Here is a 72,089-nt window from a genome sequence, read left to right as displayed (position 1 = left end):
TGCATATCTGCTATAGCTGCTCTCAACATTGGGAAATAACTCTTTATTCTCTAAACATGGAACGAGGGAAATCATTGCTGATGTGGCTGGATCTGTGTGATATACAGATAGCTCGACTTTGCTTGCTGAAAATGAAGAGGACTTAAAGCACTTGCTAATGAAGATCAAAGACTATAGCCTTCATTACAGATTACATCTCAGTATAAAGAAAATGAAAGTCTTCACAACTGGACCAATAAGCACCATCATGATAAATGGAGAAAAAATTGAAGTTACCAAGGATTTCATTTTACTTGCCTCCACATTCAACGTTCATGGAAGCAGCAGTCAAGAAATCAAAAGATGCATGGCATTGGGCAAATATGCTGCAAAAGACCTCTTTAAAATATTGAAAAGCAAAGAGGTCACCTTGAAAGCTAAGGGGCATCTGAACTAACCCATGGTGTTTTCAGTCGCCTCATATGCATGGGAAAGCTGGACAATGAATGAGGAAGACCAAAGAAGAATTAAAGCCTTTGCATCGTGGTGTTGCTGAAGAATATTGAATATATAATGGACTGCCAAAAGAATGAACAAATCTGTCTTGGAGGAAGTACAACCAGAATGTTCTTTAGAAGCAAAGATGTCTAGACTACGTCTCACATACTTGGGACATGTTATCAGGAGGAATCAGTCCCTGGAGAAGGACGTCAAGCCTGGTAAACTAGAGGGTCAGTGAAAAAGAGGAATACCCTCAGCAAGACGGATTGACACAGTGGCTGCAACAATGGGCTCAAGCATAACAATGACTGTAAGGATGACCCAGAACTAGGCAGTGTTTCGTTCTGTTGTGCATGGGGTCGCTATGTGTTGGAATCAACTAGATGGCACCTAACAACAACAGCAATTAGGACAGAAGATGGAGGTGGTGAAAGGTGGGAGGGAGAAGGAGTTCCCTGACTTTTAGAGATGAGAGTTTATCTCCTCACTATATTTTAAACTTTATCTCAGCCCTAAACTAGTTTTATTTTTTGACTATTTTAGGCAGAATTTTAAGTAGTTGGAAGTGTTCAATGAGTATAGAATGTCAACATCTTTTAAATAGTTGAAAAGGATTATCTATGTTGACAGACTGATTACCAAAAACAATTAAGACCAAAAACCACAAACCTTACACACATGACCACTTTCCTGAAAAACATGAATTGCATCTTTGCTATTTTCACATTAACAAATATTGAGAAGTTGAAGTTTGTTTTTTTTTTTTTTTTTCTCCTCCAGGGAGGTACAATTGATCTACAAATACAATACACATTTGGTAGAAGTTGTAATGCTAGAATAAAAAGGAGGGATAAGAAAAAATATATATATATATGGATCAATCAAGATGATCCTATAATCTTTCTCCTTTGGAGCAGACTAATTATTATACAAAATTAAAACAGGACAAAAAAAACTAAAAAAATTATTATACAAAATTAAAACAGAACAGATAGCATAAAATTCACTTTGTTCATTAGCCCCAGGACCACAAAAATCCCAGTCCTTCCCCAAAGGAAAGAGCTGTCAACAGCTTGGTATATATACATCCAGATAGTTATCTATGCATTTCAAATATATGTATGTACCCTCAGAAAATAATATTATTGTGTGCCTTTTTATTTAAATTGTTCTGTAGTATATGCATGAGATGTTTTCTTTTACTACATAGATGATACCAGTTAATCTAAATTACTCTTTATAACTGCCATATATGAATTGTCGTTGTTAGGTGCTGTAGAGTTAGCTCTAACACAAAGCAACCCCATGCACAATGGTGCCTGGTCCTGCACCATCCTCCCAATTATTGCTATGTTTGAGCTCATTGTTACAGCCACTTTGTTAATCCATCTCATTAGTCTTTGTCTTTTTCACACACACCCTGTTTTCCAAGCATGATGTCCTTCTCCATGCACTGGTCTCTCCTGATAACATGTACAAAATACACAAGACAAAGCCTCGCCATCCTCACTTTTAAGTATCATTCTGACTGTCCTTTTTCCAAGCCATATTTGTTTGTTCTTCTGCAGCCCATGGTATAATCACTATTCTTCACCAACACCACAGTTCCAATGCATCAATTTTTCTTCTGTCTTACTTATTCATTGTCCAGCTTTCGCATGTATATGAAGAGATTGAAAATGCTAGGGACACCTTAGTCCTCAAAGCAACATCTTTCCTTTTCAACACTTTAAAGAGGCCTTTTGCAGCAGGTTTTCCCAGTGTAATACATTAATTGATTTCTTGACTGCTGCTTCCATGGGCATTGATTTCGGATCCAAGTAAAAGGGAATTCTTGACAAATTAAATCTTTTCTCCGTTTATCATGGTGTTACTTACTGGTCCAGTTGTGATAACTTTTGTTCTCTTTATATTGAAGTGTAATCCATAGTGAAGACTGTGGTCTTTGGTTTTCATTGGTAATTGTTTCAAGTCCTCTTTGCTTTTAGCAAGCAAGGTTGTGTCATCTGCATATTGCAGGATGTTAGTCTTCCTCCAATCCTGATGCCACCATCTTCTTCATATAATCCAGCTTCTTGTATTATTTACTCAGCATACAAATTCAATAAGTATGGTGGAAGGATACAACCCTGATGCACACTTTTCCTGATTTTAAACCATGCAGTATCCTCTTGTTCTGTTTGAATGACTGCCTCTTGGTCTATGTAAAGGTTCCATATGATCACAATTAAGTGCTATGGAAATCCTGTTTTTCACATTATCTGTAATTTGTTATGATCCTCACAGTTGAATGTATTTTCATAGTCAATAAAACACAGGTAAATAATCTTGTATTCTCTGCTTTCACTCAAGTTACAGCTGAGATCAACAATGATACCCCTGGTTCCACGTCCTTTTCTTATTTCCCACTCATGAATATTTAGAGTCTTTTGTCTTCCAATTTTCACCATTACATATAATGATACAATATATATTCTTCTATATGTTTTGTCTACCACTATTCTGTCAGTGTGTTGGACTGTGGTAGTTTGCATGTTGCTGTGACGCTGGAAGCTATGCTACCAGTATGTCAAATACCAGCAGGCCACTAAGACAGACTAGGAAGAAGCACCTGGCAGTCTACTTCTAAAGATTGGCAGATGAATACCTTATGAATAACAATGAAACATTGGTAAAGTGCCAGAATATGAGCCACTAGGTTGGAAGGCATTCAAAAGCTAGGGTAGAGCTGCCTCCTCGAAGTAGAGCTGATCCTAACGACTTGGATGGAGTAAAGCTTTCAGTAGCTTCTTTTTCTGACGGGCATGACTAAAAATGAGAGGAAACACTTGCAAATATCCATTAATAATCAGAACATGGAATGTACAAAGTATGAATCTGAGAAAATTGGAAGTCATTAAAAATGAAATGGAGCACATAAAGATTGATATCCTAGGCATTAGTGACCTGAAACAGACAGGTATTGGCCATTCTGAATCAGACGATCATATGGTCTACTTTGCCAGGAATGACAAATTGAAGAGGAATGATATCATATTCATCACCAGAAACAACATTTCAAGATATATCCTGAAATACAACACTATCAGTGACATAAAAATATCCATACACCTACAGGAAGACCAGTTAATAATATGACTATTATTCAAATTCACACACCAACCATTAATGCCAAAAATGAGGAAATTGAAGATTTTACAACTTCCGCAGTTTGCAATTGAACAAACATGCAGTGAAGGTACATTGATAATTACTGGTGATTGGAATGCAAAAGTTAGAAACAAAGAAGAAGGTCCAATAGTTGGAAAATATGACCTGGGTGATAGAAACAACACTGGAGATGCCATGAGAGAATTCTGCAAGACCAATGACTCATTCATTGGAAATACCTTTTTTGAATATCATAAAAGGTGACTATACATGTAGACCTTGCCAGAAGGAATACACAGGTGTCAAATCAATTACATCTATTGAAAGAGATGATGGAGAAACTCATTATCATCAGTTGGAAAAAGGCCAGGCAACTGCAGAACAGGCCATCAATTGATAATATGCAAGTTCAAGCTGAAGCTGAAGAAAATTAGGGTAATTTCATGAGAGCCAAAATATGACTTTGAGTATATCCTACTTGAATGTGGAAACCCTGGTGGCATTGTGGTTAAGAGCTATAGCTGCTAAACAAAAGGTCAGCAGTTGGAATCCACCAGGCACTCCTTGGAAACTCTATGGAGCAGTTCTATTCTGTCCTACAGGGTCTCTTAAGTCGGAATCGACTTGACGGCAGTGGGTTTGGTTTTTGGTTTTACCTAAATGTACAGACCATTTCAAGAATAGGTTTGACCCATTTAATACTGATGCCTGAAGACCAATTTCTGGAATGACATCAAGGGCAATATACAAGAAGAAAGCAAAAAGTCATTAAAAAGATAAGAAAGAAAAGACCAAAATGGATGTCAGAAGAGACCCAGAAACTTGCTCTTAAATTTAAAATAGCTAACAAGAACAGAAGAAATGAAGTAAGAGAGTTGAACAGAAGATTTCAAAGGGCAGCTAGAGAAGTCAAAGTAAAGTTTTACAAAAAAATGTGCAAAGACCTGGAGTTAGAAAACCAAAAGGGAAGAATATGCTTTGTATTTCTCAAGCTGAAAGAACTGAAGAAAAAATTCAAGCCTCGAGTGGAAATATTGAAAAACTCTATGGGGAAAATTTTGAAGGATACAGGATGCATCAAAAGAAGATGGAAGAAATACACAAAATCACTGTACCAAAAAGAAACGTTCAATCATTTTAGAAGGTAGCATATGACCAAGAAGAGATGGTACTGAAGGAAGAAGTTCAAGCTGCACTGAAGGCATTGGCAAAAAACAAGGCTCCAGGAATTGACGGAATACCAATTGAGATGTGTCAACAAATGGATGCAATACTGGAGGTGCTCAGTAGTCTATGCCAAGAAAGTTGGAAGAGAGGTATCTAGCCAGCTGACTGGAAGAAATGCGTATTGTGCCCATTTCAAAGACAGGTGATCTAACAGAATGTGAAATCATTGAACAATATCTTTAATATGACATGCAAGTAAAATTTTGCTGAAGATCATTCTAAAGCAGCTACAGCTGTGCATTGACTGTCAGGAATTGAACCAGGGATGTTGCTGATGTCAGATGGTTCTTGGGTGAAAGCAGAGAATACCAGAAAGATTTACCTGTGTTTTATTGACTTTGCAAAAGCAGTTAATTCTGTGGATCATAACAAATTATGGATAATGCTGTGAAGAGTGGGAATCCCAGAACCCTTAATTGTGCTCATGTGGAACCTACATATATACCAAGAGGCAGTCATTCGGAGAGAACAGCGGGATAGATACTGCGTGGTTTAAAGTCAGAAAAGGTGCGCTTCAGGGTTGTACCCTTTCACAATACTTATTCAATCTCTATGCTGAGCAAATAATTAGAGGAGTTGGACTATATGAAGAAGAACGGGGCATCAGGATTGGAGAAAGACTCATTAACAACCTTCGCTATGCAGATGACACAACCTTGCTTGCTGAAAGTGAAGAAGACTTGAAGTACTTATTGATTAAGATCAAAGATGACATCCTTCAGTACGGATTTCCCCTCAACCTAAAACAAAAATCCTCACAACTGGATCAATACATAACATCATGATAAACAGAGGAAAGTTTGAGTTTGTCAAGGATTTCATTTTGCTTGGATCCACAATCAATGCCAATGGAAACAAAAGTCAAAAAATCAAGTTACATATTGCATTGGGAAAATTGCCCGTGAAAGACCTCTTTTAAGTGTTAAAAAGCAAAGACATCACTTTAATGACTAAGGTGTACCTCATGCAAGCCATGTCGTTTTCAGTTGCCTCATATGCATGAGAAACCTGGATATTGAGTAAGGGAGACCAAGAAAAATTGATGCCTTTGAATTTTGGTGTTGGCAAGAAATACTGAATATATCACGGACTGCCAGAAGAAGGAACAGGTCCGTCTTTGAAGTACAGTCAGATGCTCCTTATAAGCAAGAATGGCGACATTTAGTTTTATGTACTTAGGGCATGTTATCAGGAAGGGCCAGTCCATGGAGGAAGACATCATGCTTGATAAAGCAGAGGGTCAGGGAGAAAGAGGAAAACTCTCAATGAGATGGATTGACACAGTGGCTGCAACAGTGGGCTCAAGCATAACAATGATTGTAATGATGGCGCAGGACTGGGCAGAGTTTCATTCAGGTGCATATAGAGTCACTATGAGACAGAACCAGATGGATGGCACCTAGCAACAACAATAACATTTGTTTTGTATTTTATATATGCGTTTGAAAGTTTTTATTGTTGTTAGTTGCCATCCAACCAGCTCTGACTCATGGTGACCTTATGTATAACAGAAAGAAACATTATCCAGTCCTGCACCAAGGTCACAATCTTTAGTACGTTTGCACCTGTTATTGTAGCCACCCTGTATATGCATATTGTGGTGGGTTTTCCTCCATTTCTTTGATCTTCCACTTTACCAAACATGATGTCCTGAAAAACAAAAGTAGCTACACAAAATGCGAATTACCGGTTTATAGGTCATACACATTTTTAAAAAATATATTAGTTACTTTACTAAATTCTGTCAAATCTCTCTCACCAAGTTACTGAATAAATTTACTCTTACTGTTATAAGGTAAGAACACAAGCCTATCTAATATTCTCAGCAACTTGAAATTCAGTTTTGTTTCTTAATTCGTTCGTCTTAATTCTCATTTACCTAAATACTGTTAAAGTTAATCTGTTTTTCTGAGATTCTTAGCCATTTTCACTTCCTCTTCTGTTAACTGCCAGTTCATAGACATTATGCAAGTGTCTATTGGCTATTTAGATTTCTTGTTTTTAAGATTACTTTTTGTATTCTGGAGAGTAATTTTTAGAGTTGTTTATGTTATTAATGTATCCTCCTAGTGTACTGTTTCCTTTTATTCTAGTTAATTTGTCTTTTGTCTTCTAGAAGCTTTAAAATTTCAATAAGGTAAATTTATGATTCCTTTAATTTATAGTGTTTATGTGTTTTGTTTACAAAATCCTTCTCTGCCCAAAAGTCATAAATGTATTTTCCTTTAATATTTTTGTGGCTTTGTTATTTATGTTTATGTTTTTATTTTATATGGAACTTGAGTAAAAGGGATAAACATCTAATTTTATTATTTACTTATAAATATCAAACTGTGTTAGCACTGTTTGTTGAATAATCCTCCCTCGTCTCACTAATTTTAATTGTTCTTTACCCACTGCCAAATTCATGCACGCACACACACACACTTAACACACGCACTGCCTATACGCATCTGTATAAAAAGATCAGTTGCTGTCAAGTCTGTGTCCAAAATGTCACAACCTTGAAAATTCTATGGAATGGTTCTACTGTGCAACACATGAGTTCACCAGTGAGTCAGAATCAACTGGTGGCAACTAACAACGACAACAATCTCTTGGCTGGATCCTTAAACACTGATAGCCCTAGCTTCTAGTAATCCTCTGTATATGGTCTCTCTCTCTTGTAGGTACCTCACTCCTCCAGATGAGCTTATGAATTGTTTGGGCCTGCTAGGACTTGGTTATCTTTCATGGGTCCACTCAACCCACACGGAAACTCATGAGTCATCACCTCACTAATTTCTAGAAACCAACTGCCAGTCTCCTGAGTCCTCCATTGTGCAACCTGCCCACGGTAGGCCCTGGAATGGTTATCTGAAGCTTTCTTCACTGGGAAGGTGGGGAGAAGGGGACAGCATAACAACTCTCTCAAAGGAGTTCTCACTAGGGAAAGCATCCTATCAATCTACTCACCTGCAATTTTAAGGCTTTAAATTGGATGCTAGACTACAGTTTTCATGAGGGTTCACGATATCTCAGCATGTTCTGTAGGGACAGTCTAGCAGCTGTTCTTCAGCTCTGTTAAAGTCTCAAGACAATGGTAGAGTGGTCTTTACACATGCCTTGCAAAAATGACTTGGAGAGCTTACCATGTTTTCTATGTGTTCTAAACAGTTTTTATTATCAGATAAATGTCTGTTCCTTGAGAGGTTGAAATAACCTGGTTTTGAAATATCTGTGTCTGTTTTCTTTTAGGAGGTAGATACTACTGTTTTTGTGTATTCTATAGTATTCTTCTATTCAGGCTTTCTATTTTCTATTGAGTCAATTTGTCAGTTTATATTTTCTTAGAAAATTATTTCACTAGGTTGTTTTGTACAAAGCTGTGTATTGTATTTTCTCAGATTTAAGAAAAAAGTCCTCTCTCAATCTATAGTTATGTATCCTTTAAATTATCACTATTAATTTGGCATTTATCTCTTTTTGAAATAATCTTTAAAAGACTCATCTGTTTTTGCTGTTTTCAAGGAAGCAGGTTTTGCTTCTATTGATCAACTCTACTAATAATTCTTTTTAAATTTTTTTTAATTTTATTGTTATTTTTAATTCCTTATATTCATTTTGGGTTTTATTTTTTATTCCTTCTTTCTATTCATTTTGGGTGTGTGTTTTTTTTCCAGCTTATTGAAAACAAAAGATGATTTTATGTATTTTCAACATGTCTTTTTTCTAATGAATATATTTTATTACAGCAGAAAGCATACATTTGTGTGTGTGTGTGTATGTGTGTGTAATTTTAATTTTCCAATTAAATATCCATCATCGAGCCAAAAATCACGTAGGTATCTGTGAATATGTATGTTTGTTTATGTTAATTTCCAGGTATCCACATTTTTAGTTATTCATGATTACTGATCTCTAGGTTTATCGCATTATAGGAGAGATTAGTCCCTGGACAAGGACATCATGCTTGGTAAAGTACAGGGTCAACAAAAAAGAGGAAGACCCTCAATGAGATGGATTGACACAGTGACTGCAACAACAGGCGCAAGCATAACAACGAGTGTGTGGGCATGATGCAGGACCAGGCAGTGTTTCGTTCTATGGTACATAGGGTCGCTATGAGTCAGAACTGACTCCACAGCACGTAACAACAACAACATGGCCAGCATAATATCTGTGTTGACGTACTATTTTGTTTCCTTTTGTGGTTTAATAGATAATCATTTTTGTGTGTTCCATGGGATTGAATAAATGTATGTACTGTGTGCATGTGGAGTACAAATTTTGGTATAACTTTAATAGATTTAGCTTTTGAATTGCGATACTTAAATCTCCTCTAATGTTAATTTTTGCTATAGTGATCCTATTCTGTGACAGGTGCACTTAATTATCCCGTAATGCTTACTTAACATTATTCCTTTCATCCTCCCTCTCCCTCCAAGTGTCATGCTTTGGAGTTGTTAGAATGAATCCTCTAATAGCATTTTCAGATGAGGTCTGTGTGAGCTAGTCTTTCAGAATCCTTGTATGCCTGAAATGTCTTCATTTTTTCAAGTGTGTAGTTGTTATTCACTAATTTTTTTTTTTCATTTCTGAAACTTGCTCTTGAACATTGAGCAGCTAAAGCAAAAGGAAGAATTGCTGAAGTAAAAGAACTGAACAGAAGATTTCAAAGTGTGACTCAGGAAGACAAAGTATTAAAATGACACATGCAAAAAGCTAGAGATGAAAAACAAAAGGAAAGAACAGGCTTGGCGTTTCTCAAGCTGAAAGAACTGAACAAAAGACTCAAGCCTCGAGTTGCAATAGTGAAGGATTCTATAGGGAAATATTAAATGATGCAGGAAGCATCAAAAGAAGATAGAAGGAATACACAGAGCCATTATACCAAAAAGAATTACTCAGTGTTCAACCATTTCAAGAGGTAGCATGTAATCAGGAACTGATGGTACTGAAGGAAGAAGTCCAAGCTGCTCTGAAGGCATTGGCGAAAAACAAGGCTCCAGGAATTGATGGAATATCAGCTAAGATGTTTCAACAAACAGATGCAGAGCTGAAGGTGCTCACTAGTCTTTGCCAAGAAATACGGAAGACAGCTTCCTGGCCAACTGACTGGAAGAGATCCATATTTATGCCTATTCCCAAGAAAGGTGATCCAACCAAATGTGGAAATTATAGAACAATATCATTAATATCATACACAAGCAAAATTTTGCTGAAGATCATTCAAAAACGGCTGCAGCAGTATATTGACAGGGAACTGCCAGAAATTCAGGCTGGTTTCAGAAGAGGACGTGGAATCAGGGATATCATTGGCTGATGTTAGATGGATCCTGGCTGAAAGCAGAGAGTACCAGAAGGATGTTTACCTGTGTTTTATTGACTATGTAAAGGCGTTCGACTGTGTGGATCATAACAAATTACAGATAACATTGCAAAGAATGGGAATTCCAGAACACTTAATTGTGCCCATGAGGAACCTTTACATAGATCAAGAGGGAGTTGTCCAGACAGAACAAGGGGATACTGATTGGTTTCAAGTCAGGAAAGGTGTGTGTCTGGGTTGTATTCTTTCACAGTACCTATTCAATCTGTATGCTGAGCAAATAATCCGAGAAGCTGGTCTATATGAAGAAGAACAGGGCATCAGGTTTGGAGGAAGACTCATTAACAACCTGTGTTATGCAGATGACAGAACCTTGCTTGCTGAAAGTGAAGGGGACTTGAAGCACTTACTAATGAAGATCAAAAGCCATAGCCTTTAGTATGGATTGCACCTCAACATAAAGAAAACAAAAATCCTCACAACTGGACCAATGAGCAACATCATGATAAACAGAGAAAAGATTGAAGTTGTCAAGGATTTCATTTTACTTGGATCCACAATCAACAGCCATGGAAGCAGCAGCCAAGAAATCAAAAGATGCATTGCATTGGGCAAATCTGCTGCAAAGGACCTCTTCAAAGTGTTGAAGAGCAAAGATGCCACCTTGATAACTAAGGTACACCTGACCTAAGCCATGGTATTTTCAATTGCATTGTATGCATGTGAAAGCTGGACCAAGAATCAGGAAGACCGAAGAAGAATTGACACCTTTGAATTGTGGTGTTGGCAAAGAATATTGAATATACCATGGACTGCCAAAAGAACGAACAAATCTGTCTTGGAAGAAGTGCGGCCAGAGTGCTCTTTAGAGGCAAGGATGGTGAGACTGCGTCTTACATACTTTGGACATGTTGTCAGGAGGGATCAGTCCCTGGAGAAGGACATCATGCTTGGCAAAGTACAGGGTCAGTGGAAAAGAGGAAGACCCTCAATGAGGTGGATTGACACAGTGGCTGCAACAATGAGCTCAAGCCTAACAACGATTGTAAGGATGGCACAGGACTGGGCATTGTTTCGTTCTGTTGTGCATAGAATGGCTATGATTCTAACAACAACAACAGTTGTTATAGACAGGTGCAAAGTAATTTTCTGTCAGAAATTTAACTCTGTTGCTCCATAGATTTTGTGTTGAGGATATTGTGGAGGAGAGTCCTAATAGCAAACTACACAAAAACCAACCCAGTGCTGTCGAGTCGATTCCGACAATCGCAAACTAACACCTACTTATTTGGAGCATTTTTGTTTGTGCATTTTGCTTCATTTCTTTTTTCTCTTCTTTTTTTTTTTTTTAACTGTCCCTCTTTTGCTCAAAAATTTTAGATTTTCTATCTTCTTTTGTAATTTAGATATTATTACAAAGTGTTTAATACGTGTGTCTATGTATGTGCACCTGTGTATCTTTGTGTTTTATTATTCTTGGCACTAAATGAACCTTCTAGATGATTCATGTCTTTTATCTGTTCTGAGAATTTATCTTTCACTGTTTTTCTAGATATCCCTCTTCATCAATCTTTATTTTCTCCTGAAGCATCTTAGATATATATGGAATCCCTAGATTTATCCTTCTTATCTCTTTCATAATTTTTATTTTTACTTATCTTTTTTTTTTTTTTTAAACTGTGTTTTGTGAGCCAACCTCTTCTTGATTGGAAAGATTTTTAATTTATTCTTTGGAGTCCTTTATTTTGCTTTTCAGTTCTCATAATTTAAGTTTTCTTGATCTCTAAGTGAATCGTTTGTAGGAATTTGATGTCGTTTCACATTTTTGTGGGAATTTTACATTAACACAGTGTTAGGTTCTTTTATACTTTCACTGTTTTATGTTTCCTCACATCTATGTTCTCATATTTATTAAGTTTGTTTACTGTCCCTGGTGTGAGCTTTCCTTAAATGTCTGGTAATAACTGGTCGTGTGCTTATCTTTATAGCTGAGGCCCCCTGTTCCATCAGCTGCTGGGTCTTTGCCTCATGTGTGCATGTGTGTTAGTAGGGGGAGTGTGCAGAGGGCTGCTCATAATGGTGTCTTCAGCCTTCACAAAGAGATTGATGGTAATGATGTGGCTCTTGGCAAGTCACTTCACCTGCTTATATTTGGGGTCTGAGGGTGCTTCTTTCTTATTTGCAATCCCAGCAATTCAAGGTTCTGTCCTGCTTCCCCTTCATGTTGCTTATAATGGTAGACAGACACAGCTGGCATTGGCAAGTGGCTCAAGGCCACATTGGCGTGAGTGTCAACAGGTATTTCAAGGGTGTGAATTCACTTTCCCCAATGTTCCAATTAATCATCTTGTTAATTACACACAGACCTACATTTGCAACTGGCGTCATCAGTTAGTCAGGGAGCTCTCTTTTTCCTGATACTGTTTTTGTAGCAATACGTTCTTAGGCATATCTGATCTGAGGTTTCCCTATTCTGTTCTGATCCAGTCTACCTTCTACTCACAGGATTTTCTAATGTTTTCTCATACTCGAGGTTTCCTTTTGTTTTCCGAGATGGTTATTGATTTTTTTTTTTTTTAAACCATCATTTCATTAGTTCTAAGGATTTGGGAGAGGATGAACAAATTGTAGCTTTTCCTCAGCCAGGAAAACATAAATTTAATCCTATCAAGCACTGTGAGTTAAAATTTTTGCTGACTTCTGCTATATCCCCACAGTTCTCAGTAACCAGTGTTTAGTATACTGCTGACCATCATACATCTTTGTTGCATCAGGGCTACAGGAAGACACTTTAGACAATAACAATAAAAACTGGATTCTAAAGCACTATATAATTCTCTAAATTCTAGAACTGTTGTCATTATTTCTGGTTTGTAATTTTTCTCTCCCTGCAAGGCAAATTTTAAGAAAAGTCCACAATACAAGTGCATTCCGTATTCTTTATTAAAAATCCACTGAAGGTATATTTTAGCAAATTGAACAGGGAAGTGGATCCTATTTATTGAAGACCCACAAATTTAGTGTTTTTTCCCAGCGAACATCCAAGAAAAATATAAAACAGAATCAAGTGAGCTTGAAGCATCTGACTTTGGGGTACTGAGTGAATACTTCTTCTACTTCCTCTGCTGCCCAGAGGTAAAAATGCTGGAGGTTAGTGGATCTACACATTGCAAATACATTAAAAATAAAACCCTGGTAACCAGCAAGAACTTTTGAAACTAAGTGATACAAGGAAAATGAAAAATAGTAGCCCATGGTTGAGGTATGACGGAAAAAAAAAAAAAAAAAAAAGACAAAATTGAACATTCTAGAACCACCATGAATCTGGAATACACAAACAACAACAGAGTAAGATGAAAGGTTTGTTAAGTTTAAAAAGTGTCCCTAAATTTACTATCCCAGGGGGCGGGGAGGGGGGAACACACTATTTTTCAAAAATTGTTTTTTAGGTAAATTCAGTGTTCCCCAAAGGGATTCACTTAGAGACAGATAAAAGTCTGGCTTTTTAGTAAAAATGCTTTCCATCTTTAATGGTTATTTGGACCATTCTCACCTTCTTTCTTATTTACCATGAATTTCTACATTTTAGAGGTCTTTAAAGATGATTACCCCTGGTTTACCTAACTAGCAGGATTATGAAAATTAAATGAGATGCAGTTAAGGGAAGTACTTGTAATATATTTATCACCCATAAACATTTTAGAAAAAGAAGTCATAATGTATTAGTTTCTTGGTGCTGCCGTAACAAATTAGCACAACATGGGTAGATTAAAAGCACAGAAATTATTCCCTCACACAGTTCTGGAAGCCAGAATTCCAAAATCGAGAGTGTCAGCAGGGCGAAAATCCCTGCAGAGACTCTAGTGGAAGATCCTTCCTTACCTTTTCCAGCTTCTGGTGGCTTCTGGCATTCTTTGATTTGTGGCAGCCTGACTCCCATCTCTGCCTCCACCTTCACATAACCATCTTCTTGGGATCTCTGTGCTCTCTCCTCTTCTTATAAGGACATCAGTCATAAACTTAGGGCCATCCTAAATCTATGATGACTTCATCCGGATACCCTTAACTAATCCTTCTGTGAAGATCCTACTTCCAAATAAAATCCCATTCTGAGAACCCAGGCAGATGTGAATTTCAGGAAGACGCTATTTACCCACTACCTATAAAAAAAAAAAAAAAAGCTCAGTGCCATTGAGTGGATTCTGACTCATAACGACCCTATAGGACAGAGTAGAACTGCCCCATAGAGTTTCCAAGGAGCGCCTGGCGGATTCCAACTGCAGTCCCTTTGGTTAGCAGCTGTAGCATTTAACCAGTACACCGCCAGGGTTTCCACACTACCTATAGAATATGGAAAAAATAAATATGAGTAATGCTAGAAGGAATGTTGGTGTTTCAATATTCTATTAAAATAATATTTTAAAAAATTGATCTAACGAACAATTGAAATTATATAGGTATCTCAACATAAATAATCAGTGAGAAGATGCAGTTTGGATAGGGCACTGGGTATTTCATACAGGTTTTTACCTGTAAAGAAAGTGGCTTTTTTCCCCCCCTTGGGGCCCTATAAATGAGAGGACCCTGTAACCGAGGGGATTCTACGTGTTAGCAGTGAATTCCTGAATGAAAAGTTTTTTCTAACATTGTGGAAGAAAACTGTGTTCCTCTCCCATAGACTTATCCAGCAGCTGTGTGCCCTAGGGAGGACAGGTATTTAGGGGTGATGTAACACTTTAGTCAACATTAAGAATAACTGACATGGAATCAAAGTGTATCTTCATCAAACTTCACAGTTAAATTTTCTCACTCATCAATTTTATATGCACGTGAGACAACTGTGTTTTAAGAGATTTCCACTGAAATGTTTGAAGTGGACTTAACGTTGAAGGACAGCAATTCTATATTTTTTTCATCAACACAGTTCAGGAATATGTATATAACTGCATATTTGTGTACATTTGCATGTATCTGTATATATTCTCAGCTCTGCCAGTTGCAGAGACAATTACACAGATCCTGGAGGATTGTCCTCCTAATTGAACAAAGTGGAAACAGTGAACTGAAGAATTTATTCCCAAACATATTCATCAATTCAAAGTAATATTGTTGAGGGCCTATATAGGGTGACTGTGAGCTGAAGTCAACTCGACGGCAATGAGTTTTAGGAAACCCTGAAGGCGTAGTAGTTAAGAGCTACAGCTGCTAACAGAAAGGTCTACAGTTCAAACATACCAGGTGCTTGTTGCAAACCCTATGGGGCAGTTCTACTTTGTCCTATAGGGTCACTATGAGTTGGAATTGACTTGACAGCAATGGGTTATAGCATTGATTTCAGCAGTGTCTTTACATTTGAGAATAGTACACCTGTAAATCAATATGACTAATTATATTAATAGCTAATACTTATATTGTGCTTACCGTGTTTTTAATCTCAAAACCACACTATATCATAGTGTCTATTACTAACCAAATCCTAAATAAATTGTCGCATTAATAAGTAGGCATACATGGAGACAACTATAATATATTTCAAGTACAAAATACAGTGGAGCATAAGAGCAGTAACATTTATGATTCCTGAGATTCAGAGAAGATTTAACAGAGTAGATACTATTGGGGATGAGATCTTAAGAAGAAGGAATAGGGAAGACAGGAAAGCAAAGCCAAGATAGTCCAAAGAATATCAGAGATGACCATGTGAGAAAACACTGAGGTATTATAGATTCATGGTGAGGTTGGGGAAACTCAAATACATGAGTAATAACAGTTTATAAATTTACAGGGGTGATATAGTAGACTGTGTGAATAGAAGCCACTTTTTAGACTTGTAGACACTTCAAGTAATTTCCCTTTTTACTAGGGAGTTATTAGACTGCTTTGAGTAGGGGAATCATGTTGTTGGGATTAAGTTGCCAGGGTCAAGGATATGTTGGAGTGGGTTGTACCCACAGGTGATTAGGCCAAAAGAGAGACTATTCCAATGGTTCAAGTGAAAGTTAATGCAAGAGAGAATTAGGCAATGGATTAGGAGAATGGGGAAACAAACCTAGACTCAAGAGGTGCGAAGAAGACAAAATCAAAGGATGACGATGGATTGAATATGAAAGGAGTATAGGAATTGCAAACGAGGATAAGACACAAGGGAGGACCAAGAAGACTCTGAATATTATGGCTTAGTAAAGTGAAATGATGAAAAAAATAATTTGCCAAGATAGAATACCCAGGATCAGGATCACACATAGGGATGCCATGATGACTTAGCTTTGGATATGGTGAATTATAATGCCTACAGTATATATGAGAAACCCTGGTGGCATAGTGGTTAAGAGCTGTGGCTGCTAACCAAAAGGTCAGCAGTTTGAATTCACCAGGCTCTCCTTGGAAACTCTATGGGGCAGTTCTACTCTATCCTATAGGGTCACTGTGAGTGAGAATTGACTCGATAGCAATGGGTTTTTAGTAATGCGATACACCAGTGGAAAGGCCAAGTAAGTAAATGGATATGTAACTCTAGTACGCAACTGAGTTTTTCTTCTAAGTTAAATACATAGATTTAATATCTATTATATACTTCTTGTGCATAAATTACACATAGCCTTGGTAACACCAATATCTAAGGCTAAGGAAAAATAGAAATTAGAAGGGGGAGAAACGGTGGTTTGAGAAAAACAGACCAATACCAAATGGTATTTGAGAATTCTACCTAGTAATAAAACTAGATAATTAAGTGGTTGACAGCTATAAACCAAAACCAAACCCACTGCTTTCCAGTTGATTCTGACTCAGCAACTCTATAGGACAGAGTAGAATTACCCATAGGGTTTCTAAGGAGTATCTGGTAGATTCAAAGCGCTGACCTTTTGGTTAGCAGCCATAGCTCTTACCCACTACACCACCAGGATTTCCATAGATGAGCTAGTAACACCCGTAAGTTGATAACTAAAAAGTTAAGCTATGCTAGGTTTAGCTACATGGAAGTCACTGAGGAGATTAAGAAGAACCGTTTCATTATAATAGCTAAGAAGAAAGACAAACTTCTTTGACTTGGGAATTGATTGAGAAAACTGAGAGTGTGAGTATATTTGTTTTTTCTAGAAGCTTAGGTGGATTAAAAGTATGCATGATATTCAGACAAGATAGTAAACAAGCATAGATTGTACATTTCCTCTGTGTCAGAAAAAAAAAAAAAGAGAGAGAGGGAAGAAAATATGAGTCCTGAAAAATAATATAAAACCTATAAGGAACTCCTACAGAGATAATAAATTTGCAAACTGATGTGGAGAGATTGGGCAGCCTGGAGTAGAGAAGGTCAGGTGCTATGTTCAAAGAATGTGTCGGAGGGCAGTTTAGAATTAAGCTAACGTATATCCCTGAAAATAAAGAAGAAGAAAAAAATCTATACACTCCAGGGAGAAAAATCTGAAAACCAAGAAAAGAACAAAATCTTATTGATAATGAACTGGTTAATATAACACTGGAGGCAAAAGTACATTGAAGTAATATATTCAAAGTGTTGAAGAAAAATTACATCATAGAATTTAAAATTATAGAAAAGTTATATCAAACACAGAATTTAAATCTGCCAGTTAAATTTGATGGTACAATAAAGATGTTTTCATCTACATAAAAACCTCAGATGGTTCATCATATGAATATCATTATTTTTTTTTAAAGAGCTTGAAGAACATACCCAGAAAGAGGAAAATTTTTAAAGGAAGACACAATAACATGTGTCTTCCCAGTATACCCACCCACTGCATAAATTGGATAATTGTAGCATATTGTAGTATTGTCTTCAAAAACAAGGGACATAAAAAGATATACTCTTCAATAGAGTAAAATAAAACAATAGACTAGTGACATTCCAATTTTTTTTTAAAACTGTGACCTGGGACATATACATATATATTTTGTATATTTCTCCATAGTCGGTATTTATATAGTGAATGTGTGTATACGCATGGGCATATGCATATGCTATGAATTGAACTGTGCCCCCCCCCAAATATATGTTGGAGTCCTAACCCCTGATACATGGGGATGTATTTCCATTTGGGAGCAGAGGTTTCCTTGTTAGGTTAATAACACCCTGTTAGTGCAGGGAGTGTTTTAAACCAATCACTTTTGAGATATCAAAGAGCAGATTAGGCACTGAAGCAAGTAAGCACAAATGAAGAAAAAAGATAAATGCCACGTGGTGATCTCCAAGGAACTCTGAGAAGAAGGCTAGAGAAGCTGATACAAGGATTGTCCCCAGAGGTGAGCTAGCCTTCCCCTAGAGCTGGTTTCCTGAATTTGGACTTCTAGCCTCCTAAGCTGTGAGAAAATAAATTTCTGTTCGTTAAAGCCATCCACTTGTGCTATTTCTATTATAGCAGCACTAAGAAATTAAGACAATACATGAATAAAAACGTTTTTCTAACATAATATTTGCCTTTTTAATCTAGTCTGCAACCTAAAGTTGTTATCTTTGTAGGCTTCTTTTGCACTGGTCTGGTCTACTTAATTAATGTCTCCGACTACAATGGAGGATTGGAGATCGCATTTGATGAGCGGAGGACAGAGGGCAGTAATTTTATTGTGCTATGAAGTTGTCTTATTTGGAGCAAAGATAGAAAAAAACAATCATAGCATAGGTTAAAGTGACTATCATTAGAGATAAACACCATAAAAATACAAATAGAAGAGAACTGAGAAGACAGAAAGCACGGCAAGCAAAAAAAAAAAAAAAATTAACAATATGTTGCCTATAAAAGATAAATTGGAAAAAGATTAAGAAAATTGAAAATAAGGAATTAAAAGAGATCAGTAAGTTTTTTTTTTTTTTCGTTTTGTTTTAGTAGTGGTGGCCTAACTGATTCCTCTAAAGATATATTTAAAAAAACACCAGCAACAATGGCAAAAAACACATTTTCTCAGATGCATCAAAGACCTAATAAAACAGCTAGTAATTACTCCAGTGTCACTGAGAGCACAAAACACAAATACCTGAAATTGAGCTCGGTCAAACCCTAAGGCATTTTGCCTGTGAGACTGAAGAAGCTCTATTAGCAGGCCTGGGGATCACAGCAGAGTCCTGACAGGAGTGCGAAGACTTTAAAAGAGTCACTCTTACTCTCTGGCTTTATGTACTCTCTGCTTTTGCCCTGTTAGTTTAAAATAAAATGTGAAATGTTAGCAGCCATTTTGAGTGAATTCTGGTTTCTAGAAGAGTAGGATGGGGCTGTAGGACTAGCTAAGTACGAAATTTCCGTGTGGCCTACCTGCTATGGGCAGAACCTCTGAAGGTATGAACTCAGAAATGGGGTAAGCTCTCCACCCTGTTAGATCATCTAAGGAGACCAGGTAACCTCAGAGCCTTGGTCCAGGACAGCTAGAGACCTTATGTAGGTGTCTGGAGAAAAAAAAAAAAAAAATCCTGTGTGGAAGAAAAATAAATTCTTTGTGAAAGTAAAAGATGCCAAAGATGGGGAAAATTAATAATGTGGTTCCTATGATATAAGCACTGGAAAAAAAAAATTCATCACCATCACTGGAGGGGAAAAAACAAAAAAGTTCAACCTGACTCCAACCAGGATAAAATAAATAAATGGAAACTACAGTCTGCAAAACGCCTCAGTTATTCATTGCTCTGTCATGAAAAAAAAAAGATGAACTGTCCTAGATTAAAAAAAAAAAAAAAAAAACCTAAGAAGCCATGAAAACTAAATGCAATGGATGACCTTTGCATCTTGGGTTTGTTTTTAAAGAATATAATGGAAATTACTGAGGTAGTTGGTAAATTTGATTATGAATATTTTAGAAAGTGTTTTTTGCTGTCTAGTCGATTCCAACTCATAGTGACCCTATAGGACAAAGAAGAACTGTCTCATAGGGTTTTTACGGAGTGGCTGCTGGGTTTGAACTGCTGACCTTTTGGTTAACAACCTGTGCTCTTACCCACTTCACCACCAGGGCTTCATATTAGAAAACAGCACTAGGTTAATGTGAAGTCTTCTAAATGTGGCAAATTGTACTGTGTTTGTATAGGAGAATGTGTTTACGTGCTTTTCTTAGGAGATACTTGCTAAAATATTTAGGCGTAAAATTACATGATTTCTCTGTACCCTTCAAGTGTTTCAGCAAAAAAAGTTATGTATGTGTCTGTATAACACAGATATGGCAAAATATTAACAATTAGTCAATCTAGCTGATAATTACATGGGGTTCATTTTATGCTTCTTGAATTCTTGACATCAAAATAAAATGTTGGAAGGAAGAAATGGGGGGACATGGCCATCATAAGTATTTTTAAAATTTTAAATGAATTATCTACTTTCTTAACAACTTATGCAATTAGCCCTAGTGATTGTAATACCATAATAGTGTTATTTTTAATTTTTTTTAACTCCAGTTTAAATTTTAGACTTCTTGTATTTGTGGGGCTCTTGGGTCATCCATTTAGAGATGTATAGCAACAACTATGCTACGGAAAGTGAGCACAAATCCTTTTTGGATAGTTCTCTGTCTCTCATACAAATATATCATGATTATAAGGCCTAAAAAATAAAAATGAATGGACCGTAAGAACCACAGCCTCCACCAGACTGAGTCCAGTACAACCAGATGGTCCCTGGCTACCACCACTGACTGTTCTGACAGGGATCACAATAGGGGGTCCCAGATAGAGCTGGAGGAAGGTGTAGAACAAAATCCTAACTCACAAGAGAGACTAGGCTTACTGGTCTGACAGAGACTGGAGAAACCCCTAGAGTATGGCCCCCCTGAGTCCCTTTTAACTCAGTACTGAAGTCACTTCTGAGGTTCACCTTTCAGCCAAAGATTAGACAGGTACATAAAACAAAACGTAATTAAAGGGGCACATCAGCCTAGGGGCCAGGACCAGGAGGCAGGGGGGGACAGGAAAGCTGGTAACAGGGACCCAACAGGGAGAGTGTTGACATGTCCTAGGGATGGCAACCAATGTCACAAAACAATGTATATATTAATTGTTTAATGAGAAATCAATTTGCTCTGTAAACCTCCCTCTAAAATACAATAAGAAAAATGTATTTTTCATTGGCCTAAAAAGTTAAAGAATTATTTTGTAATTAAGAAGTATCTCCTAATGAAGAACACCAAACACTCAAGATAAATATGAGCCCAAGAGAAAGAAAGGGCCGCGTAAACCAGAGACTCCTCAGCCTGAGACCCGAAGAACTAGATGGTGACCGGGTACCCCTGATCACTGCCCTGACAGGGGACACAACGGACAATCCCTGATGGAGCAGGAGAACAGTGGGGTGCAGATCTTAAATTCTCATAAAAAGACCAGGCTTAATGGTTTGACTGAGACTGGGGGGACCCTGACGGTCATGGTCCCCAGATCCTTTGATAGCCCCAGATTGGAACCCTTACCAAAACCAATTCTACAGACAGGGATTGACCTGGACTATAAATAGACAACGATGCTTGTGAGGTGAAAATTTCATGGCTCCGGTAGACCCCTGAGACTATGTGGGCTACTCCTGTCTGGTGGTGAGATGAGAAGGAAGAGGGTGACAAGAGCTGGTTCAATGGACACGGGGAATACAGGGTGGAGAGGAGAAATGTGCTGTCCCATTAAGGGGAGAGCAGCTGGGAGTGCACAGTGGGGTGTGTATGGCTTTTTGAGACAAGAGACTGACTTGATTTGTAAACTTTCACCTAAAGCACAATAAATAAATTAAAAAAAAAAAAGTATCTCCCGGTAAATGAAATATAAACCTCTTTTTAAAATCCTATTAATTTACGTTAAATAAAACATTTCTTTGAAACAAAGAAGATGAAGAATTATCAAATAATACTTTGAATTATGTGAAGCAGGAAATTCAAGTGAAGTAATCACTCTCAAATCTTATTTATTAGTAGGGAGACTGTGTTTTCTGCTTTTATTATTGACCTTTCCTTTTAAATTTAAAAATGAAGCTCCTAGTATCTTAAGGGGATATTATTAGATTTAGAAGTAATTTAGTGAAGGGTTTTGAACCCTTTTTGCATTAGCAAGTTAAACTGGAAAAAGAAGGCCAAATCTTCACCATGTCCTACTTATATGGTGACTGTGGACATATGGCACAAGCTGATGCAAACACATTAGTATGAAAACTTCAAATTGAGCTGCAGCAAAATAAACAGGAAACAATAACCCACCAGCGATGAAACAGTATATGCTAAAGATCTGAAGATCAGTTCATCCCATAATTTACAGGAAAAAAAAAACTACTGTTTTCCCAAATGTTTTTGTTCTTTTAAAGTTAAAACTCTTAGAACGACAAATACTGCTGCTGTATAGACATCAAAGAGCTAGTTCTGCAAGATTTGAGTGAAACTCAGTGAGTATACTGAGACAGTTAAAAAAAAAAAAAAAGTGGTCTTATACAATGAAAGAAGCATAGTAAAGGGAATCACAGAGACAGAGAATGATGGTATCTATCAAAGCTATAGCAGAGAGGTTTCCTCAGTCAATGGACTTTAAATGGACAAAGTCTTCCCTACACTTTAAACAAATAAATCAGCCCTCTCGGCCCAGTGAATTGGCTCTCCTTGTTTTGACTCCTGGCTCAACAAGATGATTTTGCTTTCTCCTCGTTTATAAGGAGGGGTTACTAATGTTTTATGTCTCTTTTAATAATAGAATACTAGATTCTAAGACACTATTGTGTATGGTATGTTGGTTGAGAAAATGTTACATGCTGTCATGGATAAACCCTCCTTATCTGGGTGGCTCAACAAAATGAAAGGTTACCTCTGGCTCAGGCAACAGTCCAATGTGACTGTTCAGTGGACCACTCCTATGTAGTGATTCATGATGCTGACAGTTTTCTGGTTGGTATTCAGCTAGTAGACAAAAAGAAAGTGTGGAGAAGGCATGTATGATTCCCAATAATATCATTGGAAGGAACTACTTACATGCTAAGGATCCCTGGTGGCACCTTAGCGGCAGAGTGGTTATAGTGTTCACCTGCTAACTGGAAGTTTGGTAGTTCAAACCCACCAGCTTCTCCATGGGAGAAGGATGTGGCAGTCTGTATCCATAAATGTTACAGGATTGGAAAAACTTGATGGGTCGGTTTTACTCTGTTGTATGGGGCCATTTTGAGTAGCAACAGGTTTTATTCACATGCTACATTTACATTCAGTAAAATGAGGACTTGGAGTTCAAGAGAGCCTCTGGCAAATTTAACTAATTAACCACATGGTAATAGAAAGGAGCTCTGGTGGTGCAGTGGTTAAGGTGCCCAGTCATTAAACCAAAGGTCCGTGATTCGAACCCACCACGTTCTCTGCAGGAGAAAGATATGGAAGTCTGCTTCCATAAAGACTTACAACCTTGGAAACCCTATGGGGCAGTTCTCTGTCCTGTAGGGTCACCATGAGCCAGAATCAACTCAACAGCAGTGGGTTTGCTTTTTGGTTTTTATGGAAGAGCAGTGGTTAAGAGCTTGCTTGCTAACTGAAAGTTTGGCAGTTCAAATTCACCAGCCACTCCTTGGAAACCCTATGGGGCAGCTCTACTGTGTCTTATATGGTTGCTGTGAGTCAGAATCAACTTGATGGAAATGGGTTGGTTGGTTGGTTGGTTATGGTAACAGAACTCAGAACAGTAGCTGGCTGGGTAGAGTGGGGGTGGGTAGAAAATAAAAATTGTTTCTGAAGGGCCAGTTGGTTCCAGAGAGATTTATAGAAATGTCCTATATCTTAAATGGGGTAGTGGTTATACAGGTTTATACAACTGTCAAAACTCATCCAACTGTACTCTGAAAATACATGCACCTTATTGGACATATATAAATTATTCCTCAGTAAATATGCATAGACCTTTAAAAGAAAAGCAAGAAAAATTATATTCCTTGTCCAAGTGCTGTATAACAAATTACCACAAACTTGGAAGCTTATAACAGTATTTTATTTATGCTTATGTTGCTATAGGTCAGAATTTTGGGAAGGGCTTAGTTGGACAGGTATGGGTGGGGGATCTCCTGCTATGGCTGAGCTGCGTTTGAGGTCTACATTCAAGATAGTTCAGTAATTTAGCTGACAGCTGATTCTTGCCATTGGCTAGGAGCCCAGTTAGAGTGTCTACCCAAGCTGTGGCTTGAGGGTCTGGTGCCATGGCAGTTAGATATGAGCCGGGATTGAAGTCTATATCCAGTCTGTCTCAGTCACTTAGCTGATAGGTGATGCTTGCTGTTGGTTAGGAACTTAGTTAGGGTTATCAGTAAAATTTAAGTGCGACCTCTCCAGCATGGTAGACTCGAGTATCTGAACATCTTATAGGGAAGCTCAGACCACCTAAAGAAAGTTACCCAGAAAACAAGGCAGAAGTAACATCATTCTTATGACCCAGTCTTAGAAACCACAGGGTCAAATTTTCATTGTACTTTATTAGTCAAAGCCTATCCATATTCAAGGAAATGGGACATAGACTTCAACTCTCCATGGTAGGTGCATCAAAAATCCTGCAACCATGTTTTGAAATCACCACAAATTGATTTACATGCCTTCTCTTCCCACATCTTGCCACACCCACATTTTTGAGTATCTAAGTCTCATCCTATTATGGCAAAAACTCAAAGTCTGGAAGTATCATTTGTGGAACAAAATATCTGTCCCAGTTACTAATTCTGCATAACACATTACCTTAAGATTTATAGTATAATATAGCCATTTTATTATTTTTGTAGAATCTGTAGGTCAGCATTTCATAAAGAGAACAAAGGATATGTTTTTTCTCTCCTCTACAATGTCTGGGGACTCAGCTGGGAAGATTTGAAGTTTAGGTAGTGACTTGAAGGCTGGGATTTAATGTAATATGAAGGCTCTTTTAAGCACATGTTTGGAATCTGGGCTGGGAAAATGCCAAGGCTGGGGTCACCTAGGACAGCTGACAAGAACACCTATATGTCACATCTCCACATGGTCTTGGCTTTCTCACAGCTGGGAGACCTCAGGATCATCAGGTATCCTACATGGCAGCTCAGAGCACCAAATATGAGTGTTCTGGTGAACAAACTACAGATGCATCACTTTTTAATACCCAACTTCAGAAGACATGCTGTTCCCTTCTGCCAAGCTCTATTGGTGAAAACACTCGCAAGTAATTCTGATTGTAAGGGAAGGGGCCATAGTTTCCACCTCTCAATGACAGAGGGGGCAAAGAATTTTAGGGCCAACTTTTAAAGCCCTGGTGGCACAGTGGTTAAAAGCTCAGCTGTTAACTAAAAAGTCAGCAGTTCAAATCCATCAACTTCTCCTTGGACACCCTATGGGGCAGGCCTATTCCGTTCTATAGGGTTACTATGCATCTGAATTGATTTGATGGCAACAAGTTTTGGTTATTTTAAAGCAGTTTGTCTTTGTCATCTAGTGCTACTATAACAGAAACACCTCAAGTGGATGGCTTTAACAAAGAGAAATTTATTCTCTCACAGTCTAGAAGGCTAGAAGTCTGGATTTAGGATGCCAGCTCCAGGGGAAGGCTTTCTCTCTCTGTCAGCTCTTGAGGAATGTTCTTGTCATCAATCTTCCCTGCTTAAGGAAGACATTGTTAGTGAATGAGAAGGAGCCCTAGTGGCATAATGGTTAAGCACTTGGTTGCTAACCAAAAGGCTGGTGGTTCAAACCCACCTAGAGGTTCTGCAAAGAAAGGACTGAAGATCGGCTCTCATAAAGATCGCATCATAGAAAACCCTATAGGGAAGCTCTACTTAGTCGTATGGGGTGGCTATGAGTAAGAATCAACTCGAATGGCATCTAACAACAACAAACAACAATAGTGACTGAGAGGGTTCTCTGCCTTGACTTAGAAGCCCCAGTTTTTATTCCTAGCCCATTCTGTATCTCCCTCTGGCATGGAAACCAGTATGCCTTAAATAAAGCTAATTCTGACCTCTTGTTTCCTACGTAGATCACTTATTTATCTAATTAGGTTAACTACGTGTAGGTTCTTGGTAAACAGAGCCACAGACAACCCCACCCCCATAAAAAAAAAAAAACTAATGCCTACTATGAATTAACAAAGATCAGAAAAATAGATACTGAAGAACTTTCAGAATTGATAAATAAATAAAAAAAAAATACTCATTTGTTCAAAGCCCACAAAGGGCAATCTTCTATGAAATTCATTAGTTTATTTTCAGCATAAAAAATAGTTACCATAGAAACACATTATGATGAAATATATTCTCATTTTCTATGGAAATGTCACTTAGAGTCACCTTGGAAAGTTGAACATCAGGCTTTTGTAAGGGCTGTGCACATTTTCCATATTAGAAACAACCTATTTAAAATAAAATTATGTATTTCCCTTCAGTTTTTATATGGTTTCAATAAAATGATAAAATAAAAACTGTATCAGTCAGATTATTGAAGGTCAAGGGCATGTTGTCAAGAAGAGGCCGTGTATTAAGCTTTTAAGGTTGGAAGGTTTTACAAATCTCTTTGGGTACATTAGCTCCATTAGGAAACACACCTTGTTCCCATATTTCATCACCCTTGGAAGTTCATAAATACAGTTATTTCATGTTTGCATATCTAATGTTTGTACTATTGAATTCCCTTTTGTTCTTAGCTATGACCAACATTGTAATTTTGAGGCAACATGATTTCTTCATTTTTCAAGAAAATTACCTTCTATATATACTGAATTATAATAGTCTTGTTGTATATTAGAAAATAGAGGTAATATGTTATAGGTAATATGTATTTAAATTTTGCAGTTTAATTGAAAGTAACATAGAAGGTATACTTAACCATTTTCTAGGTCTTTTCAATATACTTCATTTTGTAAAGAATGCTGTTCTTAGGCTACAAACAGATTGAAATTATTTAAAGTTGAAGAGCCTCATGTATTAATTTTTAACAACAGAGGGAACTTTTGTAAAGTTTCAGTTTGAACAAATCACCAGAAGTTTTGTGCTCATTAGGAATATCAGAATTATTAAGCTTTTAAAGAAACCAGGCCAGCAAACAAACAAACCCAGATCAGTTTCAGTTTCCATTGTTGGCTGCAGTTGAGTTGAGCCCTGACCCGTGGTGACTCCACACACAATGGAACAAAGCACAGTCCTGCCTGCGCCACACTTAGGATCAGCTGCAGATCAAACAATTGTGATCCTTATGATTCTCACTGGCTGGTTTTTGGAGGTAAATCACCAAGCCTTTCTTTCTAGCCTTAGCCTGGAAGCTTCACTGAGGCCTGTTCAGCATCATAGCAACATGCAAGCCATCACAGACAGACAAGTGGTGGCTGCACATAGGGTACTTTGGGTGGAAATCAAACTCAGATCTACCACATGGAATGAGAGAATTCTATCACTGAACCTCCAATCCCCTTTCCTGAGATCAAATGCAATGGCTATTCATCCAAAGGTGATGCCCAAGGTTCACTCTTTGAAACCATCTATCCAGTTATTTTCAGAAATAAACCATGTCAATGGCTCTGGAAAAAAATCTAGTTCCATATTCTTTAGAGAAGAATACTTTTGAGGTTTCAAGTAAAAACTAAGTGCCAAAAAATCGAGTCAAGGTGCCTTCAGTGCCAAACACTTCCTGATGAGCTACATCTGACAGTCCCACACATAAGTGTTTTCTATGTGGCATCCACAAGCCTAACCTTACATATGGATGGTATTTTTGAAAGTTATTTTAGGGACCCAAACCTGACAAACTCTATCCTCATACTATAGGCTTTATGTTAATTAGTTTAGCAGTTATGGCCTCGCTCTAGCATAGAAACATATTACTGGGTTCTATTCTTCTGTTCAAGAAGCCCTGGTGGCACAATGGCTAAGCACTCAGTTGCTAAACAAAAGGTCTGCAGTTTGAATTCACCAGCTCCTCCATGGGAGAAAAACCCTGGCAATCTGCTTCTGTAAAGCTTACAGCCTAGGAAACCATATGGGTTAGTTCTATGCTGTTCTATATGGTTACTAGGAGTTGGAATTGATTCGATGGTACACAACAACAACATTCTTCTGTGCAATGATGGCCTCAAACATGTTGTAAACAGTGGTAGACACACCAGTGTGTTGAGTTCTCTAAGCAGCAGTGGGGGACTGGAGTTCAGCTCTTTTCATGTATTAAGAATAAAAGTGCTTTTCCTGAAATAGGCACCAAGACCAAAAGATAAAGTTTTGGGACCAGCTGAAAAAAAATTCTGTGGCTTAATGGAATCTGGAGTTATAATCTGTAGCAGCATCTAATCAAGGAAGGTAGGAAGACAAAGATATAGTCAAGAGAACATGAAGTGACCTAGGACATCAGATAGATCTATCTTATTCAAAATATTATCTTGTTTCAGCATTACCCTAATGCAAAAACCAAACATTACAAGGAAAGAGAATTAAAAACCATTAATTCTCATGAACATAGATGCAAAAGTTCTCAAAAAAAAAGAAAGAAAATCAAGTCCATAATGTATAAAAAGAATTGTATACCATGACCACCTAAAATTTCTTCAGGTATGCAAGGCTGGTTTGACATTCAAAAACCAACTAATGCAATCCATCACATACATAAGTTAAAGAAGAAAAATCATATAATCATTTCAATAGATGCAAAAAAAGCATTTGACAAAATAATATCCATTTATAATAAAAAATCTCAGCAAACTGGGAATACATGAAAACATTCTCAATTTGGTGAAGAATATCTACAAAAACTTAAAACTAATGTACTTATTATGACATGCAAAATGTTGCTGAAGATAATTCAAAAATGGTTGCAGCAGTAGATCCATAGGGAATTGTCAGAAATTCAAGCCAGATTCAGAAGAAGACCTGGAAGAAGGGTCAGCATTACTGATGTCAAATGGATCTTGGGTGAAAGCAAAGGATATCAGAAAGATGTTTACCTGTGTTTTACTGACTCTGCAGAGGCATTCAACTTTGTGGATCATAACAAATTATGGATAACATTGCAAAGAATAGGAAATCCAGAACACTTAATTGTGCTCATGAGGTACCTGTACTTAGACCAAGAGGCAGTCCTTTGGACAGAACAAAAGGATGTTTTCTGGTTTAAAATCAGTAAAGGTGTGCGTCAGGAGTGTGTATTTTCACCATACTTATTCAATGTGTATGCTGAGCAAATAATCCAAGAAGTTGGACTATAGGAAGAAGAACACAAAATGAGGATTGGAAGAAGACTCTTTTAACAACCTTCGATATGTAAATGACACAACCTTGCTTGCTGAAAGTGAAGAGGACTTGAAGCACTTATTGACGAAGATCAAAGACTACAGCCTTCAGCATGGATTACACCTCAACATAAAGAAAACAAAAATCCTCACAACTGGACCAATGAGCAACATCATGATAAATGGAGAAAAGATTGAAGTTGTCAAAGATTTCATTTTACTTGAATCCACAATCAACACCCATGAAATCAGCAGTCAAGAAATCAAAGGACCCATTGCATTGGAAAAATCTATTGCAAAAGACAGATTTGAAGTATTAAAAAACAAAGATGTCACTTTGAAAACTAAGTTGTGCCTGACCAAGGCCATGGTACTTTCAATCTCCTCAACATGCATGTAAAAGATGGACAATGAATAAGGAAGACCAAAGAAGAACTGATGCCTTTGAATTATGGTGTTGGCAAGGAATATTGAATATACCGTGGACTCCCAGAAGAATGAACAAATCTGATTTGCAAGAAGTATAGCCAGAGTGCTCCTTAGAAATGAGGATAGTGAGACTTCATCTCACATGCTTTGGACATGTTATCATGAGGGACCAGTCCCTGGAGAACATCATGCTTGGTAAGGTAGAGGGTCAGCGAAAAAGAGGAAGACCCTCAACAAGATGGATTGGCACAACGCCTGTAACAATGGCCTCAAACATAGCAAGGATTGTGGGGATGGTATGGGACCAGGCAGTGTTTATTTTGTTGTACTTAGGGTGGCTATGAGTCAGAACTGACTTGATAGCATGTAACAACAGCAACAGTTGATGAGGGGACGGTTCTACTGCAAAGAAGGTATATACTGTATGTAAAGAGAATGCAATAATTAGAAAAGTCACAATTTCCAACCATTAATGAAATGACTGAATCAGCTACTGATTGTCATTAGATGCTAAAACCATTAGAAGAATGGTTGGTGGCAAACTTTGCAGCAGAAGGATCAAAATACCAGGGTGAATTTGAGCTGATCAATTTAAACAACTCTAAAAATGGGTCAACCAGGCACTATACCTCTTACAACATGATGGAATGTGAAGTATCCAGCACTATCCCTGATACATTTTGTCAAAAATTGAACCTTAATCTAGTTAAGACTCTAGCACTGACTTTCAATTTATAGGAAATGCAGAGAACATAAGAACAACAGAAATAACAACATGAGAAAGAATTCAGACAAATTCAAGGTGTGGAACATATGAAAAGACACTTGAGTGGGCAATTGACTTAGTAATAAGTCAATGGCATAAAAAAATGGGGTAATTAAAAGATACTGTGGATTAATAGTAAGCAAACCTTGACTGAGTCCAGATTCAAACAAAATCAACAAGACAAAAACAACAAAAGAAATTGAATATGGATCACCTACTAGATGATGTTAGGGAAGTATTATTAGTATTGTTAAGTATATCAATGGTATTGTAGTTCTGTCCTCTTAAATATACTTTTCTCGAGGCCAGGAGCTATGTTTGTTCATGTCTCAACATCAAGAGTCCAGCAAAATGCCTGAGAATCAATAAATATTTGATGTAGAAAAAAAGATTTAAAATATTTTAGTCTAGTACATAGCAACTATTTCTTATTGTAAGTAACAGCTTATATTCCAATAATAAGGACTTCTTTATTGCCATTACTTTACTATTTGAATACACTGACTTAACATTACTCGGATGGAGTCTTCTTCCATCATGTTCTGATGCCTTCTATTTCTCTTCCATTCTCAATCTTTTGAAGCACACATTAAAAAAAAATAATAAAAAAAAAAAACTCTTCAAAGTTAGATATGGTCTTCAGTATGAAAGGAAATAATAAAGCCAGATAATAACCTTAAATTTCTGATAATGATTTGCCCTTTTATCCTAACAGTAATCATTAGTCCACATAACAAAGAACCAACCATCATGGTGTCTCTTTCATTAAACTTCCTTTGTCCCCAAACGTATTGCTGGGTGTACTCTGTTGATTTATTTCCTCCCTTTTCTCCTGAAAAACTCTGTTTCTTTTCAGAAAAGATAATAGTGAGTTTTCTGTAACACACTGTTCCTGTTGTTAGGTAATTATTCTGTCTGGAAAAAAAAATATTATAATAGATTTTTCACAAAAGAGCTATTCAACACAATGCATTTCACTATGGAAATCGACCTTCTCAGGAAAATGGGAGAACTTAAGGCAGACATGAACATTTCTGTACCTACTTTGCTCTCTGCTAAATTTCAGAAATCTAGCCCATCAAATCAGCTAAGGAAAACTGAAATAAAGGTTTGAGAAAAGCTTTAAAGTCAACCACAAGTGAAGCAAAATGAGTAAAGCTCATATGAGTAAACTGTATTCTCTATTACAAAGTATTAGGAGCCCTGAGGGCACAGTGGTTGAAGCACTTGATTGCTAACCAAAATGTCAGCAGTTGGAACCCACCAGCCTCTCCGGAGGGGACAGATGTGGCAATCTGCTTCCTTAAAGATTTACAGCCTAGGAAACCCTGTGAGGCAGTTGTAGTCTGACCTATAGGGTCGCTATGAGTTAGAACCGACTCGACAGCAATGGCTTTGGTTTTTATTATAAAGTATGATTATCTTCTTGTTTAAGAAGAATCTATCCACATAATAAGTGTTAGCTAGAAACATGGTTTATCCCTATAGAATAATGCAGGCATATAAAAAAATATATATAATGCATAGAATAATAGAGGCATATAGAAACATAAAAAATAGTGTTTTTTTTTCCATTCTACACTTATTTTTTTTTTAATTTGGTTAAAATACCGTTACATTGCAAAATTAAAAGTCCTTCCTAAATCAATAACAAGGAGTCCCTGCATGACACAAATGGTTAAGTACAAGACTACTTGCCAAAAGGTTGGTGCTTTGAACCAACACAGAGGCACACCCTGGAAGACAGGCCTGGTTACCCGTTTCTGAAAGGTCACAGCCTTGAACACCCTATGGAGCCAGTTCTACTCTTACACACAAGCGGTCAACATGAGTTGAACTCGACTCAATGGCAACTAACAGCAGCTAACTATGACAGGTATATGTTTTCTAATTTGTATATCCACTAACTTCAACAATTCTGTATTCCTTGGAAAGCTAATTTAGTATATTTATCACAGAAGGATGAAAAAAAAAAATTAAGCATGGGAAACAATATTGATCAAGCCCAACCTATTTTAAACCTTACTACAAGTTACCTGTAATGTGAAATGCATAAAACACAGGTTAATTGTAAATGAACCCTTGGTTCTTACTTATTTATTTAAAAGATTTGTAGATTCACAAGAAGTTGCAAAAATAGCACATTGTCAAAACCAGCAAATTGACATTGGTACAAGACTATTAGCTAAACTACAGACCTTATTTGGATTTCACCAGTTTTTACATAAAAATCTTTTTTTTTTTGATGTACACATTTATGAAATTTTATAACGTAAGTAGATTTGTATAACCACCACACAATTATGACACAGAACTGCGTTATCATCATAAAGGGATTCTTTGACACCACCTCTTCACAAGAATGCCTTCCCTTAACCTTAACCTCTGGCAGCCATTGTCACGTTCTCCATTGCTACAATTTTATTTGAAGGATGATGTATAAATTTAATCATAGAAGTGTATACCCTTTTGAGACTTGCTTTTTTCACACAGTGCAAGGCTTTTGAAATCCATGCTGTTGTGTGTATCAATAATTTGTTCATTTTTATTGCCAGGTACTACACCATTGTATGAATGCACCATAGATATTTTTTATACATTCACCCACTGAAGGACAATTTGTCTTGTGCCCAGCCCTTGGCCACTACAAGTGAAGCTGCAATGTACATTCATAGACAGGTTTTGTGTAAGCCTAACTTTTTCATTTCTCTGGAGTAACTACCAGGAATATGACTGCTGAGTTGTATGCATAGCTTTATAATAAACTGTCAACTGACTGTAGCATTTTACATTCCCACCAGTAGTGTCTGAGAGTTCCAGTGGCCAGTAGTTGATATTGTGTGTATTTTTAAATTTGAGCCATCTTAAGTGTATGGCAGTATCTCATTGTGTCTGTAATTTGCCTTTTCCTAATGACTACGGCACTGGGTTTAATGATGTTGAATGCATTTCTAAGAGCTTATTTGTCATCCATATGCCCTCTATGGCGAAGTGCCTTTTCAAATCTTTTACCCATTTTATTACTGTTGAAGTTAAAGTGTTCTTTCTGTATTCCAGATTCAAATTCTTGACCACGAGGTACATGATTTGCAAATATTTTCTCCCAGGTCATAGATTGTCTTTTCATTCTCTTAACCATCTTTCACAGATCAAAATGTGTTAATTCTCCATTCACTTCTAGTGTACAAGTACAAGGAACCCTGAAATCAATAACTGACTTAGTAAATGCACATTTTTAATGATTTGTGTGTACATGTGTGGATATGTAATTTTCAGAAACATCATAAGGAGGTACAGATGACTTAGGAAAAAGAAAGGGCATTCTGAAGATTTTTTAAAATGTTTGACGTATCAAGGATTTCTTTAAACAACTCTTTCCAAGGAGACTTACCCATTTGAGCTAATACCCTGTAACAGTATCACTAATATATGCATGTGACATTCTGCTCTTTAATTGCTGACTTTCTTGGCTAACTGATTTTAAGTATTAACAGTATTTAAACCAATTTTTCTCTGAAAGAAAAGGCAATTTTCTTCTGAGAAATTATTTTAAGGTACTGTACCATATAACTGATTATAACATAAATCAGCACTGTTTAACTTATGCAGTATCACCCCACAGAGGACTGTTTTTGAGGGCTGAATGAGCAATGTAAAAACCTCCCCTGAAAGGGAACACAGTCAGATACATTTTACCTTGAATCAGGCTTTTCTTCTAACAAGAACACCCAAGAAAACTACTCTTTCCCTGAAAATCTCAAATCTTTCCAGGCACTATTATGTTTAAAGTAGGACAAATGAAAAGCTAAGCCAAAAAGATTATCCAAGGGGTGATTGCAAACATGGTTGATTACAGCCTGTCCTAATTGCAGAAGCAGGACATTTGAAGAATAATCGATAGATTCAGAATAATGAAATCGTGCCTATATTCACAGTTAGGACATAATGTCCTCATTTAGTTTGCAATCATTTAATTTTTTAAAGTGAAAAAAAAAATGTGAACGAAGTAAAAATAATGCATAATTGCATTGTTGACAGTTAATGAAATCTATTTGAATGTTGTTCACAGCTGTTGTTTTCGTCTTCAACATCATATAAATTTAGAACTAGAAAGGACCCTAGAGATCCTGTAAGTCAAATCCAGAGCAGAGACAATGCATGTATACAAGTATTGAATATTTATGTCATATTAGGATAATCAATGAATCCATAGTAAGAATCCAGTACAACAGTGAGGTTATCAGCACCTTGGTATGTTAGTTAATTTCCCTTGCCTCAGTTTGTTCGTCTGTAAAATGGGAAAAAAAGTTGTCTTTGGATGCTTGTAAGGGTTATAGATGTCAGCATATGTAACGTATTTAGAAGAGTGACTGACAAAAAGAAGTGCTGTATATGCATTAATGATTACAATTATTTTAAGCTATCATTTTAATCCAGCAAATTCATTTGCCAGCACATTTCATGGACCTGGGCTGTCTTCCATGTCATTCCTATCAAGGGGATCAAAGTAGAGTTTGTCATCTATTGCATTAAAGTCATTTCACAGAAAATGAGTTTGAGCATAGAAAGACAAAGAACTTCACACAGTTATTCACAAAAGGAAAGAAAAAAAAAAAAAAAAGAATTTCCAGAGGGACAGTTTACTATTTTGCGTATGAATCTTGCATGGTGTTCATGGACTTTACCACCAGGAGTTAGAGCAGACAGGCAAGGCTGGGGAGGGGAGAATCACCAGACAGGAGGTCAGAGACTGCTGATGCCTGCATTAACACACTCTGTGATTTCACTAAGTGTCATCATGCCTTATTGTGCCTCAGTGACCACATTTGTAAAATTGAAGCAGTAACTGAGTAAGGTAGCAAAGAGTCTGAGTAACTAACCATCGATTTATAGCTCCACCATCGAGAGAATGTAGGGATTTCCGGAGTCTATAGTTTCTGCATCTCTATACTAATGATTAATAATAATGGTTATAGTGAGTCAGCCCAAGTTTTGTAGGGCAGAAAATCATGCAAATTCAAGGCCTTGTTTGATGAAATGCACCAGGCAGACCAATAAGGTATGGGGAGTCACTGACTACAGAAGGATAGATTGATTTCCAGGACACACAGGAGAAAGAAGGATAAAAGACAAAATAAGAATGGAGTAGATCCAGGTATCCCAACCAAGAGGCTGCCCAAACATTGTTGACAATTCCAAAACTAAATGCAGGAAGAAAGATTATCGGCTTGCAGCATTAACTAAAGTTAATGCAGATTGCTCAGAAATTTTAGTGTTAAAAGATTTGGTAAAGGATAGGAAGCTCATGGCATAGAGACGGGGGTGCTTCGTGTCTGGAAGAGTAATGCAATGCCTCATAACCTACCTTCCCATTCTCAGCAATTCAACCCACCTTCGCAAGCAACACCCCTGGCTGTGTGCATAGACGATGGGGCCTTCTCCATGGGTCTGCCACCTGGATAGCTACACAGGGCCCCGCTCTCGGAAGGGTCTTTCAATTTGGTTAATAATGCTCTTCTATTGTCATCTTAAAACCCTAAGTTATTTTTGACAGAGGTCTAGTGCATCAATTGATGCAAACAATCAAAAAGCATCCTATTTTTGGAGCCGACCTATGATTTTTTTTTTTAATAACTTTTATTAAGCTTCAAGTGAACGTTTACAAATCCAATCAGTCTGTCACATATAAGTTTACATACATCTCACTCCCCACTCCCACTTGCTCTCCCCCTCTTGAGTCAGCCCTTTCAGTCTCTCCTTTCTTGACAATTTTGCCGGCTTCCCTCTCTCTCTATCCTCCCATCCCCCCTCCAGACAAGAGTTGCCAACACAATCTCAAGTGTCCACCTGATACAATTAGCTCACTCTTCATCAGCGTCTCTCTCCCACCCGCTGACCAGTCCGTTTCATTTCTGATGAGTTGCCTTCGGGGATGGTTCCTGTCCTGTGTCAACAGAAGGTCTGGGGAGCATGGCTGCCGGGATTCCTCCAGTCTCAGTCAGACCATTAAGTTTGGTCTTTTTATGAGAATTTGGGGTCTGTATCCCACTGATCTCCTGCTCCCTCAGGGGTCCTCTGCTGTGCTCCCTGTCAGGGCAGTCATCGATTGTGGCCGGGCACCAACTAGTTCTTCTGGTCTCAGGATGATGTAGGTCTCTGGTTCATGTGGCCCTTTCTGTCTCTTGGGCTCTTAGTTGTCGTGTGGCCTTGGTGTTCTTCATTTGCCTTTGCTCCAGGTGGGTTGAGACCAATTGCTGCATCTTAGATGGCCGCTTGTTAGCATTTAAGACCCCAGACGCCACATTTCAAAGTGGGATGCAGAATGATTTCATAATAGAATTATTTTGCCAATTGACTTAGAAGTCCCAGCAAAGCATGTTCCCCAAACCCCCGCGCTTGCTCCGCTGACCTTTGAAGCATTCATTTTATCCCAGAAACTTCTTTGTTTTTGGTCCAGTCCAATTGAGCTGACCTTCCATGTATTGAGTGTTGTCTTTCCCTTCACTTAAAGCAGTTCTTATCTACTGATTAATCAATAAAAAACCCTCTCCCACCCTCCCTCCCTCCCCTCCTCGTAACCACAAAAGTATGTGTTCTTCTCAGGTTTACTATTTCTCAAGATCTTATAATAGTGGTCTTATACAATATTTGTCCTTTTGCCTCTGACTCATTTCGCTCAGCATAATGCCTTCCAGGTTCCTCCATGTTATGAAATGTTTCACAGATTCGTCACTCTTCTTTATCGATGCGTAGTATTCCATTGTGTGAATATACCACAATTTATTTACCCATTCATCCGTTGATGGACACCTTGGTTGCTTCCAACTTTTTGCTATTGTAAACAGAGCTGCAATAAACATGGGTGTGCATGTATCTGTTTGTATGAAGGCTCTTGTATCTCTAGGGTATATTCCCAGGAGTGGGATTTCTGGGTTGTATGGTAGTTCTATTTCTAACTGTTTAAGATAACGCCAGATAGATTTCCAAAGTGGTTGTACCATTTTACATTCCCACCAGCAGTGTATGAGAGTTCCAATCTCTCCGCAGCCTCTCCAACATTTATTATTTTGTGTTTTTTGGATTAATGCCAGCCTTGCTGGTGTGAGATGGAATCTCATGGTAGTTTTAATTTGCATTTCTCTAATGGCTAATGATCGAGAGCATTTTCTCATGTATCTGTTGGCTGCCTGAATATCTTATTTAGTGAAATGTGTGTTCATATCCTTTGGCCACTTCTTGATTGGGTTGTTTGTCTTTTTGTGGTTGAGTTTTGACAGAATCATGTAGATTTTAGAGATTAGGCGCTGGTCGGAGATGTCATAGCTGAAAATTCTTTCCCAATCTGTAGGTGGTCTTTTTACTCTTTTGGAGAAGTCTTTAGATGAGCACAGGTGTTTGATTTTTAGGAGCTCCCAGTTATCGGGTTTCTCTTCATCATTTTTGGTAATGTTTTGTATTCTGTTTATGCCTTGTATTAGGGCTCCTAGGGTTGTCCCAATTTTTTCTTCCATGATTTTTATCGTTTCAGTCTTTATGTTTAGGTCTTTGATCCACTTAGAGTTAGTCTTTGTGCATGGTGTGAGGTATGGGTCCTGTTTCATTTTTTTGCAATTGGATAACCAGTTATGCCAGCACCATTTGTTAAAAAGGCTATCTTTTCCCCAGTTAATTGAAACTGGTCCTTTGTCAAATATCAGCTGCTCATACGTGGATGGATCTATGTCTGGGTTCTCAACTCTGTTCCATTGGTCTATGTGCCTGTTGTTGTACCAATACCAGGCTGTTTTGACTACTGTGGCTGTATAATAGGTTCTGAAGTCAGGTAAGGTGAGGCCTCCCACTTTCTTCTTCTTTTTCAGTAGTGCTTTGCTTATCTGGGGCTTATTTCCCTTCCATATGAAATTGGTGATTTGTTTCTCTATCCCCTTAAAATATGACATTGGAATTTGGATCGGAAGTGCGTTAAATGTATAGATGGCTTTTGGTAGAATAGACATTTTTACTATGTTAAGTCTTCCTATCCATGAGCAGGGTATGTTTTTCCACTTAAGTATGTCCTTTTGAATTTCTTGTAGTAGAGCTTTGTAGTTTTCTTTGTATAGGTCTTTTACATCCTTGGTAAGATTTATTCCTAAGTATCTTATCTTCTTGGGGGTTACTGTGAATGGTATTGATTTGGTTATTTCCTCTTCGGTGTTCATTTTGTTGATGTAGAGGAATCCAAGTGATTTTTGTATGTTTATTTTATAAAATGAGACTCTGCCAAACTCTTCTATTAGTTTCAGTAGTTTTCTGGAGGATTCCTTAGGGTTTTCTGTGTATATAATCATGTCATCTGCAAATAGTGATAACTTTACTTCTTCCTTGCCTATCCGGATACCTTTTATTTCTTTGTCTAGCCTAATTGCCCTGGCTAAGACTTCCAACACGATGTTGAATAAGAGCGGGGATAAAGGGCATCCTTGTCTGGTTCCCGTTCTCAAGGGAAATGCTTTCAGGTTCTCTCCATTTAGAGTGATATTGGCTGTTGGCTTTGCATAGATGCCCTTTATTATGTTGAGGAATTTTCCTTCAATTCCGATTTTGGTAAGAGTTTTTATCATAAATGGGTGTTGGACTTTGTCAAATGCCTTTTCTGCATCAATTGATAAGATCATGTGGTTTTTGTCTTTTGTTTTATTTATGTGATGGATTACATTAATGGTTTTTCTGATATTAAACCAGCCTTGCATACCTGGTATAAATCCCACTTGATCAGGGTGAATTATTTTTTTGATGTGTTGTTGGATTCTATTGGCTAGAATTTTGTTGAGGATTTTTGCATCAATGTTCATGAGGGATATAGGTCTATAATTTTCTTTTTTTGTAATGTCTTTACCTGGTTTTGGTATCAGGGAGATGGTGGCTTCATAGAATGAGTTAGGTAGTATTCCGTCATTTTCTACGCTTTGGAATACCTTTAGTAGTAGTGGTGTTAACTCTTCTCTGAAAGTTTGGTAGAACTCTGCAGTGAAGCCGTCCGGGCCAGGGCTTTTTTTTGTTGGGAGTTTTTTGATTACCGTTTCAATCTCTTTTTTTGTTATGGGTCTATTTAGTTGTTCTACTTCTGAATGTGTTAGTTTAGGTAGGTAGTGTTTTTCCAGGAATTCATCCATTTCTTCTAGGTTTTCAAATTTGTTAGAGTACAATTTTTCGTAGTAATCTGAAATGATTCTTTTAATTTCATTTGGTTCTGTTGTGATGTGGTCCTTCTCGTTTCTTATTTGGGTTATTTGTTTCCTTTCCTGTATTTCTTTAGTCAGTCTAGCCAATGGTTTATCAATTTTGTTAATTTTTTCAAAGAACCAGCTTTTGGCTTTGTTAATTCTTTCAATTGTTTTTCTGTTCTGTAATTCATTTAGTTCAGCTCTAATTTTTATTATTTGTTTTCTTCTGGTGCCTGATGGATTCTTTTGTTGCTCAGTTTCTATTTGTTCAAGTTGTAGGGACAGTTCTCTGATTTTGGCTCTTTCTTCTTTTTGTATGTGTGCATTTATTGATATAAATTGGCCTCTGAGCACTGCTTTTGCTGTGTCCCAGAGGTTTTGATAGGAAGTATTTTCATTCTCGTTGCTTTCTATGAATTTCCTTATTCCTTCCTTGATGTCTTCTATAACCCAGTCTTTTTTCAGGAGGGTATTTTTCATTTTCCAAGTATTTGATTTCTTTTCCCTAGTTTTTCTGTTATTGATCTCTAGTTTTATTGCCTTGTGGTCTGAGAAGATGCTTTGTAATATTTCGATGTTTTGGACTCTGCAAAGGTTTGTTTTATGACCTAATATGTGGTCTATTCTAGAGAATGTTCCATGTGCGCTAGAAAAAAAAGTATACTTTGCAGCAGTTGGGTGGAGAGTTCTGTATAAGTCAATGAGGTCAAGTTGGTTGATTGTTGTAATTAGATCTTCCGTGTCTCTGTTGAGCTTCTTACTGGATGTCCTGTCCTTCTCCGAAAGTGGTGTGTTGAAGTCTCCTACTATAATTGTGGAGGTATCTATCTCGCTTTTCAATTCTGTTAAAATTTGATTTATGTATCTTGCAGCCCTGTCATTGGGTGCGTAAATATTTAATATGGTTATGTCTTCCTGATCAATTGTCCCTTTTATCATTATATAGTGTCCTTCTTTATCCTTTGTGGTGGATTTAAGTCTAAAGTCTATTTTGTCAGAAATTAATATTGCTACTCCTTTTTTGCTTATTGTTTGCTTGATATACTTTTTTCCATCCTTTGAGTTTTAGTTTGTTTGTGTCTCTAAGTCTAAGGTGTGTCTCTTGTAGGCAGCATATAGATGGATCGTGTTTCTTTATCCAGTCTGTGACTCTCTGTCTCTTTATTGGTGCATTTAGTCCATTTACATTCAGCGTAATTATAGATAAATAAGTTTTTAGTGCTGTCATTTTGATGCCTTTTTATGTGTGTTGTTGACAATTTCATTTTTCCACATACTTTTTTGTGCTGAGGCGTTTTTCTTAGTAAATTGTGAGATCCTCATTTTCATAGTGTTTGACTTTATGCTAGTTGAGTCGTTACGTTTTCCTTGGCTTTTATCTTGAGTTATAGAGTTGTTATACCTTTTTGTGGTTACCTTATTATTTACCCCTATTTTTCTAAGTAAAAACCTAACTTGTATTGTTCTATATCGCCTTGTATCACTCTCCATATGGCAGTTCAATGCCTCCTGTATTTAGTCCCTCTTTTTGATTATTGTGATCTTTTACCTATTGACTTCCATGATTCCCTGTTATGTGTATTTTTTTTTTAATTAATCTTAATTTGTTTGTTTTTGTGATTTCCCTATTTGAGTTGATATCAGGACGTTCTGTTTTGTGACCTTGTGTTGTGCTGATATCTGATATTATTGGTTCTCTGACCAAACAATATCCTTTAATATTTCTTGTAGCTTTGGTTTGGTTTTTGCAAATTCTCTAAACTTGTGTTTGTCTGTAAATATCTTAATTTCTCCTTCATATTTCAGAGAGAGTTTTGCTGGATATATGATCCTTGGCTGGCAGTTTTTCTCCTTCAGTGTTCTGTATATGTCGTCCCATTCCCTTCTTGCCTGCATGGTTTCTGCTGAGTAGTCAGAACATATTCTTATTGATTCTCCCTTGAAGGAAACCTTTCTTTTCTCCCTGGCTGCTTTTAAAATTTTCTGTTTATCTTTGGTTTTGGTGAGTTTGATGATAATATGTCTTGGTGTTTTTCTTTTTGGATCAATCTTAAATGGGGTTCGATGAGCATCTTGGATAGATATCCTTTTGTCTTTCATGATGTCAGGGAAGTTTTCTGTCAGGAGTTCTTCAACTATTTTCTCTGTGTTTTCTGTCCCCCCTCCCTGTTCTGGGACTCCAATCACCCGCAGGTTATCCTTCTTGATAGAGTCCCACATAATTCTTAGGGTTTCTTCATTTTCTTTAATTCTTTTATCTGATTTTTTTTCAGCTATGTTGGTGTTGATTCCCTGGTCCTCCAGGTGTCCCAGTCTGCATTCTAATTGCTCGAGTCTGCTCCTCTGACTTCCTAGTGCGTTGTCTAATTCTGTTATTTTATTGTTAATCTTTTGGATTTCTACATGTTGTCTCTCTATGGATTCTTGCAACTTATTAATTTTTCCAGTATGTTCTTGAATAATCTTTTTGAGTTCTTCAACAGTTTTATCAGTGTGTTCCTTGGCTTTTTCTGCAGTTATCCTAATTTCATTTGTGATATCATTAAGCATTCTGTAAATTAGTTTTTTATATTCTGTATCTGATAATTCCAGGATTGTATCTTCATTTGGGAAAGATTTTGATTCTTTTGTTTGGGGAGTTGGAGAAGCTGTCACGGTCTGCTTCTTTAAGTGGTTTGATATGGATTGTTGTCTCCGAGCCATCACTGGGAAACTAGTTTTTCCAGAAAACCCGCTAAAAAAAAAATGCAGTCAGATCCCTATCAGAGTTCTCCCTCTGGCTCAGGCTATTCAGATGTTAATGAAGCCGCCTGGGGAGGGTGGGGGAGGGAACAGAGAGATAGGAGAGTAGCACCTCAGAATATAGCCAGAGTTGCTTGCCTTGCTTGTAATGACTATTATATCTGAGATTCCCTGGGGCGCGTCGCCTATGTGTGCTGGCTGTGTGGAGATTGCCCCCGGGGGGTCTGGCCCGCTGGAGTCACAGTCAGATCCTCCGCTTCCAGCCCCACGCCCAGCGTCAAGGCTCCCCTATTGGGACGGTGCACTCTCGACTCCAAAATCAGTCGCTGCCTCCCGGGGACTTCTCGCCCCTCCAGCCACGTGGCCGTGCCGTCCCCGAGAACCAGTTGGGCCTCCTCCCGGGGTTAGTTCAGATGGGTGGAGCAGCTCCCCGTGCTTGTGCCGTGACAATGTGTCCCGGCTGGGACGCTGTTTTCCCGGCTCCAATACTAGTCGCTGCCGCCCGGGGACTTCTCCTACTGGCTGCGTCCCACGCCGCCCGTGCAACCCGGCTGGGCCCCTTCCCGGGGTTAGTTCAGGGGGGTGGAGCAACTCTCCGTGTTTATGCCGTACCTGCGTCCAGTCCAAATCCCTGCAGGACGTTTCCCCGGCTCGGACGTTGCTCTTTCTGCTCCAAGACCAGTCACTGCCTCCTGGGGACTTCTCCTACCGGCTGCGTCCCACGCCGCCCGTGGAACCGGCTGGTCCCCCTCCCGGGGTTAGTTCAGGGGGGTGGAGCCGCTCTCTGTGCTTGTGCCGTACCTGACTGGTACGCTGGCTCCAGGCTCTGGAAACAATCGCTGCTTCCCTGTAGTAGTTCGTTCTCCGTCTCTAAATCTGTGTTTGTTGTTCAGGGTTCGTAGATTGTTATGTATGTGATCACTTGTTTTTCCGTGTCTTTGTTGTAAGAGGGATCCGAGGTAGCATCTGCCTAGTCCGCCATCTTGGCTCCGCCCCCCGACCTATGATTTTTAATTTGAATACTTTCTGAACAAATTCCTTGTGTACACTCTTATCAGCATAGTAGCCCTGTTTTGATATTTTAGACAATCTCAAATACAAAACATAAAGTATAACAACAAAATAGCAATTTTTGGCATCTAACCCAAGCAGCTCCTCTCTCAGCAACCTCAGCTGAAATCCTTGAAGATGTCTTGTCTATTAATGACTTAAGGGGAACACATGTAGGATGGGGCTGAGTAGTGCCACCATTTATTTCCCCGATGCGTATTGGGCTGCTGGGGCTTCTCTCTGTGTCTCTCATGTGTTCTGCAGAGAGCACGTGTTACCGGTTGTGTACCCTTTAGTTTAATTTAGCCCAGATTGTAGGAAAAAAATATATAGCTGCAATATGACTGAGATCTTTGTCAGTAAATCCTTCAGATTTCAAATCCCTGTTTTGAAGCTTAAAGTAAAAAACGACAGTATAGAAGAGGTGGGAGATTAAAAAAAAAAAATGACAAATGGAGTCTGTGTCCTTGTAAGAGTCATGAGAGTCCCTGTACCATGGTTTTCTGCCATCTTTAAAATGGCTCTAAGCCTTGACAGAACTGTCATAAAAGTTTAAAAATATATCAATACCACCCACCTTTGGCAATAGGTCAAAAAGTTTTTTGTCTGTCTGCTTTTGTTTTTGCTTTTTATTGTCATAGCAAAATTAGCTGAATTCAAGTTTAGCTGCAGTGTATTTAATGACTCCAAATTATTTTATGCCCAAAATATCTAGTAGATAAACAGAAAGGGTGTTGAGAAGATGGTGGACAAAAATAGATAAACAATTTCGTTCCAATGCTGATTTTAAATACAGAAAACACACACCTTAGAAGACCATGGAATAAAAAGCAAACATTTCGTATCCCAAATACAGTTCACTGCCCAGAGTAACTCACTTTTAATGGCTTTTGCTTTAAGTTTTAATTTTTTGTTAAGGGGAAGTAATTCCAATGAACTTGAAGACCTAATAATACATGTGGGCATCTATTTCTTAATTTGTCAACTTTATACACCATTTGTTGGGCCTAAGCTATGGAAGATAATGAATGAGTTCATTTCCCCATTTTTCACACCTTTCTTTCTCCCTTTCTGTCTCAATTTTTATGTTTATAATTGAATTTTTAGGACTTCATTATGTCGCCATTATGCCTTCTATTAATGTGTACAAACCTTAGTATTTATCTCCTTGGGAAAACTCTTGATGCTCCACTACTTAGGATGAAGAAACTAGAAGCCCTGCATTTGGTTCTCTTTTCCCTTCTGCTTTCCACCTGGCAATTCTCTCTCCAAATATTCCTTTACGTTTACTATTTAACTTTAATTGTCTTTCATTTTCGACAACTGGTTAATTCAAAAACTGTACTTCTTTATGGTTATGTAAAAGATTCTCTGCTGTCAAAATTACACCATCTATTATATGGCATGTATTTGCTTCAGAAAAAGAAAAATCTTTCCTGGAGTCCCCTGACTTTCTGTTCTGAATGAGTAGGATGCATGGTTAGTATCATGGTTTACTCTTTACTGCAGCCCTCAACTAGGTTCTCATGTATTTGATTCCATGCCTTCTCATTCTTGGATTTCTATAGCTTTTTTTTTTTTTCCTAGTGTATAAGCTCAATATTATTTTTTTGACAAGAAAATAAAGGAGAAGAAAAAAAAAAAAATGTTGGTCTATCTATCCCTACCTAAAATCTTTATATTCACTTCTGAATAGATTACCTCTCTTGGTTCAAAATAATTGTTGGTTCATAATCGTCTTTTCTTTATCCCTTTCATGGATAAATTTTTTTTCTTTTTTAATTTTTCATTGATGTCATGCATTTTCACTAATGGAACAGATTCTGAATCATTGTGGGTAGTTTTTTTATTGTTATTGTTATTATTTGAAAAAATGGGCTGCCAATTGCAAGCAGAGGATATTGGTCCCATGCCCCACGAAGGATATCACATCCAGGGGGCATGTTGGTCCCATGGCACTGGAGGTGCATCACACTTTCTGGTTATACTTTGGCCATAAAATATCTTACTCAACTTTCCAAAAATACACACAAAATACTAAATAAACATTGCACTCTCTGCACATAATTGCTATCATTTTGATTTAGAGTGGGCCATATCAGTGCATGTTCCATGAAGCACACTGGCCCAGGAAGTGCATCACAAACTGTTTGCACCCCAAAAAGAACTTATTTGCTTGAATATTTCTTAATGCCGGTAACTCTGTCTTCCCAGTAACACAAAGGAAAAGTTACAGGCCTTATGTTGCTGTACAGAAGCTAAAAGACACAAAAATTTCACACAACCATTCCTCCGGGAAGCCTCCCCTCCTATGAATGGCTCTCAACACTCAAATGTGGCACAGACCTACTTCCTTGTTTTTTAGGCAGTTGTGCCAGTATCTGCCACTACTCCAGAACGTACTAAAGTGGTTCAAAAGCATGATAATAAATGTCCAGGGCTGAAAACTTAACTGGCTTATATATCCCCCAGCTCTCATGAAAAGGTTATCCATTTTTTTCTAGTGTACAGTTTAATGACAAAAAATCTGATGCCATTACAAGTCTATTTTCTTTGTAGGTGAACTGTCTTAGCTTTTTTCTTCAAGCTTTCCCTTTATGTAGCCTCAATTTTACAGCCGTTTAAGGACCTCCCTCTATGTGCAAATCTTTCTGCATTCATTCCCTGTGCTCTTTGAGTCCAAAGAATTTTTGTGTTAGTTCAGCTCTATAATATTTTCTTATTTTCCCATTATTTCTTTGATTATATTCTTCCCTTCATTTGCCTCTTCTACATGTTTAGAATCCCTAGTACTAGGATGTTAATTACCCAATTGTTCCTTAATATAATTTTAACTTTCTAGATGAGTTCCTCAATTTTATTTTTAGCCCATCTATTTTTCCTCTAATTTTGCCAATCCGGATACTTTCCTAATCTCTAATTGCTTCTGTTTCTTCAGTGCCACTTCTTATTTTATTGCTTTAATATATTTCTCTGAAGATAAATCTAAATGTATTTAGATTTTCCAACTTTCTTGACTTGTTTTCCTCTGTGTTCCATTTTCCTCTTTGTTAGTCTTGGTCTTTGCTTTTGTGCTCTGGATTTTCTTCAAATGGGTGTTGCTCTTTGGCTGTCCTCTGGTGCATAACAATGAAAGGCTTTACTGATTAAACTATGCTTGGTTAGCCTCTGCTGGTATACCAGCAAGACCATCTCCCCAGCTGGAAGCTAAGAGTCCTTTGGCAAGAGGAGCTGGCTGTCAAGGATCACTTTAGATTTGTAGGGGCAGCAAAGAGCTAGAGCTTCTTTCAAATGCCAGAATGAGGGAAATAATGGAAGACATCTCAATTATTGCTAGATACCAAAGACTTGTTGCTTTTGTTGTAGCTCTGTCCCTGACCCAGGCCCCAGGGGTTAAATGCCAGATTATTAGCACTCTCAAGAGCAAAATGTAAAGAGAGTCAATATGGTGGACTGGTGTGAGGACTCAGCCACAAGCAGCAACTCAGGGAATTTCTTTGCTTTCTGTTCAAACACCAATACTTCACAGCAGTTTTTGCTGTGGCAGCATCTTTAAAGTCAGTGAAGGAAAAACTGGCTCCCAGCTTTACCGCAAAGATCTTCCCAACACTGCAATTTCCTCGTTCTCTTTTATGTGTCCTCCCTCTCACTTTCGGTTGTCCAGAAACCCAGTAAACGACTGTAATCTGCCCATCAGCCCTTCATCTCCCCAACTTGATCCTCACAATCATGTTCTCCTCTTAACTCTTGTAAGTTAGTACGTGTTCAGGCATATATATTGACACTTCGGTGCAAAACATTGATTGGGATAAGACCATATATGGGCTCTTATTTTTCCTCTTTAAATAGAAAAAAAAAAAAGCCTGTGAAAATTCTTTTCCTGTTATTCAATATAGACAGAGACTATTTCACTAGTCATTCAATATAGTTACTGACTTACTATAGGCTACATACGTACATACACACACACATATACACACACACACATGCATAATTAAATTCAGTGTGAAACAGAATTATAGAGATCGGGAAGCTGAGAGAAGGTATGCTTTGTGGACTAATGTTAACAGCAGATTTCTTGAAAAAAGGAGATGTTTCAACTGAATCTGTAAAGACGGGTCTGTTAGACAAATGAGATGAATGGAGAGGGAACGATATGGACAAAGGCAGTGAGGTGCGAAATACTATAAAATTTATGGAAGTAGTAATCATACACCAAAGCATCATCTTTAGTATTTGGCAAAAATCTTCTGTTGAGTATTGGCTCAAGGCTTTGGAGCAAGGAACTGTCGCATGTCCATGCCAATTCGTTTCTGGCATGCCTGAATTTGTACAGAATCAATAATTCTTTGACAGCATTTAAAAAAAAAAAATGCTGTCAAAGAATTATTGATTCTGTACAAATTCAGGCATTTTTAGTGCATATTAATTAGCCCAACAACATCAGGAAAACAATTAAAAGAACTCATTTGTGTTTAGAGTTAATATCAGAATGTTTACTTTCAAATATAGATTAGAATTCTGGATATAATTAGGAGTAAAAATCTATTCAGGAACATTTTTGCTGAAATTCTATCAGTTGCAATATACATGTGGATTTATCATTGCAAAAATTAAATGCTTCAGTAATTGAGGATTGCGAAAGCTGTCAATGTTATGTCCAAAAGTAATTGAGTAGATAAATACAGAGAGAAATAAAATAAATACTGAAAAGTTGCAATAGATAGATAACTTGGGGAAAAACAATATATCATTTTGGAGCTAAACAGTTTTAAATTGTAAAAAAGATTGATAGAGATTAGTCTGTATCAGAATCAGATCTGTATGCAAGTGTTTATTGTTCTACTGTTTGTTACATTAGACATAACCTTTGAGAATTTAGTCATTTAATTTTATTGACTCTGAGAGCTTTTAAGGAAAAAATTCTGTCTGAGAATTCTGTATATCTTGGGAGGATGAATCAACATTATATCAACATTTTCATCTCAAAATTTCACAGAAGAAAAATTTTAATATCATATATAATATTTAGAAACGTCATATTTAATCCAGCCATGAACATAAACAACTATAAATACATATATATATATATATGTGTGTGTGTGTGTGTGTGTAGACCATGTAACAAAGTAACTCAAAATGGGTAGTACCAGTCCAACCTCAATTAAAGTGTATTTCTTGCTCGTCTACTGATTCACAGAAAGTTGTTTTTAGGCAGCAGAACTTGTCTCCATAAGGGGATTCAGCTGCCCAGGCTCATTCCATATTTCTGCTTCCTCTTTCCCCTAGAGACATACCATCATCTGCCTCCAGCGAGGAAAAGGGGAAAGAACATGGTGGGGGTGGAGGTGGGGAGAGAATACACTTATTTCTTAGTGTCTTGGCCTGAAAATGACATACATTACTCCTGATATATTTTTTCTGTCATATATAAAATTACATTTTAATGTATTATTTATTTATCTGGTACATCAGATATTTGTATAAGTATAGAAAAGCATATATATATATATATATTAGCTTGGCAACTTGACAGTCTTATGATAAATTCAACTTTTCTCCTGATTTACATAATTGTTCAGAAGAGCTGATTACTGGATTTCCCAGAGCTACAACAGAGTGACACCCTGGTGGCACAGTGGTTAGGAGTTTTGCTGCTATCCAAAAGGTCAGGAGTTCAAATCCACCAGCCACTCTTTGGAAACCCTATGGGGGCAGTTCTACTCTGTCCTATAGGGTCGCTATGAGTTGGAATCAACTTGACCGCAACGGGTAGATAGGTAACGACAGAGTGGATCAGATGGAAGGAGTGTTTATAGAATGGAAAATCAATACAAAAGGTGTCATGTAATTAATATTGGCTATAGATGATTTAATTTTATTTATAGATGATTTAATTTTATAGATGATTTAATGATCACTAACATACAATGTTTTATGCCTATACTTCAGTTGAATGTTCAGAAAATAATTATAGAACAGCTTAATGTGTCATAATTAACAGCCATAACTAGAAAGACAGGTATGGCTACTTTCAATATATATTTTTTTCCATTGCCAAATGCAAAATTACATAACCTTCAAGAGAGTATAGGTCATGCTTATTCTATTCTAATACAAGATTTTTGCAAAAGAACAATATTATTTATTGAAGAGGCTGCTGGAACAACAGAATTAATATTATACTCTGAAGATTGTATTTCTTGGTCTTGGTGTTGCTTACTAAGAATGGTTAATTGAAAAAAAGCAGTTCCTTTAATGGAACTCGCTGAAGAAGTAACTAGAACCTATGTCACACCAGAGAGCAAGTATTTCTTTCTTGATTTCTCCTTTAAAGATTCTGCTATCATCCTGCTACAAAGACATTGTACTAGGTGCATATGATATGAATGTGGAGAGGCAGGTGAAAATTAATACATTGTGTTGTCTCCTTTGGAAACCCTGATGGTGTAGTGCCTAAGTGCTACGGCTAGTAACCAAGAGCTGGCAGCTCGAATCTGCCAGGCACTCCTGGGAAACTCTATGGGGCAGTTCTACTCTGTCCTATAGGGTCATTAAGAGTTGGAATCAACTCGATGTCAGTGGGTTTGGTTTGGTTTTTGTTCCCTTTAGAGCCCACTACTGCTTCATTGCTACATTTCTTGCTCATGTATAAGGACAATTTTCTGTTTTTCTTAAATGCCTATGTGAAGCATTGAAGTGTATGAAAAGGTATTAGAAATTAAAATAAACAACAACAACAACAAAATGAAGACAGTGATACTAGGTACGTACCTAAACATATGTAAAAAAAAATGTGTGCAAGTTTCAGTTTGGAGATGGCATCAATGAAAAGCCTGCTTACTATCAGTGGAATCTTCTAGTCCAGAAGCTGAATGGGTTATAAGTTTATACTTTAGTTAGTCATTTGAAAGACGACAGAATAATTTGGCCACAACCATCACTAGTATCTGCGGTGGGGGAGCCAAAAATTAATTTTCCTCTTGTTCCAACCTCAGAAGAAATTTACTATCTATTTAATATTGCGAATGTTTAGAATAGTAACTCCAGGAACAATTCAGCAGCTGAGAGTGCTGAGAAATTAGTGTTCTTATATGATAATATGAATTTTCTAAAATTCGTCTAATGACATTTTGATAAAGCTGCTATAAGTAATGCTGATAATGTTTCAGGTTTATTTTAGTGGACCAGAAACTAATTCTGTCCATGATGATGATATTAGTCTCCACCTTGATTTTGTCTGACTATTGACTTTAACACCCAGGTTTTCATATTTGGCCAAAATACATATTGGGTACACTTCTCTTTACTATGGAGGGTCTGGTTACAGGAAGGAAGCAAAATGAGACCTGGTTGGAAAAGTCATGAGGTACAATATAGATAACCTTATAGGTCATATAAAGAGTTTAGAATAAATTCTCTGCATAATGGTGAAGCCAAAAGAGTGGTTTCAACGTAAAAGAGAAACAAGAGCAAGTATACATTTGGAAAAACCTATCTTATTAATTCTTTTGGTATTATTATATATAGATATAGATATATGTTGTGTATATATAGATTTCAACTGTGCTGCTCAGAAACTGAGTACTTTTGCAAAGATCCCTTGGATTTTAGGAATTTTGCTAAGATTTTAGGATGGAAAGCAATATATCAAGACATTTATGTAGTGTTATTGAATCCTGCATTTATGATATTAATCAATTTTTTTCTGTATTTTTTAATCACTGCCATTGAATATCTACAGTTGAACAAGACATTTGAATGAAAAAAAAAATGGATTCAGAAAATAGAGTGTCTCCCTTGTAAGATTTCCGTTTGAGACGCATTGTTTTGGATATTCATATGATGGTGTTTGGCTAGAAGAGAAATGACAGTTTGTTCAAGTGCTCATCATAATAGACAATGTTTATTAGCTGCTCCTTGGAAACCTTATGGGACAGTTTTACTCTGCCCTATAGGGTTGCTATCAGTCAGATTCTACTTGATGGCAATGAATTTTCTTTATGAATTTTCTTTATTTTCTTTTTTTGATTTATGGCATTGGGTTTTATTGGGTTGGGTATATATATATATGCGCATGTATGTATGTACATATATATTTATGGCTTTGTTTATGAGCAGCTTAGAATCACAGAGTTGAGAAGATAACCTTAATACTCTCAATTCAAAGATTCTTGGTGTGAAAATGGACATACCGTTAGAGATACAAAAGAAGAATATGGGAAAGAAGAATACGGGAAAGAAAAGAGTTAGAAAAAATAGTATTCTTCAGAAAAGGTGAAAAAGGACAAGTTAATAATTAACTATTTTATCAAGAACTTCTCTTGACTCCCTAATACTTTGTCCAATATGTGTCCAAGTCTCCCTGCAGCTCCATGAAATTTCCTGACATTTGTTTGTTGTGTAAGTGTGCCCATGGGCCTGTACCAAGTGTTATTATTAGTCAAGCCTTTGAGAGTTCACAGCTATGTTTATTTCTTTGGTTGTAGGGTATCTCAATGAGTGTCAAACACTCCACCTTTTATCTGGGTGGAATTGCCAGTTACTGTTTCAACTGTAAGAAATTCAGTTGTCTTTTGTCAGGATTTTCCGTATTCTTATCATGCTTACTCTACTTGTCAGTTTTTTGGAGTTTGACGTGATAGAATATTTTTATGATCAAATATTTATTTTGATATATACCTGGGCAAAACTGGGAATGTTCTATTTCCTCAAATGTAATCATGAAATATTAGTTTGGTTACATTTTGTTTAAACAGTTCTATTCATGTCTGAAAGGTAGCTACACATTATGCTTCTTAATTAGTCTACTTTGGCCGGAGTTGGAATTAACAAAACAAAACAAAAAAAGTACTGCTTCAGCTATAACTTGAAAACACTAATAAAAATATCCCAAAATTTAACATACTTTACCATCCAAAAATATTTGATAACCATGTGAAACTTATAAAATTGAGATTTCAGAATATAAATAAAGCCTAATATGATCTACTACATACAATTTGCCAATCTGATCAGAGCTAAAAATAGAGAAATAGAACTGGTACTTATCCATATTGGACAAGTTTGGATATTCTCTGCAATTTTTAGATTTAAATCAACTCTGTGTAATGCATCCCTGCAGACAATAGTTTATGGCTCTGAATCTAGATATCAGGACAGACATATACTCCTAGCTGCCAAAAAGTGACAGGGAGTTTTGGACATTTCACAGTCTGACTGATGGCTTCATTCAACTTCACAACATCTGCTTTTGGTAAAAATCTTGTAGTCTTGTAGCACACTGCAGATATTTCAGAGAGAAGAGAGAATTCTGGTCAAAACACAATTATCTATAATTTTGATGTAAATGATGTTTAAGAGGCCTATGCTTTTGCATACGTAATCACTGAAAAGAATCACTATTTATGCAACAATAACACTTCACTATATGATAAACTCCAAAGTCTTTGGATCTCATAGTTAAATGAAGGCATGTCTCAAATGAACAGATAATTGTAACACTGTGTGGCAATAGGTATGATGGAGCTATATACTACGTATCATGGCCACAGACAGAGGGGTTCCCAGCCTGGATGTGTAGACTCAAGAAATGTTTTCTGGAAAAGATAACCCAAAACAAACAAACAAACAAGACAAAAACAGACTCATGGAAACTCAAGCCAGGGAACTTTGGCAACATCTAATTCAGCTCATTTAATTTTACAGATGAGAATACCAATGGGTAGAAAGACCACACAATATGTAACTTAATGAAGGAGTTGATGGAACTCAGAACTTTACTGTCAGCTTAATTCTCCTTGGACTTCTCTCTATATAGTGCCCAGTTACTTGAAGTTGCTTTGCTCAAGCCCAGGTACTAGATATATATTAAATATTAATTATTTAATACTCCATATTGTGTTGATATCTGGTCCAATCATCAGGATCAAGGAAGCACGGCACTCATAAACAGGAATTGGTGAACACATAGCATTATCTCTGCCACAGAAGGAATTTCTACCAGCATGGATCCCTTTAGAATTTTTAATTACCAAGTCAGGAATTTATCTGCTACACATCAAGAGGGCAAAACCAAGAGGAATTCAAGAATTAACAGAAGGCCTTCAGGGTAGTGGGATGGAGATTCTTGATAAAAGACGTTACCAAAATTCAGAAAACTACATCCAGTTCAATAAAACAATAAATACCAGAGAAAAAAAGCTTTTGCAAAAGCACATGGTGATGTCCCAGAGAAAAATGCTGATCTTTCCTCATGAAATTTGCTTCATTTGGCAGAGGGAACTGTGAACAGAAAAAAAGAGAGAGAAAGAAGACAAAAAGAAAAAAAAAAAAGTGTTACCGATTAAATCGTGTCTCCCCAAAAAAGTGTTGTAAATCCTAATCCTTACACCTGTAGACGTAATCTCATTTGGCAATAGGGTTTTCTTCATTATGTTGATGAGACAACATCAGTGTAGGGTGTGTTTTAAACCAGTCACTTGAGATATAAAAGAGAAGATTTGGCACGGATGAAAGGAAGCACAGATGGGAAGAGATAGATGCCATGACACAGGAAGATCACCAAAAAAACCAAGGAACTGAAGCTGGAAGAGACAAGGGCCTTCCACTGGAGCCAACAGAGATAGAACGTCTTCCCCTAGCGCCAGTAGCATGAAATTGGACTTGTAGGTTCCTAACTGTGAGATTATAAATTTCTTTTCTTTAAAGTTGCCCACCAGCGTTTTTTTTGTTTGTTTGTTTTGGCAGCACTGAGTAACTAAGACAAAAAGTCAGACAGACAACCACAAAATGCCATTTTAAGAGTCTAATACAATAGACCTCTGAATAGGTGGTGTTGATGACAGAAAGTGGAAGCTGCTTTAAGCCTATCAGATTCAAGATACAGCATAGTGGACAAAAGCATCAGTAATTAACCTCTACAGCTAGGGGTTGCAGTTTTTCTAAAAGTCTCAGGGAAAAAACCTGAGATAATTTATCATACAGGTTATTTATGTGTCATATTGAGAGCATACCCTGGTTGAATAAAGGTTATATAAGAATTAATGAAGTGCTTTCCTCTGTAAATGAAATGCTGATGGTTTTAGATGGTATGCCAAAGAAGTAGATGTCACTTATTTATTTACTCATTTATTAATTCATTCATTCATCCATTCATCCATCCACCCATCCATCCATCCATCCATCCATCCATCCATCCATCCATCCATCCATCCATCCATCCATCCATCCATCCATCCATCCATCCATCCATCCATCCATCCATCCATCCATCCATCCATCCATCCATCCATCCATCCATCCATCCATCCATCCATCCATCCATTTATTTATTTTTAGTTTCTCATTAAAAAATATATACACAAATTGTTTTGTGACATTGGTTGCAATCCCTGCAATGTGTCAGCACACTCCCCCTTTCCCTTTCCACCCCAGATTCCCTGTGTCCATTTGCACAGTTTTCCTGTCCATTCCTGCTTTCTTGTCTTTGCTTTTGGGCAGGTGTTGCCCATTTGACCCTATGTATTTATTAAACTAAGAGATACATTCCTTGAGTGTGTTGTTTGTCTAATCTTTGGCTGAAAAGTAGACATTGGGAGTGGCATCAGTTCTGAGTAAGCAGGGCATCCAGGGCCCATAATCTCTGTTCCTTCCATTTCTGTCAGTCCAGTAAATCTAGTCTTTTCTTGTGAATGTGAATTTGTTCCTACGTTTTTCTCCTTCTCTGTCCAGGACTCTGTGTTGTGATTCCTGTCAGAGCTGTTGGTGGTGGTAGCCAGGCACCAGCTAGTTTTGGGCTCAGGCTGGTGGAGGTTGTGGTTCATGTGGTCCATTAGTCCTTTGGACCAATATTTTCTTTGTGTCTTTGTTTTTTTCATTCTCCTTTGCTCTGAATGTGGTGGAATCAATAGATATATTTTAGATGGCTGCTTGAAAGCTTTTAAGACCGAAGGTGCTACTCACCAAAGTAGGATGTAGAACATTTTCTTTGTGAACTATGTTATGCCAATTGACCTAGATGTCCTCTAACACCATGGTTCCCAGCATTCAACTCCAGTATCTCAGTCCCTCAAGGTGTTTGGATGTGTCTAGGAAGCCTCTATGGTTTTGCCTTGCTCAAGTTGTGCTGACTTCCTTATACTGTGTGTTGTCATTCCCTTCACCAAAGTTAACACTTGTCTACAATCTAATTAGTGATTTCCCCTCCCCACTCCTCCCCTTCCTCATAACCATCAAAGATTTTTTTCTTTTGTGTGTAAACCTTTTCTTGAGTTTTTATAATAGTTGTTTCATACAATATTTGTCCTTTTGTTATTGATTTCTCTCAGTATAATGCCTTCCAGATTCATCCATATTGTGAGATGTTTCACAGATTCTTCATTATTCTTTATCGTTGAGTAGTATTCCATTGTGTGTATGTGCCGTAATTTGTTTATCCATTCATCTGTTGACGGACACTTAGGTTGTTTCCATTTTTTTGCTATTGTGAGTAATGCTACACTGAACATGGGTGTGCATATGTCTATTCTTGTGACAGCTCTTATTTCTCTAATATATTTTCCTAGGAGTGGGATTGCTGGATTGTATGGTCTTTCTATTTCTAGCTTTTTAAGGAGGCCCCATATAGTTTCCCACAGTGGTTGTACTCTTTTATGTTCCCACCAGCAGTGTATAAGATTTCCAGTCTCTCTGCAACCTGTCTAAAAATTTTGTTTTTTTGTTTTATTAGTGCCAGTAATATCAAGGTGAGATGATGGTATCTCATTGTAGTTTTGATTTGCTTTTTTCTAATGGTTAACGATCATGAGGATTTCCTCATGTATCTGTTAGCTGCCTGAATGTCTTCTTTGGTGAAGTGTTTGTTCATTTCCTTTGACCATTTTTAATTGGGTTATTTGTCTTTTTGTTATTAAGGTGTTAAAGTGTTCCATAAATTTCAGAGATTAGTCCCTTGTCGAATGTGCCATAGCCAAAATTTCTTTTCCAGGTCTGTATGTTTTCTTTTTACTCTTTTGTTAAATCTTTTGATGAGCGTAAATGTTTAATTTTTAGGAGCTCACAGTTATCTAGTTTATCTTCTGGTGGTTTTTGCATTGTTAGTTATGGTTTGTGTCCTATTCAAGCCATGTATTAGGGTCCCTAATGTTGTCCCTATATTTTCTTCCATGATATTTGCCATTTTAGATTTAGGCCTTTGATCCATTTTGAGTTAGTTTTTGTATATGGTATGAGGTATGGTTCTGTTTCATTTTTTTACAGATGGACATCCAACTATTCCAACACTATCTGTTAAAGAGACTGTATTCTCCCCCATTTAATGGAATTTGGTCCTTTGTCAAAGATCATCTGACCATAGGTGGGTGGATTTACATCTGGGTTCTAGATTCTGTTCTTGGTCTACATGTCTGTCGTTTTACAGTGTTAGGCTGTTTTGACTACTGTGGCACATGTATAGTACATTCTGAGATCATGAAGTGTGAGCCTTCCTTCTTTGTCCATTTTCTTCAATAATGCTTCTTTTATCTGTGCTCTCTTTCCCTTCCATATAAAGTTGGTGATAAGTTTATCCATCTCATTAAAGAGTACTATTGGTATTTGGATCAGAATTGCATTATATCTGTAGATTGCTTTGGGTAGAAGTAATGCCATTTATTATGATGGGTGGATAAAAACAAAAACTGTGGGTATATTTACACTATATATTTTGCTGTGCTTTGTAAGCAAAGATAATGCTACAAGGTTATCGGAAGATGAATCCATGTTTGAGTTTTTTTTTTTTTTCCTAAAAGGAGGAAAAAATGAAAGTGGGGGTTAAGGTTGAGTACCTCCTAAACCCAAACAAAATTACTAGGTGAATCCTAAATCCTAAAACCATTTTTTTTTTTTTTGGCTCTATTACATAACATACTCTAAGCAACTGAATGTGGTATAAACAGTGTGGGCTTTGTTGCTGTTGCTAGGTGCCATCGAGTCGGTTCTGACTCTTAGCTACCCTATGCACAACAGAATGAAACACTGCCCGGTCCTGAGCCATCCTTACAATCGTTGTTATGCTTGAGCTCATTGTTGCAGCCAGTGTGTCAATCCACCACACTGAGGGTCTTCCTCTTTTCTGCTGACCCTGTACTCTGAAGAGCGTGATATCTTTCTCCAGGGACTGATCCCTCCTGACAACATGTCCAAGGTATGTAAGATGCAGTCTCACCATCCTTGCTTCTAAGGAGCATTCTGGTTGTGCTTCTTCCAAAACAGATTTATTTGTTTCTTTTGGCAGTCCATGGTATATTCAATATTCGTCGCCAACACCACAATTCAAAGGTATCAATTCTATTTCAGCCTTCCTTATTTATTGTCCAGCTTTCACATGCATATGATACGATTGAAAATACCATGGCTTGGGTCTGGAGTACCTTAATCTTCAAGGTGACATCTTTCCTCTTCAACACTTTAAAGAGGTCCTTTGCAGCAGATTTACCCAATGCAATGTGTCTTTTGATTTCTTGACTGCTGCTTCCATAGCTGTTGATTGCGTGAGCTTTAGGCTGTAAAATTTATTCCTAATTTCTTAAATATGTGCTAAAATACATTTTTTCTCTTTACTTCTGCTTTTTCTAGAGCATAGATTACACAGGCTGCCATGGCAAAGGAATAGAAAGAGAACTTCTACAACTTAATGTAAGACCACTTTTAGAGTAATTGAGTACATGAGATACGCTAACTGGACTTTATTTTTTACAGGCAAGAGATATGTGTTTTATTATAATTTTTAGTTAGTCCTTCTCTTAGGGCTTCTTCCTTCTTCCTATCTCTTTAATCTTTAACCCATTGCCATCTAGTTGATTCCAACTCATAGTGACCCTAAAAGACGGAGTAGAACTTTCTACAGGATTTCCAAGTTTGTAATCTTTATGGAAGCAGACTGCCACATCTTTCTCCCACTCTTAGCAGTCGAGTCCTTAGCTACTGCATCACCAGAGCTCCTTCTGTTTATCCTCAGAATTCCTATTATCTTTGCTCCTCCATGACTTAACAACATGTGTGATATAGAATTATGTTCAACCACACATAAGAGAGTTAAACACAGGAGAATCAGGGCCCTGGATGTAGGGACTAAAGGAGTTAAAATGGACTGAGGAGCTGTGGCAAAAAGGACATAGAGGGCCTGACTGCATGAGGAACAAGATTCAGCTGGGATACACCTGCTATTGTCAGCAGAGGACAATGAGTGTGCCCTTAATAAACAGAGTGAGCAAATTTAAAAAAAAAAGAAAAATCATTCCTGACCCTTCACCACTCTGTGGATGTTGTATATACTGGACAATATTAAGTAAACCTGATAATAACTCTAGGAATGATTATTAGACACCATCTGTAAGGTTGACTGGCTATCTATACATCTGTTTTATTAATACCATATTATTCTTCCCTTTCATGGTAACAGATATAATGCTAGGGTAACTACTAAAATAGAGCCATTGCTCAATGAGTTAAAGTAAAAGCTTTGGATAGATGGTCATGGTTCAGGGGTGCCCTGAAAATAAAGAGCATTTTCAGTATTAACATTTCCCTAAATGATCACTGTGACTTAGGGACTATATATGAACTGTGAATTCAGACTCTGTATGTGCAAAACTTTTGCCGTCCTTCCATAGGTCTGAGACCTTGGGCAAATTGCTTAATCTCTGTATTCTTCAGTCTCTTCTGCTACATAATGAGAAAGAAAACAATCACCTACTGCATATATTTGTGTAGCAAGTAAATGAGATATTCCTTGTAATGAATTTATCAAAATGCCCAGTTCACAGAAGAGACCCAGGAATTCTACAAGACTGAGTGTTAGAAGAGTTTATAAATCTTGGTGTAATACTTACTAACCAGGAAATCTCTCACACAGCAAGATTGCTTTGAGCTTCAAAGAGATAGATTAAAAAAAAAAAAAAAAAAAAAAAAACTCTGTAACCAGCAAACTGTTAATTTAATTGCAATTATTTTTTTAAAAATTTCATCTGGGTTCTCAAAGTTGATGAGATAAACTTTTAAATAATTTCATCTAGGTTCTTGGATTGAAGAAATAAACTGCCTTAGGAGCCTCAAGTTGCAATATTGAAGGACTCTACAGGGAAAGTATCAAATGATGCAGGAAGCATGCAAAGAAGATGGAACGAACACTGAGGGTCAGTGTACAAAAAGAATTGGTTGATGTTCAACCATTTCAGGAAGTAGCATATGATGAGAACTGATAGTACCGAAGGAAGAGGTCCAAGCTGCACTGAAGACTTCAGTGAAAAACAAGGCTCCAGGAATTGATGGACTACCAACTGAGATGTTTCAACAAATGGATGCAGTTCTGGAAGTGCTCACTCATCTATGCCAAGAAATTTGGAAGAGAGTTATGTGGCCAACTGACAGGAAGAAATCCATATTTGTACCCATTCTAAAGCAAGGAGATCTAACACAGCATGGAAATTATCAAAGGATATCATTAATATCACACACAAGTAAAAATTTGCTGAAGATGATTAAAAAAAAAACAGTTACAACAGTATATGAACAGGGAACTGTCAGAAATTCAAATGGGACTCAGAAAAGGATGTGGAACAAGGTGTGCGTCAGGGTTGAATTTTTTCACCATACTTATTCAATCTGTATACTGAGCAAATAATTTGAGAAACTCGACTATAGGAAGAAGAACGAACAGAGCATTAGGATTAGAGGAAGGCTCATTAACAACCTGCAATATGCAGATTACACAATTTTGCTGGCTGAAAGTGAAAAAGACTTGAAGCAATTACTGATGAAGATCAAAGACCACAGGCTGCCTCATGGATTACATCTCAACATAAAACAAAACAAAACAAAAAACCTTCACAACTAGACCAATAAGCAATATCAAGACAAATGGAGAAAAGACTGAAGTTGCTAAGGATTTCATTTAACTTGGTTCCACAAGCAACACCATGGAAGCAGCAATCAAGAAATCAAATGATACATTGTGTTCGGTAAATCTGATGCAAGGGATCTCTTTAAAGTGTTAAAAAGCAAATACGTCAGTTTAAGGACTAATGTGCACCTAACTCAAGCCATGGTGTTCTCAATCACCTCACAGGCGTGTGAAAGCTGGACAACGAATAAGGAAGATCAAAGAACTGATGCCTTTGAATTATGGTGTCGGCAAAGACTATTAAACATACCACGGACTGCCAGAAGAACCAACAAAGCTGTCTTGGAAGACACACAATCAGAGTGCTCATTAGAAGGACAGATGGCAAGACTATGTCCCACATACTTTGGACATGTTATCATATTACCAGTCCCTGAAGAAGGACATCATGCTTGGTAAAATAGAGGAAAACCCTCAACGAGATGGATTGACACAGTGGTTATAACAGCAGGCTCAAACAGCGATTGTGAGGATGACACAGGACTGGACAGTGTTCATTCTGTTGTACATAGGGTCGCTATGAGCCTGAATCAACTGGAGGGTACCTAAACACAAACAACAGTGAGAGCACTGTGTTTCACTGATGTTTTGGAGGTTGGAAAAATGTGGTTAATTGAATCTATGATGATAAAAATTTATCATGAACAGACTTTATTTTTCTTTCATCCATATCATGGAGGAAAATTTCCATCTTTATTACTATTTCTACAAATACAGTCAAGTTTTTTGAGTGATTTGACATTTTTTTGAGTGATTCTTGATTTTTATGGGGCATCTATAGGTTTGATGCCTTTGAATTATGGTGTTGGCAAAGAATATTGAATATACCATGGACTGCCAAAGGAAGGAACAAATCCGTCTTGGAAGAAGTACAACCAGAATGCTCCTTAGAAGCAAGGATGGTGAGGCTGCATGTTCCACACCTTGGACATGTTGTCAGGAGAGATCAGTCCCTGGAGAAGGACATCATGCTTGGTAAAGTACAGGGTCTGTGGAAAAGAGGAAGACTCTCAATGAGGTGGATTGACACAGTGGCTGCAACAATGGGCTCAAGCATAACAACGATTGTAAGGATGGTGCAGGACTGGGCAGTGTTTAGTTCTGTTGTGCCTAGCATTGCTATGAGTGGGAACCAGCTTGATGGCACCTTACAACAACAGCATAGGTTTCCCACAAAAATTTGAACAAAAGAGATATAGCATTGCTACTAAAAGTTTAGATATTAAACTGAGTCACAAAAAGCCTGAAAAGAAATATGCTTGTACAAGTAAAGAAACAGTTGCTAAGAAACTTAACAGTCTCACTGAGAGTATTCTTATGTCCAGAGAAAGCACGTGTCTATCAGAAAAAAAGGTGGCAGTAAGCAACACAAGCTTTAAAGCATTATTTGCAGAGGCAACTATCAGTTGCAATCATTCAAGCACAATTCAAGGTTCTCCAAGAAAGAAAAACTTCACCAAAGTTATAAGAGTACTATTTCTAGAGAGAGGAAGTCTACTTCAATCTAATTTTGTTAGCATAAGTAACACATTATTTTCACTGCAGTAATTCTACATGTGAAGACAAATTATGTTGGGGTTGGCATTAGAACAAGCGCATAAGAGGGTCCTGAGCATATTGTGTCTCACCTTTAGAAACTTCTACTGTGACAATAACAAACTACGCTAGTTGATAAAAGTACCTAATCTATATAGCCGGTTTATGTTGTTTCTCAGCGCTGTTGAGTGGGCTCCAATTCAGAGCCATCCTGTGTATCACAGAACAAAACCTTGCCTGATCCAGCATAATGCTCATACCCGTTGCTATATTTGAGCCCATTATTGCAGCCACTGTGTCAATACATCTCATCTAGTGGTGCCATAACAGAAATACCACAAGTGCATGGCTTTAACAAAGAGAAGTTTATTCTCTCACAGTCTAGCAGGTTACAAGTCCAAATTCAGGGTGTCAGCTCCAGGGAATGGCTTTCTCTTTCTGTCAGCTCTGGTGGAAGATTCTTTGTCATCAATCTTTCCCTGGTTAAGGAGCTTCTCAGGCACCAGGACCTCAGGTCCAAAGGACCCGCTCTGCTGCCAGTGCTGCTTTCTTGGTGGTATGAGGTCCCCAACTCTCTGCTTGCTTCCCTTTCCTTTTATCTCTTGAGAGATAAAAGGTGGTATAGGCCACACCCCAGGGAAACTCCCTTTACTTTGGATCAGGGAGGTGACCTGAGTAAGGCTGGTGTTACAATTCCACCCTAATCCTCTCAACATAAAATTACAATCACAAAATGGAGGGCAACCACACAATACTGGGAATCATGGCCTAACCAAGTTGGCACATATTTTTGGGGGGACACAATTCAGTCCATGACACCAAGCATTATGTCCTTCTCCAGCCGTGGTTCACTCTTGATGATATATCCAAAGAAAGCTAAGTCTCCCATCCTTGCTTCTAAGGAGCATTCTGACTGTACTCCCTCCAAAAATGATTTGTTTATCCTTCTGGCAGTCTCTGGTATATTCAAAATTATAATCTTGGTTCCATACTCCAGTGTATGCAAATTTAGTTGATGTGAGTGTACCCCTGAGAATGGAATTAGTTCTCAATGTTTTTTAATTGGTTCTTAGTGCATATATACCACGTTTCTAAAAGTGAAAATCTGAGCATCAGGTCAAACCTGCTGTATATCTACTAAGAAATGTCCAAATTTCTATATTCAGCACAACATTCCTCAGCTCCAGATTAATCCACCTCCTCTGGAATGTCTAAAAATATCTCTAAATTGATTAGTTCAAAATAGAACTCTTGATGCCCTCCAAATGCCCAGTCTCTCTTGTCTCTCCCCATTAGAGCAAATGGCACCATTGCTCATTTAATTGCTCAAGCCTAAAAATGAAAGTCACCCTTGATTTTTTCCTTACTTTTAAACCAAACCATCATAGCAATTACTGTCAACTTCACTCTCCAAATATGTCCTAAATCAAATCTATTCACCACTCTCTGTCTCCACTACCACCTCAATCAGCTCTCCTATTTATCCTAGTAGTCTACTAACTGGCCTTCCTTCTTCCACCCTAACTCTCCCAGTGATTTCCCCACATAGCAGCCAGGGTGATCTTTTTAGAATGTGAATCAACTCATGTCATTATCAGGAATCCAAAGTTGAAATCCACACAATGAATGTTGATTCATGAGGCATTCTATGATCTGTCCTCTGCCAAAGTCTGCAACCTCATCTTTTCCTCTTGTTCACCAGGATCCAGTCCCACTAAGGTGCTGTTATTTTTTCTTTAAATTTTCTCTCCTTGTCTGTGTTTAATCTCTGCTGAGAGTTCTTTTACCCCAGATCTTCTCCTTTACTGTCATGTCACTCTGAGTCTAAGCATCACCTTCAGATGGTCTTTCCTGATTAGCTAATCTAAAGTAACTCTGAACACATTCTCTTGCACAGCACCACACTTTGTTTTCTTTATAACACGCCTTTACCTTGTGGATTCTTGACTGTTTCTTTCTATGAAAGCAGGGATGTTGTATGACTGATGTAGGTTTTGTTTTCCATACGTCTAGAAGGACAAGTGTCCAAAACATGGCAGGCAACACACAGTGGAATGAAATTGTCATATACCTAAGTTCATTTCATTTTTTTACATTTAACCTCTGACAAGAGCAATTGTCTCTCAAGTGACTTGAGAAGAACCTGTAAAAGCATCCCATTTGGGCCATATTGGTATATTTGCCCCACATAGTCAAGCATGGAATGGGATTTGGCCAGAAGAAAAAAACACAGCAAAAATAAATAAATAAATAAAATAAAAATAACATCCTTGCTCTTCTTTGTGTCTGTGACTGAAATTAAGAGGAAAACTAAAGGCAACATCCATGTTAAGCATTCTCAGTTCTAATTTTGCTACAGTCAACTTTGGTGATTCAAACTACAGTTCATCTTTAAATTACCTTTTCCTTTTTGAACCAATTTGATCTTCTTCTTTTATGGAGTTACCTTGTTTCAGAGTCTGAATTCATTGTTCTATGGGGCCCATTTTTAAAAGTCTGGTTGCAAAAACACCATTCGAGAGAAACTGTTTCTGGCAAAATGACCTTCTCTCTGTCATAATCTGTCCCCACTGGCAGGTCCCATGGGTATTCACTCCTGCAAATATTCTGCATGATTTTCAGTTTGATCGCTTGATATTTTGATCTTAGCGATTAGGTTGTTGTCAGCATTTCCACTATTTTGTGGTTAATTGAGCATCTTTAGTTTAAGAGTCCTCCTGGTAAACAAGGAGGCTATGAATAGCTCAGCTTTTGAAAAACCTCTTGTCAAGTGAATTGATTTTGATACAACATAGTTGAAAAAAAAACAGTGCAAAAAGGTTAAATGGCCAAATATGATTTCAGAGGTAATTTTTTTTTCTGTTTAATATCAAAACAAATGGTTTATAAGAGAGGTGAGAAGAACATTTAATTGGTTCCCACTCTTGTTTTGCTGCACAAAGTTATTTCTTCTTTGATCCTTCTCCAAATACACCCATAATCAGCTGAGGTCTTATAAAGTTGTAAATTATAACAAGGGAGAATGCTGTAAATGTTGTGTTTTACCCTCACCAGGTTTTTTCTGAAAGAAATAGCGGGAAGATGAACTACAGCGTCAAAAAATGCCCAGTTAATTAACGGTTTTGTTTATATTGATACGTGGTATCCCTTGTAAAACAAAACAAAACCAAGACCACCATGTATTTCCATATCGTCCACTAAGTTTGCTCAGGTTATGCTCAGTTTGCTTTAGCAACAGGTAATTTAGAATATCAAGGATATTAAAAAAAAGAGAGAGGACCAACAACTAGACAGAAGGTTTCTGCAGTCACTCTACTATTTTTTAACCCTCATGATTAATTTTATTTAAATTCTTGAAAAACTATGTGAAATTCACTGGGAAAGCACTTCTTGAAGTGGCTTGACGGCATCTTATTCTGTGTTCATCAGTGTTCCCACTCCTTGTCAGTGCCAAGAAAGAAAAAAAAAAAAGTCAGTTCTGATGATTCATAACCTCCAACTCTCCCTTCTTCCTGAGAGACTGTACTACCTTGAACCACACCGTGGCACCTACCTGACTCAATTTTTTTGGAATGGGTCAGATCACCAAGGTTAGGATTTTGGTCATAATAGTTGAGGACCATGTTCAAATCACCCTTGTTTCAAACTCTCACCAGATTGTTCTGATTAATATTTTCTGAATGAACAAATGGGTGGAAGAAATTCACATAGGAGAGTCACTTAGCTTAAAAGGACAGGTGAACAAGCTCTGCATTTGGACTCATTCTGTAGGCATCTCTTTGTTCACTCCATTGTTATGCAGGGAGTAGGCTTTCAAACATATTTTGAGAGTTCCTGCTTTCCAGGCCATCAGCGATTTTCCAGATGATATCTTCAGCTTTCTTTAAGACAGACGCTGAAACCAAAACAGGAATTACATGGAGAAAGTGATGGTGGGCATTCAGAGTCATCTCTACTTAATCTTTTTTTGTTGAGGGATGTGTTTCAATGATTCATTTCTTCCAAACCATGTTTATGCAGGTGTATTTCTTGGGATGGATTAAATTGACTGAAAATTGATAAAAGTAGGGTGAAGAATTAACAGAGTTTTAAAATAATATATTTTGTTTCATTAATCATGGATAGTAAACTCAGAAGTCAATTTTCCATCTATAAATGAGAACAACTTTATATTTTCCCCGAGTCCTATGAGTTTATACAGTTAGATACATTAATTAATATTTTTAATAAAGATTTAGTTAACACTGGGGGCGGAGCCAAGATGGCGGACTAGGCAGACGCTACCTCGGATCCCTCTTACAACAAAGACACGGAAAAACAAGTGAATCGATCACATACATAACAATCTACGAACCCTGAACAACAAACACAGATTTAGAGACGGAGAACGAACTAATACGGGGAAGCAGCGATTGTTTCCAGAGCCTGGAGCCAGCATACCAGTCAGGTACGGCACAAGCACAGAGACCTGCTCCACCCCCCTGAACTAACCCCGGGAGGGGGACTAGCCGGTTCCACGGGCGGCGTGGGACGCAGCCGTTAGGAGAAGTCCCCGGGAGGCAGTGACTGATCTTGGAGCAGAAAGAGCAGCACCCGAGCCGGGGAACCATCCCACAGGGATTTGGACTGCACGCAGGTACGCCATAAACACGGAGAGTTGCTCCACCCCCTGAACTAACCCCGGGAAGGTGACCATCCGGGTCGCGCGGGCGGCGTGGGACGCAGCCGGTAGGAGAAGTCCCCGGGAGGCAGCGACTGGTATTGGAGCGGGGAGAACAGCGTTCCAGCCGGGACACTCGGTCGCGGCACAAGCACGGGGAGCTACTCCACCCATCTGAACTAACCCCGGGAGGGGGCCCACCTGGTTCACGGGGGCGGCACGGCCACGCGGCTGGAGGGACGAGAAGTCCCCGGGAGGCAGCGACTGATTTTGGAGTCGAGAGTGCACCGTCCCAGTAGGGGAGCCTTGACGCTGGGCGTGGGGCTGGAAGCGGAGGATCTGACCGTGACTCCAGCGGGCCAGACCCCCCGGGGGCAATCTCCACACAGCCAGCACACATAGGCGACGCGCCCGCGGGAATCTCAGATATAATAGTCTTTCCAAGCAAGACAAGCAACTCTGGCTATATTCTGAGGTGCTACTCTCCTATCTCTCTGTTCCCTCCCCCACCCTCCCCAGGCGGCTTCATTAACATCTGAATAGCCTGAGCCAGAGGGAGAACTCTGATAGGGATCTGACTGCAGTTTTTTTTTAGCGGATTTTCTGGAAAAACTAGTTTCCCAGTGATGGCTCGGAGACAACAATCCATATCAAACCACTTAAAGAAGCAGACCGTGACAGCTTCTCCAACTCCCCAAACAAAAGAATCAAAATCTTTCCCAAATGAAGATACAATTTTGGAATTATCAGATACAGAATATAAAAAACTAATTTACAGAATGCTTAATGATATCACAAATGAAATTAGGATATCTGCAGAAAAAGCCAAGGAACACACCGATAAAACTGTTGAAGAACTCAAAAAGATTATTCAAGAACATACTGGAAAAATTAAATAAGTTGCAAGAATCCATAGAGAGACAACATGTAGAAATCCAAAAGATTAACAATAAAATAACAGAATTAGACAACACACTAGGAAGTCAGAGGAGCAGACTCGAGCAATTAGAATGCAGACTGGGACATCTGGAGGACCAGGGAATCAACACCAACATAGCTGAAAAAAAATCAGATAAAAGAATTAAAAAAAATGAAGAAACCCTAAGAATTATGTGGGACTCTATCAAGAAGGATAACCTGCGGGTGATTGGAGTCCCAGAACAGGGAGGGGGGACAGAAAACACAGAGAAAATAGTTGAAGAACTTCTGACAGAAAACTTCCCTGACATCATGAAAAACGAAAGGATATCTATCCAAGATGCTCATCGAACCCCATTTAAGATTGATCCAAAAAGAAAAACACCAAGACATATTATCATCAAACTCACCAAAACCAAAGATAAACAGAAAATTTTAAAAGCAGCCAGGGAGAAAAGAAAGGTTTCCTTCAAGGGAGAATCAATAAGAATATGTTCTGACTACTCAGCAGAAACCATGCAGGCAAGAAGGGAATGGGACGACATATACAGAACACTGAAGGAGAAGAACTGCCAACCAAGGATCATATATCCAGCAAAACTCTCTCTGAAATATGAAGGCGAAATTAAGATATTTACAGACAAACACAAGTTTAGAGAATTTGCAAAAACCAAACCAAAGCTACAAGAAATACTAAAGGATATTGTTTGGTCAGAGAACCAATAATATCAGATATCAGCACAACACAAGGTCACAAAACAGAACGTCCTGATATCAACTCAAATAGGGAAATCACAAAAACAAACAAATTAAGATTAATTAAAAAAAAATACACATAACAGGGAATCATGGAAGTCAATAGGTAAAAGATCACAATAATCAAAAAGAGGGACTAAATACAGGAGGCATTGAACTGCCATATGGAGAGTGATACAAGGCGATATAGAACAATACAAGTTAGGTTTTTACTTAGAAAAATAGGGGTATATAATGAGGTAACCACAAAAAGGTATAACAACTCTACAACTCAAGACAAAAACCAAGAAAAACGTAACGACTCAACTAACATAAAGTCAAACACTATGAAAGTGAGGATCTCACAATTTACTAAGAAAAACGCCTCAGCACAAAAAAGTATGTGGAAAAATGAAATTGTCAACAACACACATAAAAAGGCATCAAAATGACAGCACTAAAAACTTATTTATCTATAATTACCCTGAATGTAAATGGACTAAATGCACCAATAAAGAGACAGAGAGTCACAGACTGGATAAAGAAACACGATCCATCTATATGCTGCCTACAAGAGACACACCTTAGACTTAGAGACACAAACAAACTAAAACTCAAAGGATGGAAAAAAGTATATCAAGCAAACAATAAGCAAAAAAGAAGAGGAGTAGCCATATTAATTTCTGACAAAATAGACTTTAGACTTAAATCCACCACAAAGGATAAAGAAGGACACTATATAATGATAAAAGGGACAATTGATCAGGAAGACATAACCATATTAAATATTTACGCACCCAATGACAGGGCTGCAAGATATATAAATCAAATTTTAACAGAACTGAAAAGCGAGATAGATACCTCCACAATTATAGTAGGAGACTTCAACACACCCCTTTCGGAGAAGGACAGGACATCCAGTAAGAAGCTCAACAGAGACACGGAAGATCTAATTACAACAATCAACCAACTTGACCTCATTGACTTATACAGAACTCTCCACCCAACTGCTGCAAAATATACTTTTTTTTCTAGCGCACATGGAACATTCTCTAGAATAGACCACATATTAGGTCATAAAACAAACCTTTGCAGAGTCCAAAACATCGAAATATTACAAAGCATCTTCTCAGACCACAAGGCAATAAAACTAGAGATCAATAACAGAAGAACGAGGGAAAAGAAATCAAATACTTGGAAAATGAACAATACCCTCCTGAAAAAAGACTGGGTTATAGAAGACATCAAGGAGGGAATAAGGAAATTCATAGACAGCAACGAGAATGAAAATACTTCCTATCAAAACCTCTGGGACACAGCAAAAGCAGTGCTCAGAGGTCAATTTATATCAATAAATGCACACATACAAAAAGAAGAAAGAGCCAAAATCAGAGAACTGTCCCTACAACTTGAACAAATAGAAAGTGAGCAACAAAAGAATCCATCAGGCACCAGAAGAAAACAAATAATAAAAATTAGAGCTGAACTAAATGAATTAGAGAACAGAAAAACAATTGAAAGAATTAACAAAGCCAAAAGCTGGTTCTTTGAAAAAATTAACAAAATTGATAAACCATTGGCTAGACTGACTAAAGAAATACAGGAAAGGAAACAAATAACCCGAATAAGAAATGAGAAGGACCACATCACAACAGAACCAAATGAAATTAAAAGAATCATTTCAGATTATTATGAAAAATTGTACTCTAACAAATTTGAAAACCTAGAAGAAATGGATGAATTCCTTGAAAAACACTACCTACCTAAACTAACACATTCAGAAGCAGAACAACTAAATAGACCCATAACAAAAAAAGAGATTGAAACGGTAATCAAAAAACTCCCAACAAAAAAAAGTCCTGGCCCGGACGGCTTCACTGCAGAGTTCTACCAAATTTTCAGAGAAGAGTTAACACCACTACTACTAAAGGTATTCCAAAGCATAGAAAATGACGGAATACTACCCAACTCATTCTATGAAGCCACCATCTCCCTGATACCAAAACCAGGTAAAGACATTACAAAAAAAGAAAATTATAGACCTATATCCCTCATGAACATTGATGCAAAAATCCTCAACAAAATTCTAGCCAATAGAATCCAACAACACATCAAAAAAATAATTCACCCTGATCAAGTGGGATTTATACCAGGTATGCAAGGCTGGTTTAATATCAGAAAAACCATTAATGTAATCCATCACATAAATAAAACAAAAGACAAAAACCACATGATCTTATCAATTGATGCAGAAAAGGCATTTGACAAAGTCCAACACCCATTTATGATAAAAACTCTTACCAAAATAGGAATTGAAGGAAAATTCCTCAACATAATAAAGGGCATCTATGCAAAGCCAACAGCCAATATCACTCTAAATGGAGAGAACCTGAAAGCATTTCCCTTGAGAACGGGAACCAGACAAGGATGCCCTTTATCACCGCTCTTATTCAACATCGTGTTGGAAGTCTTAGCCAGGGCAATAAGGCTAGACAAAGAAATAAAAGGTATCCGGATAGGCAAGGAAGAAGTAAAGTTATCACTATTTGCAGATGACATGATTATATACACAGAAAACCCTAAGGAATCCTCCAGAAAACTACTGAAACTAATAGAAGAGTTTGGCAGAGTCTCAGGTTATAAAATAAACATACAAAAATCACTTGGATTCCTCTACATCAACAAAAAGAACACCGAAGAGGAAATAACCAAATCAATACCATTCACGGTAGCCCCCAAGAAGATAAGATACTTAGGAATAAATCTTACCAAGGATGTAAAAGACCTATACAAAGAAAACTACAAAGCTCTACTACAAGAAATTCAAAAGGACATACTTAAGTGGAAAAACATACCTTGCTCATGGATAGGAAGACTTAACATAGTAAAAATGTCTATTCTACCAAAAGCCATCTATACATTTAACGCACTTCCGATCCAAATTCCAATGTCATATTTTAAGGGGATAGAGAAACAAATCACCAATTTCATATGGAAGGGAAAAAAGCCCCGGATAAGCAAAGCACTACTGAAAAAGAAGAAGAAAGTGGGAGGCCTCACCTTACCTGACTTCAGAACCTATTATACAGCCACAGTAGTCAAAACAGCCTGGTATTGGTACAACAACAGACACATAGACCAATGGAACAGAATTGAGAACCCAGACATAGATCCATCCACGTATGAGCAGCTGATATTTGACAAAGGACCAGTGTCAATTAACTGGGGAAAAGACAGCCTTTTTAACAAATGGTGCTGGCATAACTGGATATCCATTTGCAAAAAAATGAAACAGGACCCATACCTCACACCATGCACAAAAACTAACTCCAAGTGGATCAAAGACCTAAACATAAAGACTAAAACGATAAAGATCATGGAAGAAAAAATTGGGACAACCCTAGGAGCCCTAATACAAGGTATAAACAGAATACAAAACATTACCAAAAATGATGAAGAGAAACCCGATAACTGGGAGCTCCTAAAAATCAAACACCTATGCTCATCTAAAGACTTCACCAAAAGAGTAAAAAGACCACCTACAGATTGGGAAAGAATTTTCAGCTATGACATCTCCGACCAGCGCCTGATCTCTAAAATCTACATGATTCTGTCAAAACTCAACCACAAAAAGACAAACAACCCAATCAAGAAGTGGGCAAAGGATATGAACACACATTTCTCTAAAGAAGATATTCAGGCAGCCAACAGATACATGAGAAAATGCTCTCGATCATTAGCCATTAGAGAAATGCAAATTAAAACTACCATGAGATTC

This window comes from Elephas maximus, chromosome 10 (assembly GCF_024166365.1).
Source record: "Elephas maximus indicus isolate mEleMax1 chromosome 10, mEleMax1 primary haplotype, whole genome shotgun sequence".
In the NCBI taxonomy this organism is placed as follows: Eukaryota; Metazoa; Chordata; class Mammalia; order Proboscidea; family Elephantidae; genus Elephas; species Elephas maximus.
This window is presented reverse-complemented; position numbering follows the sequence as displayed.